Consider the following 72,089-nt stretch of genomic DNA (forward strand, 5'->3'; position numbering starts at 1 on the left):
TTCTTGTTTATGTTATCTTGGGTATACTCTAATTCTTCCATTTTAACACTCCTTCTTTGAATACTAAAGGCTGCAGATTGTAACATCAATCCATTAATTTCTGCATTTAAAAAATTCAGATCCTGAAAAAAAACTGTCTGTTCCTGAGAGCAAGAACTGAAGTGTAGGTGAATTCCAACAACTACACCCTGTGCAAACAGCATTTTCACAGCAAGTTATCTACACTGCTCTTGATAAATCTCTTTGCAAAAAATATAATCAAATAGCAACCAAGGTTTGGAGAGTCCAAATAAATGTTTCTTACTTACTGTTACAGACACACAGGCATAAGGACCAGAAGCATAATAGTAAAGTTAGCATATGAGGATATGTTTCACCACAAAAGAATTTATGTTTTTTCTTGTTAATTAATAAATAAAAACAATTAGTACCATGTCATATTAGCTTTGTAACATTTATACATTTTTATTTAATATATTTGCAAGCTATATTTGCACAGTGCAAAACATATAACTGGTGAGTATAGTTTGCAAATATATGCATTAATAATTGACTAGGAATAACTCAAAATTTTGCTGTACTGATGTTATTCTTTCCATGGTTTCTTCTGAGCTGGAGGATTCTCTTTTGTGTATGGTATATAGATATATTCTACTGACTCTTGCAGTTTGAGCAATCCTTTGTAGTTAGACTACCGTATTACAGACATCAGCATTGCATGATCTCATGTTGACTGGTGTGATTTTGGCAACACAACTTACATGGATTCCAAATTTGCCCCTTGCTTCTTTTTGTTGCAGATTCTATTTTCTGAATTGGAAATTGGCTTGGGGTTTGTTTTGGGTTGCTTGTTTTTTACTTTTTTTTTGTATTCTGTCATGCTCATGCTACCAAGAATTTAACTTTGTTCACTAAGTTTTCATGTGGGTTGACAAATTTACTTTGCTTGGCAAATTTAAATGACTTCAACAAAAATTAGTTCTTTGTGTTTGAGACCTAGAACAAGTCATAACCTGATCTTTTATAAAACCCCCAGCATTCTTGCATTGTTAGGTCAGCTGTATTCTTTCTCTATCTTGCTTTTATACAGTCTTTAAAAAGGTTCAATTTATGTATGCCATTCTAGTTTTTCAACTTACTGGGGAAGAAAAAAAAGGAAGAAGGAACCAAACCCAAAGTGCATGCAAAATGTTTTGCTGTGCTCATAAAAGGCATTTCCAGAGGAGTCAAAACTCATCGTATCACAGAATGGCTGGGGTTGAAAGAGAGCTCTGAAGGTTGTCTGATTACACTCCCTGCTAAAGCACAGTCACCTGAAGCAGGAATGCACCCAGGCAGGTTTTAGTAGCTCCAGAGAAGACCCCACAGCCTCTTTTCTCATTCTCTTTGCTGCTGCTTCTCATTGTGTTCTCTGAAAGACAAGTTGGTGTGATGAATGCACTCCCTGTAGGGGTGAAGAGCACTGTGGGATTCACATTCTCTGAACCTGAGAGAAGCAGAGAAAAGAATGATCAAAACAATTCTTATCTCATTTGCTGTGCCTGTATTGTGCCAAAGTAGAATGCAATATGGAGATTGTTTACCCAAAGTGATGGTATTTTGTTTCCTTGGCCTATTAGGGCCAAGCGTGTGTGTTGGGACTGTCGGCAGATAGTCACAAGATTCTGGGCAGTTGAGTGCATCTGAGTGCTTGGCAGATTCAGTTTAGATGTAATGTAATATAGTCTAATATAATATAGAATAATATCGTATAATAAAGTAATTAATTAACCTTCTGATATCAATAGAGTCAGATACATCCCTTTGTCTCCATTGTTGGGGTTGCCCTGCCTTTACTATAGAGCACCATGGTTCGAGCACCATGGTTCAAGCACCATCAACTGGCGTGCCTGGACTGGAACCAGCCCTGCTGGCCAGGCTGTGAGTTCTGTGCTGGGCTGCATCTTCTCAGGAACAAAGGAGTCCAGGCCATGTCTCATCAGCAGCCTGAGGTGGGGCTGGACAGAACTAAAACTGCTGCAGCCACGCAGCTGCGCCTACACCGGGGAAGGGGATGCCTTGAGTCAATCACTTTACACTCTAAAAACACGTGGCCCACCCAAGCCCACTGCCTTCTCCTGCAGCACTGCTGGTGGCACAGCAGCCATCTCAACCTTCCATCAGCAGGGCCACTGCTCAAGGTCCCAGCATCTGATACCTATAACAAGGTAAGTAATACATCACATTAGGCCTCAAATATATTGTAGGCTGAAGTCCTTTACATATATCCAGCTGTAGCTTAATTATTAGAAGTGTGGTAAGTAGCAATGTTTGACTACTGTCTAAATTGTTGTCTAAATCAATGTCTAATCACCATCTAAACTATCATTTCAATGAATATTTAAATAATTCTCTATCAATTTAGCATCATGGTTTAATTAACATTCAGCTATTTCTTTATCATCATTTTTCATTCAATCATCAATTAATTACCATTTGATTATCATATGATCATTAATAAAAACCTTTTAGCTATCCCCATAATTATGACTACTCCTGATACTTTATTTGCAACAACTGGACTCTTTTCTTTTTTAAACAGATGGATAATGCAGCCTTTCTTACTTTACTAGATGTCCCAGGGAAAAAAAATCTTTAGCCATAAAATTCATACCCTGCATTACATGTATATGTGTGTATGTGTGTGTGTGTGTGTGTGTGAATTTATAGTGCGTTTTTCTCACAGACAACAAGGTCTGGTTTTCACAATTATTTTGCTTCTTCTCCTGAGGCTTAGATATGAAAGTTGCCAATAAAATATAGATTTTGATGCATATAAAAGCTTCAGAATATTAAAGCACTGGATCTAGAGAGTTCCAAGACGGACAAGGCATCCACTGCAAAAAATATTCATGCAAAGTATTCAGACAATACATATATTGTAAATCAAACAAGGGAGGCAAGAAACAGAGCTGCCCAGTCCATTCTAGAAGAAAAAACATGCCTTTGTTTTCCCATGGCATTGTTAAACACAAAGAATGCTGAATAAGTGATGAACTTAGCTTTTGTGTGATTAAGTGCACAAGCTGTATTTCTGAATTTTAACAGTCATCTGGATGATTTTCAGTAACCTTTGTAATTAAACATTAATTCCTCCATGATGTTTTTCACATAATGTAGATTTGAATAGCCACATCCAGCAGCTACCTATTCTAGAACCAGTGAGAGGTCTCAAATGTTGTGCTGCTTCAAATCAACATAATTTGAGGTATCAGACATCAATAAAATGATGCTTATTAAATATGACACATGATAAATGAATTCAACATAGCCTAAAAAATACTAGTTCTCTGAATCTCTTTATTTCATGTCATTGGCATAATTGAAAGAGGTTAAGTCTTCCCTATAAAATCAGTATAAACACCCTTCTCAAAAGACTATTTCTCCAAACAATAAATAAAGAGAGAAATGGAAGAAGAGAAACCAAGCAACAGAGGAAAAATAACTTTGTCAGGGAATGCTCCCTACACAAATATGCTTTAGAGACTTTTCACCTATACAAATACACAAATACTGCATAACATTAATTCTATCAAGACTTTTACTTGCTGAGTTTTATTTTCCTCATCCAAAGTTATTCTGTGACAAAGGAAAAAGATGATAAAGCTCCCTGGTAGCTTGCAGGGAAAAACATCTCCTGAAGGCGAAGAATGGCTACATTTAAATAGCTGAAGGCATGCTGGTTCCAAGGCCTGTTTTTCATGTGCAGGATTAGGACAGAGTTTCTTTCATTGTCACCCTCTTACATAAATATTTCCTTCCCTGAGGCTGTATTCAGTTTAGAACTGGAATAATGAAAAGTCAATAGTAGCCTGACAGGGACAGGCACACATGGATAAATTTTGGAACTGTCATTATTTTCTATTTGGTGAAGTTTTGAGGAAACATTAGGAAAAGCCTTAAATTCCCATGCAGACATCATACCTACCCAGAATGGCAAGTGAAGCAGCCTTATTAAGTAGATTCCAAACCTTGCTCAAATTTTAATGTGCTCCATTTCTCCACTGGTAAAGCAGAAATGAAAGACTCCTTTTCTCTTTCTTCTACCCCTCTGTGAACTAATGATTCAGACTATAAAATACGTGAGATATTCACCCCTATAGACACCATTTATACACTAATGCCTTTGTAGAGCTGCATGAGGCGAGTTCCATGCCATGATTTTAGGGATGTCAGTGCTGTCAGCACCAGTTAACTGCTCTCCAGGCTGCAAGGCAGAATTACTCTAGGGCTTAAGTAAGCAGGCACAAACTGCAGACTGCATAGGGCTTAGGCAAAAGGCAAGGATTTCCATGCTCAGTCTATCCATACCCTCAGTATATCCATACCCTAATTTTAGGTATACAAGGAATTTTAAGGACAGTAAAAGAGATTAAGTATTCTCTGGAGAGCCACTCCAACTTGGATTTGAAAATTTAAAATACTGAGAGTCAAGGCAAGGCAGAATCTAGGTGACATGGATGTAATTTTTATTATGTGTATGTACAATATCCAAAACATTGTGGGGTCCAGACTTGCTTTGAGAACTTTACTGCATACCAGGGAATGAAAGTTCTAGTTTTGTTTCTATAGATTCACAAGTCACATTGCCTACTCAGAGTTTTAGACAGTATCTCAGAGTTTGCTCAGCAGAGTTCCTTCTCAATGAAGATGCACAAATCTATGAATAACCAAGTTGATAGAAAAGTGTTTTAATTTTGTCTCTTTTAAGATATAAACTACATTTAATCAGCTAGCTTAATGAAGATTCTTGTGGCTGCAAAATTAACAAAATAATATTATCTGTGCAGAACATTCACAGATAACCAGCATCAAACACTTAAGGTACAGAAATGTTGCTGTGGCTGTTTGTAAAAGGATTTTCTTTAAGGTCTTACTGCCTGATAATTATCTTTACATTTCATAAGATCACCAAGCCCATACTACACATGTATGTTACATTTTGGATGTCGTTTTCGCTTAGAAAATGGTTTTCACAATAATTAAATGGAAGATCATAATCAAAAGTCTCTTAGAGACATTTGAAATGTAAATAACTGCAAAAATGGAGTCTATATTCCCCATCTAAGGACAATTTTCAGCAGGAAAGCACTTCAATACAGAGCAATATATCCACTCATATTCTAGAGAAAACTAAAAAATGGACAGTATTATTGATTTATGCAGTACCTGTATTAAGAAACAAAAAGAAGGGATTTTTACGGGGGGAAGGAAGGGAAAAGCAAGAAAAAACAAGTTTCTCCTCTTTCCTAACATCATTCTAGCAAAATATCAGAAGCAGGATTACTTCCTTCTTCCCATTGATTTTTAACTTGTTTACTGTGGAATCTTGTCCTTCCTTCATTTGTGTGAAACAGCATCTTTGGTCTCTTCCCACTTCTTTTAGAGTGGCCTTCAAAGTAGTTTTCTTAGCTCCTGTCTTTGCCTTCTCAGAGTTCTGTCCTTACTCTTCTTCTGTTGTCCTTTCAGATTTTATTTCAGCCATGGTCTGTCTTCAAAACATTTCTAAAATGTGCTTCAGGTTTCTTTTTTCTATTTTGGTATGCAACCAGAAATCTCATTTATGGTCTTATGAATTACCACAATATCCTTTTCTTTTGGCTTTGCCATATGCCCTACAAAGTCATAACACTGTTCCAGTAATGAACTTTCTATCCCATAACTTTGATTGCAGCATGCATTTCTGTGCATTCCTACATCTGCAATTTCATATGCAAAGGATGATAAAAATTGTTGTTGCTCATAAAACTGAAGTGAATAAAACTATAACTTTGGGCATCAGCATCAGAGGTCAGATTAGGAAAAAAAAATATATTTGGCCTACAAATTGAAAGTTACAAGTCTGTGCTAGTCAGCTACTTATCCACTTAATTAATCTTTTATTGCCTTGAGATAGCTGGCATACACTGTCCAACAGCACTTCTCAGATGGAGCATGCTCTCCTGCTCCACTGTCATGCAATTTGATATTACCTCTGGATCCAAGGTTCATTTCATATAATTTTATCTGTCTGAGTGTTCATAGCTCCACAAGTACAATGAAATTCCACACATTATAAAATGTCAATGCTCCACTGATAGCACCATTTTATTCCCCTGTTTATCACAATACTAATATCTGAGCTCATTAAAACACCTACTACTTCTCTTACAAATTGTTCCTTGGTAATCCTTTCTTTCTTGACTGGAAGAAAATGTCCTTGCAGAAGAATTTTGTGACAGTTGTACCTTCCATACAGCTCTTGCTGAAATGGTCTACTTTTCTAGCATCTGTTTTCCCCCCTCATAACACAAAACAATATCCCACTAGCCCACTGTCGAGAAAGCAGTCTCCAAAAGACTTGTTTCTTTTCTTTCATGTCTGACACAGTTTGCTCGAGGAACATAAACAGACTCAAAGAAATCCACAATCACAACAGAAGAGTGATTTGAAAGTGGGATTTCTATATAGGCATCAAGCTTGTGAGTGGGCAGGCACAAGTAGCAGTTACAGAATTCTCTAACATGCACTCAGAAATGAAATAACAAAATTAAACCAAAACAAATTACAAGTCAATTAGTTCTTACACAATTATGTTTTGGAAAAGAATATTCACTAGGACTGATACAAAACCACTTGGTGTGGGAAATTTATTTTTAAGAAGAAAGCTCCAACACCCCAACTGCTTTAGCAAAGTCATCAAAGAGCTTTTGGCACAGCAATTATTAATGAATTTTCTTCTTTTTAGTCTATAGGGAAGAAAAAAAAAATCACAAAATATACACACCTGTACAACTGAGAGAATATTTCTCAGAAAACAGGCAGCTGACTTAAAAGATAAAATCAACTTGAACTCCAAATGTTCAATTTTGTCCTGACTGCACTAAAGTCGGGAAAAATTACACTTGTACAAGAAAAGGCAGGAGGACAGACCTAAGCAAAAGTTTCAAAAGATGGTACCCAAAGAATCAACTGAGAACTATAAATGCATTGAAAACCAGGAGAACTGGATATGTTTAAATGCCACCTACTCACCAACATTTGAAAAACTACAAGCAACCCACAAGCTTCTTTTATTTAGCCAACTAAGATTAGTTACCATCCAAAATAATCGGGTTTTTTATTTAGTTCTGATTTTTTTTTTTTGCCCAAGAATATTAAACAGAAAGGGATACAGAAAGGGAAATGGGTAGCAAATCTAACATACAGAATGAAAACAAGCAGTCTTCAGTTTTAGAAATTGCTTTAGGCAAAGTTTATGGGTGCTGAGACATTACTGTGAAATGGGATGTGCTAGATCTGGAATTATGAAAATATATCTTTTTCTTTGATCAGATGGACAGGATTCTCATGTTACTTGGCTGGTTTTTAATGTTTTGGCAGTGAATAATAATCAAAGATATACAGAAACACTGTGACACATTTTTGCTGTCAAATTTTCTGCATCTGCAAAGGCACCGAGTTTTGGCAGATCTCATGGTCTTTGCTTCTCTCTTCCTTGTTGTGCACTGCAAATTTTGGTAGCAATCTTCTTATTTTTCTTCTTTTTAATTAAAGATACGTGTTGCAAGAGGCTCTCTGCTGCACAGTAAATGAGGAACTCATCTTAAATGGGTTCCTCCACTAAAACAAACAGGTGTAAGAGAAGAAATCTGAAATCAGGATTAAAACTTTACAGAATTTAAAATTTGTATTAATGACAGTCAAAGAAATAGGCTGATATAAGAAACCTGAAGATGGGAATTAGGTTGAAGATCCAGTAGGATGCAAAGACAGAGTTAGAAGAGGTCATGAACAACAAATGTCAGGATTCTCCCATTTTTGTTTTTGTACTATTGACAAAAAGTTAAGGAAGCAAAAAGTAAAGTACTACATCTTACTTTAATATCATAGAATCATAGAATTTTTTGGGTTAGAATGGGCCTTTATAGATCACCTAATCCACACCCCCTGTCATGGGCAGGGACAACTTTACACCAGGTCACTAGAAATCCATTCACATAAGTAAACATACTGAATATCTATGTAGGTATCAGAATTGTCATAACAGTATTTTTTTTCTTTAAAAAAAACAGATTTCACATATTACTTCGAAAAATGTGAGAAAACAGAGGCTTCTGAAAAGTCAAGAACTCAGAAAACATTGCAGCTAATACCAGAATTGAGATTGATTAATGTCTTAATTTCTCCCCTTATGGCATATGCATTATAGCAACATTATATTGTTAAAAGTTATTTTTCCAACTTGGAGGGATGCTTTATATTACAATTCTAGTAATGTATTTTTAAGCATAGAAAATGCTATGACGGGACTACTATTCCTACGAACTTCAGAGAACATATAGGCAAGCAATGAAGCTGACAGTGGAAAATTAGAAAACCCAAGCAGGTTTCAATTTAAAGCATTAAGAAATTCAGACTGCTTTGTAATAAGACAATTCTGGAAGCCCCAAGAGAAAAGAAAGGAGAACACATCTGTTCCTACTGACGTCAAGGAGGCCAAGGGCCAGGCTCTGCCCCTGTGCACACACAGCTACCATTGCTGTCAGCTGAAGTAACTTGTAACTTAGGGTGCAGCTGAGTCCTGTGCATCCAAGTCAAAAGTTCACAGTATTGTTAAGTGCCATAAATTATTATCAATGGATTTTGCTCATGCCTAACAACGTTGTACAAACCGAATCTTTGACAGTCCCTGCCTTGAAAATTTGAGTCTAATAAATTAAGCAACTAGCATTAAGAGGAGGATACTGAGAGACACTGGCAGAGACTGTCTGCATCCAGAGTTTGGTTATTCTAAACTACGTACAACCAGATCATATTACTTTAAATTTACTATTGCTGAGAATTAGAAAATAATATACTGAATGCTTTTTAATTCATATTCTTTTATTAGCTGTTAAATGATCAACCAGAATTTACTTTTAAAAGTATTCCCTTACAAATGGTTTGGAAATTATTGGAGAAATATAGAACTACTTTAAAAATGTTTTCTTGATAATGATTCAGTTATAAAGAAGTCTATTTGAGTATTGCTGACATTGCAGTTCATCTTGTAATATTCTTCTTCATCACAGTACTTTTGAGTCACTATTTTTGGCATATATATTACACCCCAAGCAAATGAACAAAATGTGTTAACTTACTCAATTTACTCAACAGCTTATAAAGCCATAATGGAAAGAAAAAATAAACAAAGAAGACTAAGGAAGTGAAACAGTGGTCATGGAAAAACAGCTTAATCTATTTGCTTTTAAAAAATATCTGCAGGCCCCATGCTTCCAATATCAAGATTTTTAAATACTGTCTTTTCTCAGTAGAAAGCCTATAGCAATTTTTATTTTGTGCATAATTTTATTTGTGAGACCTGAAATTAATTCAAATAAACAGATGGATCAGCTGGATATTAACTTATTAAGGGGTGTAACTAAGGGTTCTTATGGTGCACTCCTACATTGTATTTCAACATGAGTAAGACTGTTTTGATATCACGTAGGAATATTACTGTACTGTACTATACTCTACTATATTCTCCATGGGAACCATAAAATAATGCTCAGTATCTTAAGCTGCACTGCTGTTGACATGAGACCATTTTTTTAGTTGTTTTTTGAATGTTTATGTAAAATTTTTGCCCACATCTGTTAAAAAAATTGGCAAAAATTCATAAGAACTGTTTATTCATTGTCTTGCTTTCATTTAAATGCAGTCTGAGGATATTCAGAAAAATCCTGTTATTAAAGTGTACATTAGTACTCAGTTTAATACTAAAAGGAAACAAAAAGCTTATGGCAAACTGACAAATAAGCTGGTTATAACAGTTATAATAACTGTTTATAACAGTTGCAGTATAATCTATTGCTCTTCAGGAAACAGCACATTGGCTTGCACTGCAGAAACTCCCAAAGAATCTGAATTTTGGAAGACATGAAAATAACTTACCATAAATAATTGCCACTTAAGCAGGTCCATAAGAAGTAGGCTATTTAGGCAGAAAAAAGTGGATGGGAGATTATAGGTCTTTTTTTATACTCAGTACAACCAATTTTCTCTAGTGTCAGGAGTATAAACTTTAAAGAAGCCTGTGTGCAGTGGTTCTTGTCTCTTCTTATATTCTTGTACTACTGTCTGTGGTATCACCAATTAAGCCATGTAACTGTAAATTCCTAGGTCTCTTTTTATTTCATAAATACTGGTACTACCTGACAATCTCCAAGAATGGGGCAGCACCTCTGACTTCACAAATTTAGATGGAGCTTTACTCCTCTGACTTGAACAACTCTTGATTTTAATCTCCCTGTGAAAATAGTCACATCCATTTGTATAGATTCATTTATTCCCCTTCATTGTTTATCAGGAAAGCCAGTATTCAGTTTAAGAGAGCCTTGATTTTTCAACCCCTCCTCACTAAAAAAATGAGCTCAACTTCTTCATTTCAGGATTTCTTTACATCTTTACAACACATCTTTTGCTGTTTATAATTTACGTTAACAATCTAATTTAATTTGAATGTTGGAAAACCTCATCCTTGCTGTTTCTAACCCCTAAGACACAACTTTCTCCTCCTACTACTTCTATAATCCTGTTTGAAGTCACTCTCTTTGCAAATAAGCAGTCTTCCTTATACAATATTCTCGCTTACTAAAGACACTTCCAGACTTTCCCCATATTCAAATATTCATGAGAGCTCTCTATTTCCTTTTATTTTCCATACAGCATACTTTTTAAAGCTGAAATGCTTAGATTTCAATCAATTTATATTGACATTCATTTTAAGCTGATTGAACCCATGATTGCTAAATCAAAGATTATATCCTCCGACTAAAACGGGCTTTTTGAATGTTGCTAAATGATTAATATCTATATGCTTTTTTCTACTAAAATAAAATTCTATATGTCTCACTCATTGCCTTGTTTTTGCAATCATGTATTAGCATTGAATAATACTAATTAAAACCCTTGGGCCAAGAGCATTTTGCTTCTCTTGACTCTGGAATTTACTGCTACCAGAGAAATAATAAAAATTAAATACTAATAATTCCTGCTTTTGCACAGATCTAGGATTTTCTAGTATGCTAATCATTTAGTGAATTGTGTTATGAGCTGCTGAACCATATAGTCCAATAGAAGAGAGGCTGCCATAGCAACGTTTTCCTAGGCCTAGTCAGTAGCAAGTCTGAACATATATTCCTAACAGGCACACACACACAGAAAGTATGTACACACAAATATATATATATATATATATATATATATATATATATATATATACACATATATATAAACAAGCACAAGGCCAACCACACAGATCAACATAGACAGAAACACTCACTCAAACACACATGGCATGAACGGTGAAATCCTGCCCTCCTCTCTGGCATGAGTCCCTGTAATCTGAGGTGGGACTCCTGCTGCTGGCACTTACACCCATGCAGAGGCACACATATAGCACAGGGAGACCTCTCACACAGTAAGGATTAGAAACACAGTCTAGGAGAGATTGCACTGATCAGGCGCAGGGCATAGCCAGACAAGCAGTCTGACCAATTTGTTTACACCAGACCAGCCCTATTTACCTCCTCATCCCACTACTTTCTCACATGTGCTCATTCCTTGATCCCTTCCTTTCCCTGTCTTTGGTTCTTGCCCTAAACATCTCATAAATCTTAATCCCAAAAGGTTCCATTATCCATGCCACAATGTGTCGCATAACCCTAGGCAGTAACACCCACACAGAAATTTTTGGTTGAGTGCTGGGTGTGTCCCCCACCTCCATGGGAACTGAGGCTTCCCTGGGAGGGGCTGGGAATGGGTTCCCTTTGCCTGACCTGGGTCCCCCACCTGCCTAAGTGCCCCTAAACTCCTTTGTGCGTGTGGAGATGAGCCTTCAATCGCCTCACCTAACACACTGTCAGCTGAGATTAAGTAACAGTGCTGAGATGCTGCCGGCGCTGCACATTCAGGTCTGCAATGCCAATCAACAGAAGAGGTTCAAGGCAGGGAGTAAACAGGAGCAGCCCAAAATAGAGCAACTGTAGAACTGCACAGGTGAAAAGCCATACCATAACTACCATAAAAATAAACACAATGAATTTCCAAAAGGGAACTGAGGTTCAGAGTTTTTATATTTTGTCTGAGAGACTAAGGACTTCACCTTAATGAGATTTCTCTTTGCTGTTTTCCTCTACCACTACAGACAATCTTCCTACCTATACCCAGGCCACTGAAACAGCTCTTCATGTTTCAGACCTTACCACAATGGAGATTGTCAACATTTCCAGCACGAGTCTACTCCAAAACCTGGCTGAGGCACCACATGACCACTGGGTCAACTGAGCAGGTGCAGCACCTGGGAAACTCCTATGTTTGTTTTTCCTGGGAGCTCATCCAGCACAGCTTCTCTCGACCAGACACAACCCTGCCTTGCTCGTAAGATATGAAGAGCTCTCAGACTCTCAGATTTGGCACACACCAGTGACATCCACACTAGACGGCCTGGTGTCTGTCATTTATGTACCAACATAGCTGTGCTTGTTGTGCACATGGGATGGATGGCTCATGGGATTGTAAACTGTGATAGGAATCCGGCCTTCTTCACAAGCCTGTCGGTCACTCAGTATGTGCACAGCACTCTGTAAGTAACAAAAATAGACATGCTGCCTACTGCTGGGTCTCAGAAATATCAGGATGCCCTTGGTAAGGGGGAAGTTTGCCCAGGTGACCTTGAGCACAGCACAGTGTCCCCTGCTCCCCCTTCCAGGCACAGAGCATGAGCCACTGCCAGAGGAGCTCTCCCGCATCCCAGGGAGCGCTGCATTTTTTAGGGCACGAGTCAGGAGCGCTTGGGCGTCCTGAGGCCGAGAGGTGAGAGTGGGAAACAGGGAGCCCACCCACGAGCCCGAGGGATTACAGCGATTTTCCTTCAAACGGCGAGACCCAGACACACAGAGAGCTCTACTGAGGGACGCTCTCCCTTGGCTCCGGCCTTGCAGCGGGGCCGGGAGCTGGCCCCCCGCGTTCCCCGCCGCGCAGCGCGGTACGGCCGGGCGGTGCCGAGCCTAGGGCCGGAGCAAGGCGCGCAGCCCCACCGGCCGGGCGGTGGCGGCACCGGGGCTGGAGCGGGGCGCGGAGCCCCACACGCCGGGCGGGAGGGCTGCCCGCTGCCGCGGAGGGGAGTCCCTGGAGGGCACGGCGGGCGCGGGGCGGAGCCGGCCCCCCCTCCGCCGTGCCTGGGGAGGGTCCCCCGGGCCGCCACCGCACCCGGGAGACGGTACCGCCCCTCGCAGGCTCCCGGGCAGTCGGGCACGGGTGTTCCCGCGGGAGCGGCGGCCCCTCCGGGGCGGGTGGAGCGCCAGGGCCCCGCGGGGCTCGGACCGCCGGGCGGCGGGGCCGTCTCCCCCTGCGCGGCGGGAGCGGAGTGCGGCGGCCCGCGGAGGGGGCGGGGAGGATGACTTCATGCCGCCGGAGCGCCGTGAATTTAGGAGCAGCAGCTGCCGCCGCCGGCGGCGGGATGTGGGGGTGAAGTGATAGCGGGAGCTGCCGCCGGCTGAGGGAGGAACAGCGCCGGGCACCCGCCGAGCCCGGGGGCTCCGGGCCGCCACCAGCAGCCGCCGCGGCAGAGAAGGAGGGAGGGAGGAAGATGCGCTGAGCCGGTCGCTGAAAGGTGAGCGGGAGCTGCCGGGTGCGGGGGCGAGCGCTGCGGCTCTGCCCGGCCGGGGGAGCGCGGCGCTGCCACTGCGAGCCCCCCGCTCCGGCTCTGCCGGCCGCCCTGGAGCGGTGCTGGGGCTCGAAGCTTCCTTCTCTTTCCCTCTCCTCTATTCTGCCGCGGTTCCCTCCAAAAGCGGCAAGGCTGCGCTCTCTGAAGCGCCACAGTGGTGCGTTTTATCTTCCATGGCCAGGATGTGCGGCGGCTCGGTGCCAGCCCCCGCTCGGGCTGCTCTCCGTGCCCGTGTCGGGGCACCCTGTCAGTGGCGTAGCCCAGGACCGGGGGCGGGAGCGGCAGGGCTGCGACAGGTGCGGGACTGCGCCCCGCGCTGCCCCGGCGTTCCTCAAGTGACGGGGAAGACATCTTAGGGCAGAAGGGCTTCAGGGGAGCAGAAGCAAAAAACGATGTCATTTCATGCACATTCCTGGATTTGGAAGTCGCTTCACAGGCAACTAAAGAGTGTAGAAGTTGGGGAACCGGCCCTTACACCAAAACGGATTCTGTCATCTTCTTCCAAGACTTGCGTGGTTTTTTTCTTTATTCATTTTTATTTAGCCTAAGGTTCCCGAAAAACAAAATAGCAGCAAAATTCAAATGCATTTGTTTGTTAATGGAAGAATTAGTGAATTGCTGTTCTATCGTATCACCTGTAGAAGCGGAAAAAAGAACGTATGCATATTGTAGCTTGGCTGTTAACATTGCACATTGTGGTGTTTACATAGGTCTTAACATCAAATGAATGCTATTTTGGAATTGAGAAGGTAAAAAAATTTGCCAGACCTATTTCTGTGCCTGATACACTGGTGGTTTTTGTTGGGTTGTTTTGGCTTGGGTTTTTTTTGTTTGGTTTTTGGGGTTGTTTTTTTTTTTGGTTTTTTTTTTTTTGTTTTTTTTTTTGTTGTTGTTGTTGATTGGTTTTGGTTTTTGGTTTTTTTTTTTTTTTTTTTTGTTTGTTTTTTTTTTGTTTGTTCTGCTTTAAAAAAGAAAACTTGCCCTAAAGCAGGTACAGCAATACAGGAGGTTGGCATGCAGAGACAGCTCATTAGAATAGGCACTATCTGCGTATGCAACAGTTAATGGCTCTGTGTGGTTTGGAAATGGAAGAAATTACTGTGTCTCTGGGAAGTAAAGAATTGGGAATTAATCTGTTCTTAATGAAAAAGGAAGCAGGATACTGGAAGATGAAGGTTATTTTATTCAATGTCTATTTACCTGTATGTTCATCTTCGAGGATCCTGTTACCCAAAGGTTCACAGAAGCTCAGACGATTGTAGTTGTGGTTGAAGCCTCTGGTCTTGGTACTAGAGTGACACAAGTAATCATTAGGGAGGTAACAGGGAGTTGCTTTATTTGTTGTCATTGTTTCTGGGAAGATATTTAAATGCAGTCTGTACTGTTGCTGGGTATGCAGAAGGCGAATGACAGCTACAGAGACAGAAAACGTGTATAAAAAACCAATTGAGCTTTCACAAGGCTGAAACAAAGAGCAAGTGATGAACTGCAGAGTCAGAAATCAGTGCAACAGACAAATCTTTTCTCCAAAGCATGGTCATTAACTATGATCCTGTATAGGCTTGTTACTTTAAGTAAGTCGTGGCACATGCAATGTGTGTATTTCAAACTATAAAAAAAAAACCAAAGTTTTTTCAAACCTGTGTCTTCCATCGACCATACAATTATTTTGTTCCTGTAAAAACTTTGAAGCATTGGTTAGGACATTTCTGTTGGTTTTTCCTTTCTAGAATTTAGCATGGCTAAGGGTTTCAGAGCTGCTGTTTTTCTCTAGTTGCATTTAGTTGGAAAAAGAAACCATGTAGCTGAGTTCAGATGCTTCACATATTAGCGTATCCAGTCGATATAAAGTCAGTTTCTTCACCGGAGTGAAGAAATCAAATAGTGGCCTCCCAGGCAGTTGTTACAAGCTCGATGTAGTATGACTGCTCACTAATGTTGGCACAATGTTATCACAGCAAATTTACCTCTTCATGCTTCCTGGCAAACCTAATTTCTCAAGACTCTTTATTCTCAAAAAATTAACTTTATTTTTAAACAATATGGTAGCAGAGATGAAGCAGTGGTTTATCAAGAACCCCGCTGCAAACTTGAATTGCTTTTGTTTTTACCTTGTGTACTCTAAAGGCAGGTGGTATAATGCGCGCGTGTCCATAGAAGAAAAAGTATATCTAATTATCAATGTGAGTCTAGTTCAGTGTTGTAACTGGTGTAAATCCACTGCCTACAGATTTCTTTCCCAGAACTCGTCTTGCTCCTTCTGTTACTGTAACTTTCCATACTTCTGCCCGCCAAAGGAGAGCATCTTTATTGCGGTTGATCTGGGGCAGCAGCACCGCTGACTGGAAGAACAGCCTAGTTGGCCAGCTGGTTGGTGCCAGACAGACTGGGTAGCAGCTGAGATTTAGTTGTCTTTTTCCTCAGAAGTTCTGCTATTTTGGAATACTTCATCTGGGTTTGTTCTTCAGATATGTAAGAGTTTAATTATCTTTGAGGTTTCTAGGCTGCTGTGAGCCTTTGAACCAGCAGGTTCATTTACCCAATTTTATTAGTGGGGACCAGATGGGTATGTTTGCAAAAGGCTTGTTTCCGTAGTAGAACAAACTGGAAAACCCAGTGACCTTGAATGCACTTGAAGTTGCAGAGGTTTGATTTCACTTCTGGTCATTTCCAAGGGCTGAGATGAAACACTTCAGCTGAATATATTTTCTATTATTATGAGAATTTTAAAAATGGTGTTATCAAGTGCTGTTTGAAGTAACTGAAATAACCATGTCTCAGAGCAAGCAGGTCATTTTTTACTTGTGTTGTTACTAGGCTTTCAGTTGGATTATTTTTTCCAATTTAAGAATTCTATTTCAAAAGGCTTGAGCAGGGTAAAAGGGGATAGATATTACACAATGAACTTAAAACTTTAGCATGTGCAAACAATCAGGAGTATTTCAACATACCATTTTTATTTTGAAGAAGAAATGCATTCACACTTTCAAAGTGCATGTCCTTCATGTGCAATAGCTCATGTTTCTGGGAGAGAAAAAATTGATTTCTGACAATAAATGCCAGGCACGAACTGAAACTTTGTCTCCTACTATGCAGATGGATTCCATGTTGGACTGTCAATAGAGGATCTTGATGTGAGTGCCTGCTAAACTGCAAAGGTAGCAATCATTAAAGAGAACTGAGAGTTTTATCCATTTATAGTATATTAGTGGTGGCAACAAACCAGGTATTGAAAATCTTATTTTGAATTTGACACATTGAAGTAAGTCAGCGCTTCACAACCTGCATAATGAGCCCCTGAGTTTAATATGAAATATGGAGATAGAAATGCAGAGTTCATGTATGCTTCTTGCAAAAGAAATATGGTTGAAGCTTTTCCCTTGAAGGGAACTGCATGTAAACAGCAGCAAAAGCATAGACCTATTTATATGTATTGCTTTCATGATATGTCATTAAAGAGAGACTAGCTTTGAGAGATTCTTCATATTGTCTACTCTTAGAAAATTACTTTATTAAGACAACATTATAAAAGAAAGGATCTGATTGTACAAGAACTGTATGTTTCTAGTATATATCCCAGTCTCAAAAGATAATCATATCAGAGGAGAAAGTAACGCAAAATGGACTCGTATAGGACAGTTGGTGCAAATCTCCCAGCCAAATGCCAGATCAAAAAAACTTCTTTTATTTTTCATTTTATTCTTATGGTAGAACCAATAAGATATGATAGTGGGTTTTGTCTTCCCTGAAATACTGAAGACACGCTGCATTTTTGAGCTGGTCATATTTCTGTGATTGTAAAGTGATTCCAGGGTATCTCTGCTCTTCTTCCCTGGTTGAACTAAGTATAAAACATGAACTATGAGGAAGAGCTGCAGTAGAAGAATTTCCATGTTCTCTCTAGCAGAATTTGATTTGTTTTCTAACCTTTATTAAAATAAATTAAAAGATTGACTGCATTGCTGTTCTTTGGCTTTACAGGACTCGTGAGGAATTTAACCTGCCTTTATGGCAACTGCCTGGTCTCTGCACAGTTCTGTATCCCTTTCTGCACTCATGTCCCCATGGTTCATCAGATGTTAGAGGCAAATCAACATACAGTCTTAGTTTCTCCTACTCTGACTGCTTCTTTTTGTCATGTTTTTGTTCTAGCAACAATTCCAAAAGATTCAAAGGTATATTGAAGTTATTTTGGCAGCTGTTAGCTAGTCCATGAAATGTGCTGCAGCTTTAATGAGATCATATAGATCTTAATATATCCATATAATTATATATATTATATAATATATATATTTGCTAACTATTCACTCATTTGCCTTCTACCTCCTACAGTATTTCCACTTACACATATGGTGAGCACATAACTTTGGTGAAACGATCTCACCACCTGTTGTTTTAAAATAGCACAGATGCTTATTAATGGTCCTTCCATGATGCTGTTTATAGTACATGTGAAACCTCACTTAAAATACTGTGGATCATGTTGGTAAAGGATATTATTACTTCAGCAGCAGCCTTAAATTGATTCCTGTTCAGCATCTTGACTTAACTTGTCGGTCATTAGTAGGTAGGAGTGAGACAAACTCCACAGAAGAGTCAAAATTGTGATGCTCATCAAGTGAGCTATCATTGAATCCTTCACAAGGTGTTCTGTGGAAATGCCTACTGCCTATTAGACAGCTAGTCAACCCCAAGAGCTACAAAAATCATGAGCACACAGATTATATACACTTGTAAGTCTTGTGCTCAGCTGAAGTCAGTTCCTTGAGGCCAAGCTCAACAGCACTTCAAAGCAAGGGAAAGGAAATAATTGCAAAACTTTAACCTTGACCAAGACTGTTGCCTAATATATATATATCTTTTTGCCATAGAAAAGTAATTTCTAAACTCACTAAATTAAGTTTAGGTACATAAATGTTCCATCAATTCCTGTGTTCTTTGTTCAATCTCGTGAGTCACTTGGGTTCTCAGTTTTAATTTCAAACAATTTCTAGAGTTCTGCTTAATATTTCTGATCTGCAGCTCTCTACATTTGTCTTGGATTTTTTTTCCAGCACATTCAAAGTGGAAGGTAAAAGTGTATTTCTCCTTCGAAAGCGTCTATCTACCAAGAAAAATTCTTGATGTTAAGGGTCAGTTTGCTGAGATGTAAATGTGAAAGTGCTGTCAGGCCAAACAGACTGCGCTACTTTCAACACTCCCAAGGTGCCCACTTGAGGCACAGAAAGTTCTTGATATCTGTATGATGCTAGTGAATTCCAAGACAACACTATTATACACTGAAAAAAATATATAACAAAAAAAAGGATCAAAAGAATGTTTTGTTCAAGTTTAGCAAAAACTCCTCATAACTAGTAGTATGAGTAGCTCTGGATTTTTTGTGATTTTTTTAATTAAATATGAAATATTTTTTTCCTGTGGTACATGACAGATGGCATTGCTTGTTTGAGTTTAGTGTTGCTAATAAATTAAAGAAATAGTTGCTCATGCTAGAACAGTGACTGTCAGATGCCAGTTCCAATTCTATAGGATGGGCAAAAACCTCTTCTTGTTCCAGAAAAAAACTCTGTGGTGTATTACAATGTAGCTTGTAAGAATGTAAGTCTGTTGTTAAAATAAGATGACTGGCAAGATTCCAGTAAAGAATTCTTAGAGAAGTAATGACTAAATTAGGTGGAGTAATCATCTTTTGATACAGTCTCCCTGTGTTTGTTGCTCACCATTGATTAGGAGTTCCCTGGGCACAAAGCAATGTTTGCGCTATTACGTTTAATTGCAGGAGACATCGTGTCCTTGCTGCATGTGTTTGGTTGATCTGATTTCTGTTCTCAGGCTCCACAGTATCCTTTGGCATGATTCAGAGCATGTGGAGTCAGGAAGAAAGTCTCTTTGTTTTCTCTCAAAATTTGTTGCCTAGTGGTTTAATTGGGCGCCTTTTTAATTGACATGATGTGAGTAATGTTAAACAATTGCTTCCTTTTCAGTTTCTTACGAGTCAAGATTTTCTGTCACATTCTTTTTCCTCAAAAACAGAGTTTTCTTACTGTGTGCACTCCTGTACATATGGACTCTATTTCATATTTGATTTATTCTTTGACACTGTTTTTATACCTTCTGTAAATTTATTTCTGACATGCAGGATTTAGAAACTCTATTTAATAGTGCAATAATTTCATATTTATGTCCCTTTTCTTTCCCATGTTTTTCACTATGCATATTTTTTTCCAGTTACTCATTATGTTTCAATTGGGCTGATTTCTTGTGTCCCTATGAGGTTCCTTTTCATTGTAGGATCGATACAACAATATGTTTGTATGACATTAAGGTACTGGTGCCATTAGCAGGAGACATAAAAGTTGATAGCTGGATATCAAAAATGCATTTTAAATGTAGGAAGGAACAAACTGTAGTTTGTAGCCTTACAGAGAAATTCAGTCATAAACCTTTCCTTTGTTTTGTGTTATTCTTGTTTTAAAATAGTTGGATGATGGCAGCTTTACTGGATTGGGCTAATATTTTTGAGCTCAGGCATGGGAAACAGAAAATAAGTGAATAGGATTTGTTAATGCATATAAGAATTGGAGCATGTGAAAATAATTCAGACTCTAAAAGGCAGGCATAATGTGAAACACTTTATATAAAAAACTCCAAAAACAAACCACACAAAACCAAAAATAGACTGCTGCATTTTAAGTAACTGTTATTTGTAAGGTCTCGTGGAGTCAAAGCGTGATAAGAGATGTGAATGGAGTCTGCATAAATATAGAAGCTGTATGACTTGAGAAAGAGACATAACTTATCAAAATGATTACAGCATGCCTGTAAAGCCTGAGGGAACTTCAGCTTTTTATCAGTGAAATAAGACCATTTTATCATATACTTGTTTATATACAAGTTAATAATGTTTACAAACACCAAAGCCTTTTCCAAGCAAAGTATTTGGCCTGAATAGGGAATTCTCTTAAGCTATTCTGAATAGCTTTAGGCTTTATGGAACACCTGCCCCCCCCCTTTTCTATGTGTTTATTTGCCTGCAGGGACTACAGGTGCTAATTTATTGAATGGCAGCTATAATATTATATGATAGTAAGAATTGTATTGATGCTAGTGTCATTCACTCTCAGTGACAATAGGCAAAAATAATGCCACCACTGCTATGTGTCCTTTAAAGTCGAATTTTTCTGTCTATACCTAATGTGGTGCTTCTTGACTGGGCCTGACTGGGGCAATGGCAATATTCTCTTCAGTTTTACAAAAGCAAAATCCCTGCTACATGGTGAAAAACAGGTGCAAAGCCTTCAGTCATCCCCAACTCGTGCACAAAGCATCTCCAGAACAGATAAAGTTTGAATGGGTATTTATAGAAGATGAACATGATAGCCTGCCCCCAGACGAACACAGATACTGTATAAGAAATTGAAGCATGTAATATCACTTCCTTGCTGATACTTTAGCGTTCATTACATGTTCATGTAACAGTAGGCTTTTAATATTAGCTAATAATGGGGAATGACTTCATTAGCATTTAAGGAAGGAATTGAAAGTGTTTTGCATAGTATAATTCATTAGCTAATTGTCACTCTAGAAGATACTTTTCAGCTGTACACTCTGCACACTTAGGGAATTGCTGTACAGACCAAAGAGCAAGAAGAAACACACTTTTGTGATCCTCTTTTTCTCAGATACTGGAGAAATGTATTATTTATGTGGCCCTTTTAATCATGGAAGATCTCAAAATGCTTTTCAGCACTTCCATTTTCATTGACAATATTTGGAAATAAGGGATGAAAGCTGTTATTTAAACATTGTTTTCCCCATTGTAGGCTGGGAATAAGGCTGCAGATCAGGGAGTTACTTATGCAAGTCTCCAGAAAAAGGTACTGATTTCTGATGACTGCTGCAGCACGCTGACCCGTGCTGTTTCCTTCCAGGCAGAAAATTCTCTTTCCTTTCACTTGTGTGCCTCACAGAAGCAATTTTTGAAAACCATTCATCCGTTACAGACTGCTGCTCTGCTTGTTAAGCAGTGTTTCTAGTGGGATAACACACTATGCAAATATATTTTGTGTAAGTTTTCTAGGTCTTCCAAGTCAACTCTTTGCATTTCTGTTCCCTCTACCTTTCTTGGTTTGGCTAAGGCAGGGGCTGGTACTCATTTTGCAAGTGTATTTTTCTACTGTTTTTTTTTTTTGTATAAAATTTTTGAGTTTAAAGTTCTGTCCCTCTTGATAGCACCATATTTCTCAACTACTCTCTTGAACATTTATTTGGAGACTAACAGTTTGCACACCTTAAATAAATGCATGAGATTTCTAAAGTCAACTACAAGGCTGAATAGAAAGAAAACTTCACTAGTATTCTGAGGTCAATGTCTAAATAAATGCCTATATGCCTGTGGTGGTTTGTTGCTTTAATTCCCTACTGCAGTGGGAGAATAAAGAAGTGCCGAAAACATCCTAAGTTTCCTCTGCTTTCCCGACTGTGTAACCCGAGTGTTGTGTATTTTTTCAGCCTAAGGCAGCACCTGAGCACTTCATTTTGGTGTCCAAGCATGTTTCTGGCAAGTGAGCTCTTTTATGCAGCTCCTCTTGAGAGGAGCAGTTGCCTGTGTCTCTGTGATTGCTATTGATTCATTACACTCTCAGGGCTGCTCTTCAGTGTCATCTTTCATAATTCTATTCTTGTATGAATTTTGGTAGCATGTATGGAGTTTCTGAGTTTGGGTGGGGTTTTTTTTTTTTTTTTTGTATGGCATGGCTATCAGCAGGTTCAGAGTGGCACTCTTTGTTCTGAGATAAACAATGTCTCTGAATTCTGCTGAGGACTAGGACAGTTTCATGACTGTTAAACTGTTGTCAATGTTTTTTTGTGCATTTTTGACTTAGGCCAGCTTGTTCTTCCAAACAAGGCAAAACTTGTTCTTGGAATTGTTGTGGGTTAGATGCCATTTCCCAGTAGGTGATTTGAATGTTGTTTAGAAAATAAATTCTCCTTTTAGAAGCCTCTTAGTTTACCTGTCTCTCCTTTGATGTGGCTGCTGTTAAAGCGGGCCAGATTTGTAGCTAATTTGTCTAGTTTTTCTCTGTTCAAATTGCTGAAAACAGTGGAAGCTTTCTATGCGTCCTGCATCCTGTGATGCCTGTCTTTCAGCTAATGTTGTTTCTGTGACATTCTTCTTGAACACGTAATCATATCTGCCATTTGTTCTGTTGAAGAAATTTCACCTTCCCATCCTCCTTTCTGAAATATTCCTGCTCTGCTCATGGAGCAGTAATTTCAGTAAAATGTTCTACTTTATCTCTATTTTTGAGCATATTTGAAAGCCTTGTTCAGGAAAGCGGAAATATTTTGGAGTATCATGGTTTTCATAGTAACAGGTGTAGATACTTTCAGTAGTTTTACTTTCTACATGTGGGGTTTTTTTGTGAATGATGTGAAAATCCAAGATAAGTCATAATTTAGCACCTTAAATTTCTGAATTATCCCTATATAGTGCTAATTTATAATGTAATTAACATTCTGATAACCATAGCCAAAATACTAGACTTTTATTTTGTCACCAACACTCCTCTGTTGTAAGAGATACTTTTGTAAGTAAGGACATAGATGTGGACAGGTTGGAAAATTGTTAATAGGAGTTAAATGTCAGCAGAAGAATGGGAGGGTGGATCTAGTGCATGCACTTCTGGATAAGTCAAAACCATAAGATCTAAAAACGTAATTGTGTGCACATGGTAATATTGATGTGTCAGTTGTTTGTCCAGTGGCTGACTTTTTCTCTCTTCTTCCAGATGAAGTGTCATCTCTTTGGAACAATTGTGAGCCCAATGTGAGTGAAGGAGTAGTTCCTTTTATGAAGATTAGTAATAGCAAAATTTGAGTAACCCAAAGTAAAGGTAGCCATGATCTCTGCTCTGAACTTTTCCTCTCCTTTTTTTCTTTTCTGCTTGTATGTGTATTTGGGTATTAGTTAGGTGCTATTATCTTGCAGTTTGGGCATAAACACCTCTTGTAAGCTAAGGAACAAAGGCTTGTGTTGGGTTTTCTTACAGGTTTCTACTATTCTCTCCAACTAGCCAGCTCACTGAAAGCCAAAATCTTATATTTGGCTTGAAGGCTGTTTATATCGAACCCAGCTGATGTATCACTAAAGGGAAAAGTATTCAGAGCAGCGTGAAAAGATTCAGTAGGATTAAATAGCAAAGCATAAGGGTTTATTCCATGCAGGAGCAGCCTTTGAAAGCTAAAAGCAAGCTAAAGAAAGAGGCATTAATTTTGGGAAGTTAATGTAAAATGGGAATCAGAGAAGATGATTTTTCAAATCCTTTCAGTTGCTGAAAGCATTGTATCAGGGTCTTAGGTTTACAAGTGATCAAGTATAGAGATAGAAAAGAAGCCTATTAGGGATAAAGTAAATTTGTTGAAGTGGCTGTTACATACCTGCTCACAATCAGCTGAGTGAAAAAGAGTGTCTTCTGTCCTACCCTTGAGGATGGTTTTAGACACGTTTGACCAGAATTGTTGGTTATTTAAGGTGGCATGAATGACATCTGAGGGTGAGCCAGCCTTGAAGTCAGTATCCATGTGGTTCTATAAATAAAGAAGGTTGCATGCAAGGCCTTGGTGAATGTTGGCTTGTCTGAAAGGGCTAACTCTCACCAGTTTAATTCAAGTTTTATTCCTTCAAATGCTTGATTGTTCAACACCTAGCCAAAGCAGAACACCTGCTACTTTCTTTTTGTATTTCTCCTTCCCTATTTACTGATTGCTTCCAGAGCTTCGTGTCAAACTTGATGAAAACATAATTCTTGCTTTTGTAGTTATTTGCTTGATTTCACTCGGGAACTCTGCACACAACTATATCTGACAATAACCAGTTACTCCTGAAGGATCTTTTATTGTCCTCTGAAAATCTTTTTGTCTCTGAACACCAGAGGAATAAACAAAGACTGGAATAAGCTCTAAAGTGCCAACTGAGTGCCTCACCATGTGCACCTGGGTAATGCCCAGCACACTTACTTGGACTGTGCACATGTGTATGTCCTTTCCATGGAAACTGGAATCAGGGTGCAGAGAATGGGAATGCCTAGGTCTCATCCTGACATTTAATCATGACAAATCTGCAAAGTAATTGTGAAACATGCAACTTTGTTGTTTGGTCTTACTGACTGTCACGTTTTACTGCTTTTTCTACAGGCAGACTTTTTTTTTTTCTTTGCAATTTCTTATAATTTTCAAAATGAAAAAAACCAATCTGCTACTTGCACTGAGTAATACTTCAAACCTTTCATTTGCTGGAGCAGATCCAGTAGGATCTGTCAGAAAGTGTGGTTTAGCCCTAGTTTTCTGGTGAAAATACCTGTTTTGGCAAGTAGTTTCTCTTTGCACAATTGCTTGAAAGAGGATGTACTTGATGCTTTCCCATCTATCTGAAGCTGACTAAAAAGTGTATATTTACAGTTACAAGACTTCTCTCAACATGCAAACTTTCTGCCAGGTGTTTTTAGGGAGCTAAAATTGTCTTTTTGAAAAGACACTTTTTTCACCTAATAACTGAAATAATTTTGACTCCTTCCTCAAGCTTCCTGGGAGAAGATGTAGGCAAGAGAGTTTTTATATTCAAAGGAGATTTTTCTACAAGCCTTTTACAACATCCATTTATTTCTATGGAACTTTTGTGGTATTCTTCTCATCTTCAGATGGCATCTGTGACGAATTTTCTAGTCTTTTTCTCCTACTATGTGTATATAAGCTACTAAAAAGAGTGGAATTTATTTGTCCCACATTGTTGGATAAATTTGCTTAAAAAGCCCAACAGTGTCACTCAATTTTCAATTGAACTGTTCACCATTCCTTCTTCCATGCTTATGTACTCTTCACTTAAATTTTTTTTTGGAATAGCAAGGAAATTACAGAAGTCAAAAGAAAGCTAATCTAAGATCTTCTTCTACAAAAAAAAGGTGAATATAATGACTTATTTACCAAGGTGTGTTGATCTGATAAATCCAGGCCAAAACAGTAGAAAAAGCAAAGCTGTAAGTGTAAAGTATATTGAGAGACAGGATTATAATTAATGTAAATCACTTATGGTTAATGAAATAAAAGATCCTGTCAAAGAGACCCTGCCATGCTGGCTTTGCATATTTTGGAGATTACAAGAAATACACTATTAAGCTTATGTTACTCAATGAAAACAGAAATTGATGTTATTTCCCCTAGGCCAGGCAAACACAGGGGTAGTTTCCGCACTGTTCAGCATTCAAATGTGTTCAGTTCATACCTACGAATTACCCACTGCAGCTTTTTTTGTACCTATCCTATATGCTATATGTGTGATAACTTCCCAAAAAGTACTTCATAGTGCTGTTTAGGTCAGCACTGGCCCAGAGTGTAAGCAGCTCCTTCTGTGTCCATTGTGAAAAGGTTCCTAAAAGATGAAGTGAGAGTCTTGCCTCATCAGAAAATACCAATGACTATCTAATTGAAGGCAAATGCCTGATTTTCCCTTCTTTGCTCTGTCTCTACAATGGTTTGCAATATTTGTGAGTGTTCCCTTACCTTCTGTCTCTTCCCTGACTACCACCCCCTCCCTCACCTGCCCTGCCAAGAATAAAGCAAGAGGGAAGTTTTTCCTACAGCAGAGAGTAGAAACAGAATTCAGAAGTGCTCAAAAGAGCTGTGAATATCTGGAGAGCTGCATGATGTCACATACAGCTTCTGTTTTGTACCAGTTGGAAAGAATTGTTTTCCTACTGATAACTTACCTTGACACAAATCTTTCTTTTGAAATAAAACTCTTGAAACCAAAGAAATGCATACCAAGTTTACTTGTTCAAAAGTGTTGTTACTCACAATACATAAGTATAGCAAATTTCTCAACAGTGTCTTAAAAATACCTCTCCCTAAGGCTCACTAAGAATGTTTGTTAGGAGAATTCAAAGGCAGCGCAAAGCAGATTAAGAGTTCTCCCAGACCATCTAAAAGACCTGCATGACCAGTGCAATTTTGTCTGTTTACATGTAATGCACCTGTGATCCTGTTCATTGCAAACATATATTAAATCCACTAAAATGGTCCCTTTCTTGCTGTAAAACTGTCAAACTGTTGAAACACTGAAACTGGACATCTCCGTTTCTGTCCATATGACTCATTACTTTGTTTGCCTCAATAAATGTTTTGCACCTCATTAATTTCTTGTCATTATTTTGTGTGTCTTGGTTCTTTCTACTTTGTTTGTACTTGACAATAAGAACTTTGTTTTATTTGTCTTTTTGCATTTTAAACTTTGGTACAGGCTGTTCTCCATTACAGCTCCTTGTTCCATCTACAAAAGGATAAGATTCTTCCAGACTTCAACATGTTGCCTAAAAATCAAGGGAGTGGTTTAATGTCCCACTATCTTTGCTACTCCTCTTGTAGGAGGTATAATGAAATCCTGACTGCTGTGAAAACAGAAGACTGCCAGCTCTGCCTTATGCATGTTTTCTAGTAACATGAAGAGAACCTCTTGTGTCTGTTGCAGTCAGAGCATGCTAAGTGGGTCTTTCAAATCAGTTATTGAAATTGGCATATGAAACATAAGATGAAGAATTGCAAAGAAAAAGCTCACCAATTATGATGAAAAAGATCTTTCAAAGAGTCTCTGAGAAGCAGCTTAAAAAAAAAAAAAAGAAACAATTAAAAAATACCCAAACACCAAACAAAAGGTCCCCAAGCCCTCCCAATTTAGAAAATATGTATTTTGCAGTGCTGTGTCCAGAAGACCATATGAGAGTTGCTTTTGCAGAATCCTTTGTTTTCAGCCTCTAGCAGTTCGAGATCACTCTGTGTTTGTATCCCTCCCCCTTCTTCTTGTTTTCTCTCTAAGAGCAAATATGGAGGTCATCTCTGGGCTCAATCCATGTCTGAGTGATTGTTTGGTACTATTAGATACTGCTTTTTCTCCTAGCTTCCTTCAGAAATTCCTAGTTTGAAAACAATGGCTTTGGAAGTTCATAATTGCAATGTACTGATGAGGAAACCTCTCTACAAAACTGCATAATTAAGTCGTTTTTTCCAGATGCTCTAACAGATACAATTTCTTACTTTTTTTTTTTATTTTACTACTTCAAAAATTCTTTTGAAAAGAAAATCTTATTTTAGTGCCTGCCCAATGTGTTCCAAAGGATCACTTGTGGGTCAGTTTATAAAGGAGATCATTGTTTTGCCTCTTGTACTATGCTACTGAGCTTGTAGGTACAGTATATATAGTATATAGGTAAGACTTTATTAGACAGAATAGTATATGTATTAAAAGAAAAATGCATCACAGCCTTTAAGCTATCATCAGGCTGAAGGCCAGAGAATGTGTGTTCTTGCAAGTTTGGGAGTTCAGTATGCAAATCCTCATCTTCTCTTGAGAAATTACATATTTTTGACTGTATTGGTAGAATCTGATGAGAATTCAGCCAGTGAAAATTCACCCGTAAAGTTAATTAAGGCTGGTATCCTGAGAACACTTTGCATTAATTTTGTATCAGATTATACTTCTACTTTCTGCAGCCTTAATTAATCAAAATTTAATGGTTACTCAATCTATTGCACAGTTTGGGGCTTAAAAATATTAAGGGGTATGTTCCTAATTGAATACTGTTATGTGGGAGGGGAGGGATAGGTAGATATTGGTCCCCTTTTCTAAAGGGGAAATAGATTCTGAGCAGAAGACAAAGATGAAAAGTGCAGCTGGTCCTTCAGGACAAGGAATAGCCGCAGAAGAGAGGCAGCAAAGTAATTAACAGGTCTGTCTCCACATGAGAAGGTGGCCTTTACTGTGCCTAATTACACAGACAGTAATTTAAAACAGGCTGTCTTGTCTCACAGTTGGATCTTTCAGAGCCTGGCTCATGCAGGCACCCGCCTGGAGTCTCAGGCCTGTAAGCAGAAACCCAGGTAGTCTTTGCATGAGACCACAAGCTGAGAGGACAGGTTTCTTGTGTAGTTAGAACTCTCATCCTTTGTAGATTAATGTTGTAGTTTAATCCTTTGTAGATTAATGGCCTGTAATGTTACCGTTTTGCATTGTACCAGGATTCAAAGGCGTATCAACTTCAGTGTAAACCTGGGCTCCAGTAAGCAGAAAGCTAAAATCTGATTTTACAAACGTTGTGCAGTTGTGTGATTACACAGAAAATATTTAGTCACTTGTACTGTATGTCAGGAACAAGCAAGTCTGGAGCAGGCTGTACTAATGCGAGAGAGTTGTCTTGCCAAGACACTGTTGTGTGTCTTAGTTGAGGGCTGTATTTCACCCATGACATGGTGATAACTTTTAAACTCACTAATCATGGATTGACTAATGTTCCTGTACCCTTCACTTCTCCAGTGCTTTTAATAAGACTGGACTCTTAAGCCAAGAAAATATCTGAGAACTACATACAGCCTTTAGGAAACTGAATTCAAGACTCTAATCTTTCCTATTTTATTTAAAAACAGTAAGTATCTAGAACTGCTGACCAGACTCTTTATTTTTGCATACCTTGGTATTTGTGTCACCTAAGATCTGGTAATGAGGACTTTCTGATCTTGAACTTGCTAAGAGGCACCAGTGTGCCATCACAGTCATTTGGACACTGCTACAGCAGGGTTATATTGACGTGCCTACTCAAGGGTAGTACAGGCTACAGAAAACAGGAGGCTGGAGCACATGATGTGCAAGCAGGGACTGTGGGAACTGGGTTTGTGCAGCATGAAAAGGACACTACAAGATGTAACAGCACTACCCAAGGAGGCATTGTGGAGATGTTATAGACTTTTCTTGGAGCTCTGCAACAAAAGGGTAAGTAACAATGGCCACAACTAGCAATAAGAAATTCCAGATGCATGGAAGGAAAATCTTTCACTTACAAAGTGGCTTAGCCCAGGTACAGCTTGGCATAATGCCTGGGGACCCTTCAGCCTTGGAGATACTTGAAATTCTTCTGGTCCCTGAGCAGCCAGACTGTTAGCTTACCTAACCTCAAGTCGTTGTTGGACCTGATGGCCTCCAGATACCCCTTCCAAAGTTTTTCTGTGATTCAGAGTGGTGGTTTACTAGGTGTGCCCATACAGACCTATCAGTCCTGACTCAGGGTTCAAGTTTAACTCAAAAACGTGTGTGGAGGTAGGGAAGAAGTGAATGAATGTCGCTGCTCATCTTCCACATAATAGCTTCATTCTGTGGAAGGACAAGACTTGTAATCCAGACTGTTCTCAGTCTCAAGGAGCCCATGGACAGAGCCCTCAGTATAAGAGGTGTGTTTAAATTGGTTTATCAGTTACAAGCACAATTGTTTTCCTTCTGGTCCTGTGCCTTTTTGCACATGAGGATGCCTAACTCTGTAGTCTTATGATTTGTGTGCTGAAGACCAGGAGACCTCCACTTGTGGATCATGCTCCTCAGATTAAGTGCATTGATTTTAATGATCTCTGCAGTAGAATACATGAGCACTTCTGGAAGTCCTCTTAGCTTTCATTGTTATGCTTAAGCTTTTCCATCACACAGTGCTTATTTCACAGGAGTAAACTGATCAAGGATCATGCAAGAGACAGAGCTTCAGTTACACCTGAGAGTGTCCAAATGCAGCAGAGCAATGCTCAAGTACTGAGATGGAATGGGTCTCAAACTCCCACATGTAGAAGAGAGTGGTGGCAAGCTGCTTTTCTCCTGAACCTGCAAGACATGACCACAGCCTTTTTGTGAAGAGATTATTCCTGTTTTCCATATGAAGTTCTTACTAAGACAATGAGATATGAACATAATAAGCAATTCCATATTTAGGTATTAATGACTTTGTCATTGTTTAATGTACCTTACTCTGGTGCAGAAAAACACAGATATGTGACAACAGGCCTTGCAAACTAAATTTATCCTTCTATAAAATCCACCCACGTAGAAGATATTCAAGAAAAGCTCCATCACATGCTGCAATCTGTGAAACATAAAAGAACCTTGGGAAGTAAATTAATTTAAATTAATAACAGTATATTGTTCATATTGTACTGGGAGGGAATGACACAAGAAACCACAGAAATCCATTAAAGAGCATGGAATTTCAAGACTGAGGTTTTTCTTGTGTTTTAGTTTTTGGGTTTTTTTAATTTTTAATTGTGAATATTGTCGACATTATTCTAGGAGACCCTGTAGCTTCTTCTCCTGAAATGCTACAGGAGAAGAATACACTTCAAACAACTGCCAAAATCTTTCTGTACAGATCTGTTAAAGAAAGCTAGTAGAAATATTCATTCTGAATAGAGAAAACACTTTTTTCCCAATTCTTAGAAAAAAAAGTATATTTTGTAGTAATGTTGCTAGTCGCAGAATATGAAGTAAAGCACTTTGTCTAGATCACAGGGGTTTTTTTATTTATTCATGCTGCTATTATAGTTTGTACTTTGTTTTTTCCTATTTGTAATTCTTGCTTTTTTATAACAAAACTATAATTGGATTTTATCTTCTAAATTCTGTCTTGATCTATTTGGTGTTAACCATGATCAGCACAATGTTTTCCAGTCTTCTTCAAAGCAAATAAAAATACCCTTGTGACATAGCATGTTTCTGGCTCAGTGTGTTTTAAGAAAAAAATATATTCAGCCTTATAATGGCATAATGAGAGTAATTTTCTTAATGAAGCATGTGAGCTGACTTGAAGTACTTATTCTTCTAGATGTACCTCATCACAATTTGTTTCTAAGAACCTTCTTACCTAGTATCAGGCATGGTTCTATCTCTGGACCTCCTCTGCTCTATTGCTGTTGTTATAGAGTGCCCAAGATTAGTAGGAAGAATGCCGAGAAAAGAACATAATATGAAACTGAGCAAAGAAAAATTACCTGAGTCTCATATGGTTTTGCTTTAAAAGACCTGCTTGCTACTGTTGTAACATCTAAAAGACATGATGCTGTGCTGCTTCATTAAAACTTCATGCAGTAACATTACAGCTCAGTGGAATCTTTGATTACCTGCTTAATAATCAGACTAAACCAATTTGCCTTTGCTGGCAGTGTAATCATAATCTCTATTTAATCAAATTACAGGTGGTGGTTTGTTTTGTTTAGCTTCCCTGGGTTATTATTTCTTCAATTTGTCATTTAACCAGAAAGTTAACTGGTTAAAATTGTTCCAACTAAACTTCAGTGGGTAAGAAGCATTTCTTTGGTCTTAGATGTGACGAGTGAAAGAGATGTGCTTCTGTTTCATGGAATTATAGAGAGTTGTTTTGATTTTTAACAATAAACACCCCTCCCTTCTTCTCCTTATATTCCAAGAGCTAATATGGTGAATGCCTTTTCCTGTTCTACTGTTTTTACTGGGGATGGCATAGCACTTAATTTATTGTCTTCATATAATATCGTCTTTTGCATGTAAGACTCAGAGAATCTGTGCATGTTTACAGTCCAGTTGTATCCTTTTTAAGAAAAGGAAAAAAAATCCTTCAGTGTTTCTTTTTCATGGGGAAATTTTGATTAAGTTTGATATTACTTTCGGTTGACCCCATTAACTTTTGAAGTCTCTTAAATGGCATTCTGAAGTAGGCCAAACAAGGGAAGAACTTACGAAAAATAGCTTTAATGAACCTAAGAATCATCATGTTATATAGTGTGATAGATATGGAGATTCAGGCAACAACCTAATTTGACTTTACAGATAAGTTTGCTTCATTTGTCATACGAGTCAAATGGCTAAAAGATATGCAGTGATTCCCAAAACTCATCCTGTCACATGTAGATCATTTCTGTCTGGTTACAAATATTTTAATTCTGTAATGACATCATGAAAAATACCTCTGTGGAAAGGAGGGGACACATGTCAAGACATGTGGATTCAGCAGTGCTTCACACAAGAATGTAGCACCCAGAGTTTTTGAGTCTTCATCCAAAAGTTATCCCTGGGGAAATAGTTTTCTATTGCAGTTAGCCTTCCAGATTCTTGATTTTTTTTCCTTTCAGTGCTTTGCATGTCTAAATTTTTATATACCATAATTCACAACATAAATGGTTTTTGTAATTTAGTTGGTTTTAATATTTGAGTGCTGACATTTGAATAACCCTTACAGAGGGTTGAGCAAGTGGCAAAATACAAAAGGGAGAAAATATTGCTTGGCTCTGAAACTCGTATTTAAAGATATTTCCCTCAAAGGGTTAACAAGGAAATTACTAAGCGGGGGTGGAAGCATTTTGTGCAGAAAGATTTAAAAGACTTTGAGGCTGAGCATGGTATAGTTAAGATGTGTCTTACCAGAATGTTATTTCATTCAGACTGCTGAAAAGCTTTTCTGAACTGAAGATACATGGCCTTTCCATTTTTATCTTGGCTCTGAATTCATTGGAGTCTGATGAAAACAAATATGGAATGTTATCTGCTGTGCAAATATCAGTGCTATTTGTTTGAAAATACTGGCAGTGTTTCTCCTGGATCATGTGGAGGCTGTAGGTATAAGGTATGTAGTAGCAATGGAAAATTTTGTTAAAGGGGAGGGTAGAAAAGATGACTCTTGGTGGTTGAGATGGCAAATTTCAAATGTATTGCACTAAAAGTTAAAATTTGCGTACCTAAAGGATATCTGTGGAGTACACATTCAGTGAAGCTTTTAATCCAGGTGTAAATAGGCAGGTTAGAAAATGTGGACATTAATTGTCAGGAAGAGAAAAAAAAAAGATTTTTGCTTTCTCTCTACTGCTCATCCCCCCAGCCCTGTATTTCTTCCCTTAATGTTTTTTACAGTCTGGATGAACTTCTGACTGAGCTGAAATCTAAGTGGGATTTTTTTCATCAATGTTTGGTCTTGAAATTTGCATTTTATCTTCAAATTTCATGGGTGGTGTCCTACATTTCAATGTTACATTAAGTCAAATTTTCAGAAGTGATAAAAGGGCTTGCATTTGGTAGATTATTTCACTACTTAACCCTGAATACTTTATATAGGTTAGTTCATACAAATTTCTGAATCATAAGGTTCTTTGTAGTATCCCATGTTGGTCACCTGAAACTGAGAATATGAGTCTCTATATACTCTAATTATTCATGCAAACTTGGCATATGGGCAAGTACTGTCTTTACCTATTGTTCTTTTAGAATGTTTACTTTATGAGCAAACTGATCAATGCTTAGAGTAGACCCAAAAACAAACATGTTGCCTCTTGCAGTGTGTTTGCATTCTTGGCACTTCTGGCTCTTCTGAGAGGCATTACTTCAATTGAATAATATGGTGTGATCTTGGAAAAAAACTTGTAATTTAGTTTCTGTAGTGAATGCTTTCTTGGAAGTAGCTGTTGAGTTTGAAAAGCTGGTATATACTCCTCTCTTACCTTTCTTGGTACAGAAACTTTAAAATGTCAAAGTTATTCTTGTATTAGTATTATTTAAAAGAACAGAAAAAATTCATTGTCCTCTCTCGAGTAAAACAGGGCTACAGTCTTGGGGAAAAAACACATCGATTCTGGTGCTATAAAAGTCCCAGCTACAGTGATCATGAGCACTGAATTTTTCTTGGTCTGTGATGGTAGAAGCTGGTGAGTAGAGAATAGTGCCTTAGTGTCTATCTCTCGTGGTGTTAACGTGCTCATCCACATAGCCTGTGCTTGGAAAGAGGCTGCCTCCCATCAGCTGTGAGATACCAGGGTGAGATCCTCACATGGTTGTGATTTCTAAGTCCTATGTGAAGGAAAGTGACAGGAGGGCAGTCTCAGCAGTTAGTGGGGTTTAAGGAAGACCCTGGAAAGCACAGTAAGTGCTTATGGTCATTTATAGCCATTGAGTATCTTCTGACAGACAGGAATTTTGTTGTTGGGTAGGTGTTGGCAGTGAGGTGTCTTAGGGTAGCCTCTGTGGGGAAAGGGCTGTCCCTTGCTGGACACAGATCAAGTCTGCTCCATGGATTTACTGCAGGATGCAGCTGAGCCCCTCAGCCAGGACAGTGGTGTCTCTGGGAAAACATATTTAAGCAAGGAAATTAAAAAAACCTAAACACACAGGTAGAGGAGAAATAAAGGTAGCGAGACACAGCACAGGGAATACAAAGGTTGCAGGAAAAGGAAGAAGTGGATGTGTTGCTCCAGGCCCCTGGAGAAGAGACCACAGTGGAGTAGGTGTAGAAGTAGGTATTTGCCTGCCAGTGTGTGCCCCAGCAGAGCTCCCTGGTGTTTCCTGAAAGAACTCCAGCCCACACTGGAGCCTGTGGGAACAGCCCATGGGAAGGACCATGTTGGAGCAGAGGAAAAGCCCTGGAGGAGGGGAAGAGTGTGGGGAGGAAGGAGCAGCAGGACCATCAACTGTTAGGGAGTGATGTAACTGCACATTCCATTCCTGTCCCCTTGGGCTGCTGCTGGGTGCTGGGGAAGGCTAGAGCAGTCAGAAACTACAGAAGTAAAGCTGAGCCTTGGCACAGGGGGGTGAGGGCAGCTAGGGGACTGATGTGGAAGAAAGGTGTTGGTTTAACTTGTCTTTGTTTCTCACTATCCAAACTGTTTTAATTGGCAGTAAGTTAATTTTCCCCAGGTCAAGTCTGTTTTGCTAGTGCTTATAATTACTACAACATCTCCCTGTTTCTATCTCAACCCACTGGTTCTTTACTCTTTCATCTTACCATCATCTCCCTTGTCCCCCCGTTGAGGTGTAATGAGAGCAGGGTGAACATCAGCCAAGGTCAACCCACAAGTGGTTCTTTAAAACTAATTATTTCACAAATAAATAGACAAAGGTTTGGGATGTAAGGCTGTTCTCTTACAGTTTATGGGAAATCGACTAAGCTTACAGACTCTACTACTATATATGTCTAGATGAAAGCAGTTATGCAGATGGAGTGAATATTTAATGATGCCCATCTCAGCAGGTATACATACATATATTTATATGGGTAGATAAAGTCATATTCAAAGCTCTGTCACCCTGAACACTCAAACTGTTGCGTAGGAACATTACTGGTTTCTACCAGTTTTCTCTGATGTTATGGTCCTTCATGTTTTTCTAGGTATAAAGGGGGATAGTTGAACTTGGGATGGGATAGAGGCTTAGAGATAGCTGTCAGCATCCCAAGATTTTTGCCAGGAGGAATGACAACTATAAAATAAATAAAAATCAAGTAAGTCTCATCTCTGTCAGGAGATACTTCAAGTTGATTTTCTCTCTGCTCAGTCTGAGAGTCCATTTGGGTTTGTTTTTATGCACTTTTTTTACTGTGCTCTGCCCATATGTCTTTTCATTTTCTCCCAATTACTTAATTATTTTATTCTCTTTATTACTAAAGTTTATCTTTTACTCAAACAAGACACTTCCTTAGTGACTATGAGATGTGGGTTTCATTGCCTCAGATTTTGAGCAACATTTTTTATATTTTTACCTTCTTCCTCTCAATTTATACCTGCAGCTTGCCTTTTATGGGGAATGTGGTATCCAGGAATTCACATCTGTGGGTGCTTCTTGCTCTTGAAGGGTTTTTCCCTGTGGCAGGATTTAAGAATTGGAAGTCTTAAGAAGTATTCTGCCCACATACACATTCTTACTGTAAGCAGACAGCTGGTACTTCCTTTCATTATCCACCAGCAGGTAGTAAAAAGGAGGAAATCTGCAATTTGCATGGCCCTGAAGCTCAAGTAAGCTGTTCAAATACAGATGGATTTGTGTAGTCTGACAACATGAATTCCTCTCAGGAATTTTGTAAGGGTTTCTGTAAGTTCTCCTGTTTCTGCTTATACCTGTGTGTTCATGCTCATAACCAGAAAACATGGCTTACACTTTATTATATTTTATTGAGTTTATGCATATGGCAGGAACTGTATGTTCAGATTCTTCTTAGGCTTTTCTAACATTTCTTAGTGGACATCAACTTCAATGAAAGGCAAAGTTTCAAGGCAGAATTAAGAACTTGAACTGCAGGAAATATGTGTTTGGTTGGATAACTTTTCTTGGCATGAATATAAAATGTCTACTGTATGTGGTTTTAAATAGGTCATCTTTTAAAGTTATTGAGCAATTTGTTAGGGTTGGCTGGAATCAATGAGCTGTGTGAGAGTCCAGAAAATTCTACTTTGTTTATGTGCTTCCATGACTGGCTTGTAAATTGCCCAGATTGGCATTTTCTTTTTGTAGATGAAGAACTGGGGCATTAGATGGATATAAGTTAAGTATTTGAGCTTTAATTTCACTTGAAACTGGGGCAAAGAGAAATATTTGACCATCAGGTTTAAAGCTATAACAGTGATTCTAAGCAGCTTTGGTTTGCAGAACTTGTATGTTCCTCAATTGTGGCTGGGTATTGTGTTTGTCAGGGTACCCGGGTTTGCATCTAGAAGTGCATCTTAAATCTGAGTGTCATGGACAGATTATGTAATACAGCACAATTGATAATTAAATATTAGTCTGTGCAAGCCAATTATTTTTTTTTTAGTTTCCAGCTAGTTCCAGCACATGGAAACTTATCAGAAAAGTACTGTATAGTGCATAGTTTTCAATACAAAGTATACAAAACGATCCTAGGTGACAAAGGATTATTTAGCAAGGGACTTAGTTTCACTTTTTTCCTCTTTGTTTAATTAAATTCTTTTTTTAACCTGGACGTTGCAAAAGAGGTTGCTACGGTTCCTATGTTCAAGCATATTGTGACAAATATGAGGGATTTTTTTTTTTGGCTAGGTTAGAAATTATTTGACCTTTCCTTGAAATGCTCATAAATACTGGAAAGTAAAAAATTCAAGCTGCCCACAATAACAACAGATTTCACCATTATAGAGTCTTTATTAATGCTTTCTTCTCCACCTGATTCTGGGTAATTTTTGAGGTTTCAAATTGGTTATTTGCCACAAAGGAGATTCTTCCAAGCATTGCTGTTCTTCAGGTCTTGATATCTTTGCTTTTAAACAGTATTGTTACAGATTTGAGTCTGAGCTGTACTACTTACGTGGTTTTAAAGAACAGAGACTTGAAGTCTGGGAGAGTCCCACTCACTGAACCTTGCTGACTCATATTCTTGGATAGCTTGGCTATTATGCATGTATGTGGTTATGCATATGAATATGGAAAATTACCCCTTTACGCCACCTCCTGCATTTGGTTTTGAGAAACCGTCCACTCTGTTTAAGAAAAAGTCATCTTTAAGACTTAGGATCTTGCAAACAGTATGAAATTGCTGCTCTCTTCCCCCTCTTCCTTTAAAAGGCTGCAGGTGGACTTGCCTCTGCAGGGACCTTAATTTAAACCTTGCTCTTATTTTCTCTGGCTCTGACAAACATCTTTATCACAATTCTGGACAGACACGCTGCTCTCTGTAGATGCAACTGCTGCTGAACATGCTAAGGTGAACAAGAGAGAAAAAAGAATAAGAGGTAAAATATTTCCTTTCATTAAAATATTCTGTGCTGTCAGACCTCCTTGCTTTGATCCCTCAGCTTGGTGTATTGTAAGACGTTTGGCCCTCTGGAATTAATCAATGCTGTTTTTAAGAGACTTGTATTTATATTGCACTATGTTTTTTTACAGAGATTAATTAACCTTAGATTCCCAATTATGCCAGCTATAAGAAAACAGAACATATTTTTCCGCTCTTGAAGCAGGAGCACTAGAAGGTTGTAACAAGAAAAATGTTTTTGAAGGCTGGAAAGATTGAAGGTTTCACGGGACAGTTTCTCAAGGGCTGCTTGAAGATACCTCAAAAAAGCAAATGCAGATCCAATTTTTGGCATCCATAATGTGATTTTAAAAATTTGGAACCTTGTCCTAAAGAATTCTGACATCAACTTATTTGATAATAAATTGCAATAAAGAGTATTTGCTTATGTGCTCATCCTGTTGAGATGATTAACTTTATAATAGACTCTGTATAAAGAGGGTTCATTTTTCCTGAGTGGTGGGTGACATACTCTAAATAGAGAACTTTTTTTTCCCTTGAATGAAATCAAGTAAAACAAAGAACAATTAAGAATTTTTTCCCTCTGATAAATAGATGGCTCTCATACACAGGAATAACATCTGGCAAAAATATAGGGATGTTTTTGATATTTATCTCTCTTTGAAAATGCAGCAGGTATGTCCAGAATTTTGCAAGCAATAATATTCTTTGTTTTAATCGTAAGTATCTACCAATACTTCCCAGCTGACCACTATCTAACATTGTTGTAATATCAGTGGTCCATTATAAAGAATCTGTAAAGTATTCCTGCTGGAAACAAGTCTAAAAAAAGCACATTTGAGACAATTATTTCAGGAAGCCCTAAGTAGGCTATGCTGTTGCATAGCAACAGAGCCAGGCAGTCCTTAGTCTCTAAAGTAGTCAGTGTACACATGGGAACAGAATGCAAAAAATGATGGAAACCTTGAAAAATGTAAGGCTGAGAATAGAAGAAACCAAAGTGAAATGATATACAATATAAAATGTGAATCTATTTTGTGAGGTATAATATATTGAACTGCTTTTAAGTTAAAAAAACTGAAATGCTCTTAGCCAAATTGTTAGCTTTTTTTTTTTTTTTTTTGCAGATTCTAGATAGTAATTAAAAGGCAGAATGTCTGATGGCTGAGAAAACTAATTCAAATGTAAAGTAGGTTTTAAATGCCTTCCACAGGACAAAAAACAGGATGGGAAAGGCAATTGGTTATTAACAAATCAAAAAGCTGACCAGATAAACCAGGAATGTGAATGTCTTTGTGCCACAATACATTAATCAGTATTTTATAAATTGCCTTTTCCATCTTTTTTTTTTCTCTTCCAGGCATTGAGAATATACTTTAGATGTCTCGTGTTCACAGGTCTTCAGGCTAGCCCAGTGGTATTTATCTTTGCAAATACTGAAAAATGTGATGTCATTGGGTGTATTTTTGGAAACTCCAAGCTTACACGTGAAATGTGAGATCTTCACAGAAGCAAATTATCCTATAGCAGTTTTATTTTTTTTTGAGAGGTAATTGATTTTATTAAAAGCAAATAGGAACCAATATTTAATATTTAATATTTAGAAATACATGGTTACAGTTGATCTTGCTATCAAAAAAGGCAAATCCTTTCCTTTCAGTACAGTGTTTGCCGCTGCCCAAAAAGAAACAGTAATAAGCTCGAGCTTTTCTGTTCTGGATGCTGCAACACATACTTTCTTGATGAGTCATGACTGCATGATTTTAAAAGGTAATCACATGCAAACAGTTGAGCTATTTCACCAGAAATCACTGAAAAGATATGTAATACAATAAATGTTGCCTCTGTTTAGTAGCCTACGTTACCCTAAAGATTTGAGGAAAAGTGCCTTGGAGGGGGGCAGCTGTTTGTTTTAATAATAAGGAAGAGTTTAAGGACAACTTAACTGTAGAGCATTTAGCTTGAATATTCGATGGCCAGACTACACATTGTACTGAAAGATTGAAGAATCCTAGCAAATAGGTGTGGAAGGAACCTTATGAAAATGCTGGAGCATCCTCCTGTTATAAATGCTAAGTTATAAATGCTGTCATGATACTGTTATCTAGACATTTTCTTCTTGCTGTTCTAACTGCATGCTTTCCCTTTCAAAGGCTTTGTTACCTGCAGACAGCTGTTGTAGATGCTGTAAACATATCAGTCAAATTGACAGAGTGCTGAGCATCACAAAATGCAAACTTCAGCTAACTTGGGGATGGGAGCGACCCATTGCAATGGGGGAGCCAAGCCCTGCATTCAAATCAGTGGCTCTGTGTCAAGTCCTTGAGTCAAGTTATCCCACTGGGAGCTGTTTGGTAGAGCAGCTGGAAGAGTCCATCACAGTCTTCCTTTTTGGTTGTAAACTGGTTTCTGTAACTGAACTCTTGAATTATCTAAGGCGATTGCTGCTTCCTCCCCATCTCCATATGCTTTTTTCTTCATTTCTGGTCTTGTTCTGCAGACAGACTACCCTTTCTGGATGCTACCTCCCCACCTGAAATCTGATTCTTTCACATCCATATTGCGTTCTTACAATGCCATCCTATTCCCCTAGCCCAGCACATGAATAGATAAGTCCTGGCAGTGCTCATTAATATCTTCTTGCTAGCCATTACCTTTACTGGTATTTTAAAACAATGAAGAGCAAGCTCTTACACTTTGCATAACACAGCTGTATTTTGCATAGCAAAGTATTTTACCAGATTGGGCATATGTTAATGTAGAAGAAATGGGCTACATTTCTTGGCTTGTGACAAAGGATCATGAATTTTCATGTTAGTTTCATGGTTTGCTGTTAGGAATTGCAACAACTGTAATGAATTACTAAGGAATGTTTAGCCATTCCAATCTATAGTTCATCTGAGTATTTGAGCCCTTATAAAGAAGTGGAAGCTGCCTTGTGCTGTGGAACTATTTGTTGGAAAACATAGCTGGTTCCCATTTAAATGGAAAAGTGCGCCACAATGTACTGCATACAGTCTTTATGCCACTTCTTGTTTGTTTGTTGGATTTTTTGGTTGTGTGGTTTTTTTTGGTTTTCTTTGTGCTTTTTTTTTTTTAATGAGAATGAAGGCTTTTCCTTTTGTTTGTTTGGATTTTGTTTTGGGGTTTTTTGAGGGTTTTTTTGGGGGAGGGTCATGTTGGCATTATTGTTTTGACCTCAAAAGTCATAATACTAGTTAAGTAATGTCTAACAAAATATATAAATGCAAAGTAAAACAAAAAAAAGATAGTGAGGGAAATAGATCTTACATGGATAAGCATTTTATGGATGCTGAATTAAAAAAATCAATGGACCGGAATCCTTTTAGGGCATCTAGAGTTAGGATTCATGGAATCATATGATACCAGGTTCGAAGGGGACTTCAAGGATCTTCTAGTCCAACCTCTCTTGGCAAAAGCATCTGTAGACAAGATGGCCCAGCCCCCTGTTCAGCTGAATCTTATAGGTGTTGAATACTAGGGAATCCACCACTGCCCTGGAGAGATTATTCCAAGGATGAGTGTTCTGATTGTGAATAATGTTCCTCTTGGGTCCAACTGGAATATCTCCAGTAGTAACTTGTATTCATCACCCCTCACCTTTTCCATGACTCGTAAAAAGGGACTCTCCATTTTGTTTCTAGTCACCCCTTAGATATTGAAAGATGGTGATAAGGTGTCCCCTAAAACCTTCTTTCCTCAAGGCTGAACAAATGCAGTTCTCATGGTCTAAAGATCTCATTCTTAGCCCCTTCCACAGCATTAAACTTCTGTCAAAAATTGGAAATCTGTTCCATAGAAAACCCTTTTTCTTAGTGGCTTCCGCATCACTGCCTATATACCATTGATTGGAAGGCTCATGCCTGTCTGTGGGTAATTCACAGAATTATCTTGCTATTAGAGCTTCAGTTAAAAGTTTGATAGACCTGTATTTTTGGTTTTTTCAGTGGAGAGTTGTCTCTAAGTGGCTCACAGCAGTTTGGCCCAAAATATTTGCAGGTTACTGATCATGACTGTTCAGTGTTTTGGGGTTTTTTTCTCTATGAAGCCATATACAGCCTGTTGTATGTAGCAGTCACTAAAGGAGACAAAAATAGTCACTGCAGTGTTTATATCAAGTTCTCTGAGGAACAGAGTCTCACCTAATGAGACCTGTGTTGATCAATACCTTTAAATCACTGGCTGTGAATGCTGGCAATACTGACAGAAGTGTCTGAGAGAATAAATTTGATTACAGCACAAATCCTGAATTAAAGGCAAGGCTAGGAGCTTCATGAGCAAAGCCCACACAAATTTCCCTCCCCCCTAATCCCCATCCCCTCTACTAAACATCCTGATCCTTAGCAGACACCAACTTCACATTTCTACAGCAATTTTTGCTTTTCTGCACGATGTGTTTCCAAGGTGCCAGTCAGTTATGAATTCTCAGTAGACTGGTCTTTTCCAGTAACCCAGCAGTTGAGGAAGAGCCCGTTTTTATTGTTGACGGGGGAATTTTTGTGTCATAGTCTTCATGACAAAAATTATTATTTCATCTCACTGTTCTTCAAGAGGTGCTTCTGAATTGCCATATAAAGACCCCAATAGACAGGCTTTCTCCAAAGGCTGAAACCAGTCCTTTTGAACAAACACTGTATTTGTTCAGTGTAGTGTTCTTCTGCCTGTGTTCCTTGGTTCAGAGCACCACAGCATTCTAAGGTGCTGCATACCTGGCCTCATCCTCCCAGAACCTTAAAACATGGGCCTCCTTTCAGCTCAGATGGATGTGTGAATGCTCAGCAGGGCTGCCAGGTGTGTGTCACGTGAGGAGCTGAAATGCTCTCCCCTGGCTTGAGCCCTTGATCTCTGTGATTATAAGGTGCTTGCAATGCATTTAGTTGTTCATAGAGAGTACCAGAGTGTCCTGAAAAGTAGTGCTTTAACTTGCTCCTTCCCTTCACAAGCCAAGAGGTTCATTCACAAGCTGCAAGTATGAAGTCACACAGCAGTGGATGTGACTTTTCTCACAAGCACATTGCCTACCATTCGTGTTCTTTAGGTTAGGCAGTGAACAGTGATGGTAGATTCTAGGTCACCCTCTTCTGCCCCCTAACATAGTGTGCCTAGGTAGATATTTAAATGTTGTGATTAGTTTCTTCCATCGGGTGTTAATTTCAAAATATCGAAACATTTATTGTTATTTTTAATTACTCCCAGAACCATCAATGATATCTGCACTGTATCTTTCCAGAGAACCAAGGGCTCTGTAGTATTGCTTCATTGGTTATGTTTGGTTTTGGTTTTTTTTTAATTTGCTGCTGCTATTTCGCTGCGCAGTTTCATGGAACACTGGAAGCTAAAACTAGATCTGTGATCTCAGAGAAATGGTGGATGATAGACCAAATTCTTAGGGTCTTGGCCATAATGAAATTTGCTTGGGCAAGGACATGGTAAGAACTGTAACTATTTGGCTTTTAGTTCTGTAGATCTCTTTAGGAAAACTGCAATTTAGATAACATGAAAGGAGAACCTGTTAACTGTCGTTGTGAATGATCTGCCGGTATAGGTTGTGAGCTGAAGGATATCTCACTTCATAGTGCTTTTTTATGCAGGTTTAAACAAGTTTAATTTTTTTCTGAATAAAATCTCCGGTGTTGATTTTCTTTGTTCTGTTTTATTGTTTAACCAGTTGAATTGCCTGTTAATTTCTATTAAGATCTTAGTAGTACTAGGATGGCTATATATTGAATGTGCACCCTAAAAGCAGGCTAGTTGTCAAATGCAAGTGACCTGTTCTGCATTACTGTTTCAAGGAGCTGGTCACTCCAGAAACATCAGACAGAAAAAAACTACGTGAGTGATTTTCAAAGTGCAGATTGAAATACTGCCCAGCTTTATATCTTGCATTATTATTAATATTTTCTTTCATTTGCTTTCAAGAGTTAATTCTATTTCTCTGTTCATCTGTCTGTGCAAAAACACATTGTTGTATAACACAATAGATAGGATCTCTGTGGAAGAAAAATGCTTTTGTTAAATTGTTCCTCTGATTTTGCTTTCAGCTTAGAAGACCATGCATAAGGTAGAAATCTAGCTACAGATTGCTGTAGAATAGGTCTGTATCCTCACTGGAAAGAGCCCTGTAGCCCTGTCTCTTAGGCTAGATTTGGAACCAAAATTTATTTTAAAAGCATAATTATACATCTTCTCTAAATCAGACATGCTATTAAATGACAAATTCTCTTTTTTTTTCTTTTTTTTTTTTGTTCCCTTGTGAAAGCTGAATATAGATAATTACATTTAAATAATGTGCTGATCGTGATACAACATTTAGCAGCCAAAGCCTGGGAGAGATTTATTTGAAAATCTTTTATTTGATGCTGCCATTAAGCATAGATTGAGAAAGAGCGGGAGCATACATTGAAGGATTTTGCCTCTTAGCCTTACACTGCAGGTTTGCCAAGAAAATGGCATCTCTCTGGTGCTTGCCAGCAGCACGTGCCAAATTCATAGACAAGCTGTATGTATGTCAAGTGCCTGCTCTTGTTCTGTCTTCCTTTTGAAATAATAATGAAACCAATTAGCACATGTACTTCACATACACTTGGGCTTCTTTTAGGTATCTAATCCTTTAAACAGACTTAAGTGCAACAACCCTGGGTACCTCTGGCCCATAGGCAGTAGAGACACTGATTTTTAACTCATGCTGGTATACCACATAATTTCTGTACTTTTCCTCCCAAACTCTTGAGAGCAGTGGCACTGTGTAATACTGGGTTTCACTGAATGATTATGGAGCACTGTCAAATTTGGATTACATTTGTGAACTAATCAGTAACTTTTTAGGATTTTATTTTTTCAGTTACAGAGATTTGAGTGTTATCTTCAGAGACTTGTGGGATAACATTTGCTATATATAGCATGGAAAAGGAAAATTTAACATAAACTGGATTGTGGAGTTAAAAAAGTATTCTGGTAAATTTTTGAAAACACAAATACTGATCCCTTCTGTACTTCTTAAATTATAATGTTTTCATCATAAAATCATTAAGGTTTGGCCCTAAGTGACACATCTACACATATTTTGAACTTTTCCAGGGATGGTGATTGACCACTTCTCCAGACAGCCTGTTCCAATGCCTGACAACCCTTTCAGTGAAAAAACTATTTCTAATATCCAATCTAAACTGCCCCTGGTGCAAGTTGAGACCATTTCATCTCATCCTGTCTCTTGTTACTTAGGAGAAGAGACCGACCCCTGCCTGGCTAAATCCTCCTTTCAGGCAGTTTAGAGTGATAAAATCCCCCCTGAGCTCCTTTTCCTCAGGCTAAACACCCCCAGCTCCCTCAGCCACTCCTCACAGGACTTGTGCTCCAGACTCTGCCCCAGCTCTTGCCCTTCTCTGGACACTCTCCAGCGCCTCAGTGTCCTTGCTGTGAGGGGCCCAGAGCCGAGCACAGGATTCGGGTGCAGCCTCTGTACCAGTGCTGAGTACAGGGTGACAATCACTGCCCTGGTCCTGCTGGCCACACTGTTTCTGACAGAGGCCAGGATGCCATGGGCCCTCTTGGCCACCTGGGCACTCTCTGGATCATGTTCAACAGATATTGACCAGCTTCTCCTGGCCCTTTTCCACTGAGCAGCTTTCCAGCCACTTTTCCTCCAGCCTGCAGCATTGCATGGAGTTGTTCTGGAGAAAATTAAGGACCCAGCACTTGGCCTTGTTGAACCTATCCTTGGCACCCTTCTTTTTTCCTTCTGCATTCCTTGGATACTTACTCTACCCCTTATGTTCAGTACAGAATATGCATTAACAATACAGGCATGTCTTGATAGACTGGCTGAAATCCAAGGTAACAACTCTATCATTCTCATCCTCTGTAATTTCTTAAGTAAATAATTTTCAGTGCAAATTTTTGTGAGGAAGGGGTTGGGAAGGGAAAGAGAAAAAAAGTCTAAGATACCCACATTTCTAGATGTTTATGAAATTGAGAATCTGAGGAAATAGATGCTGTATGAAAATCCCCTGGGCTGTGATGCAAACTCTAACCCATTATCAGGCATGGTGACTCTACATGGGAGGAAAGGTAAAGCACAGCTGGGGGGGATTTCTGAAGGGATCATATCTTATCAGTTACCAAGGAATCCAATCTTGCAACAGCAAGTTTCCTTAATCCTTATTCTCCCAGACCTTCTTTCGTCAGTTTGCTGGCTCAGTTGGCAGAAACAGTGAGGTTTGCAGCCCTCTTGTTTCGGTTTAATTTCACAAAGCAGAGTACTGGTTTCGCAACTTTTTGAAAAATTTGAATTCATAGAACTAGTGGGGCTGTGACCACAATCTTTAATGCAGAAGTACCTGTTTATGCAATTATTTAGGAAATTCAAATTATATTTCACAGTTATTAGCAAATTCCACTGCTGCCACAGAGCAGAGACTGAAGGGGGAAAAAAGATTTTTTGAAGTGAATGTTAATTCCTTAATAACTGGTTCAGTGAATAAGTACAAACTGCTGGGCACTGAGCCATTCGTTGGAAGAGGAGCTCTTGGGTGATGTCAGTGTAGTTCCATATTTATGCAGTAATGTCTCAAGATAATGCCAATACAAAACAGAATGGTATTTGTTATTTAGGAGGAGACACAGACAGGAAAATTTGGAAGTGTCATAAATGTATGTTTGATAACATTATTTTTTGATCAGAATGTTGTTAGTAATACCATATTGAGCATACAGAAAATGAACATTTAAAAAGTTCTCTACAAGCACATTTTTCCATGCCTTTATAGCTTGTTTTGTAGCTAAATAAATATAGCTTGTTTTGAAACTAAATAAGCTTGGGATTTCCCCTGGTGTTCTCCATTTTTATGGAATGTTTCAAGAGAAATATTATCTCACAGAAGCATATTCTGTGGAGTGCAGTTTGTACATCCAGAGAATTTCTCATGGAGTACAACTTGGGTTATTTTGCAAGTCTTGGAGCCCTGCAGCTTGTTCCACCTCAGTCATGATCTTCTCTAGTTATTCTGGGCCTGATGCACTCATATGCACCTTTGGTTTTTTCAAAGAAGAAAAGAAAACAACTCTGTGGTGGTTTTTTCTATGCTAAAACTAATGTCTTCACGGGGATGATAGCTACAACGACTTTGGACTGGTCCTACACTAATATGAAATCCAAGCTTGTAATACTATTGATTGTGTTCATGGTTTGCACTTCCTTTTCTACAAGTCACTTGCAATAAAAAGCATGCACAAATATAAGGGATTTCTGCTTAAAATCTTTTAGTCTCTGATTTTGGTGAATGCTATTCAGTGAATGGGTCAGATAAGTCTGAAAACATGTGCTATTTTCTTATAAAAACTGTCCTCATTGTTTCCCTTCACCTTTGCAAGTTACATGCTGCACTACTACATGGTTGGTACATTTGGCATTGCAGTGTTTGCGCCTTGGGCAAAGAACAAATGGTAGACTTCTCACTTGCTTCAATATTCTTGCAGTGTTTCAATAAGAGGGCAGTTCAGAGGAAGAAATGCATGTGGTCTCATTCTCATGCAAGCTTTTGTTATTAAACAAAGGCGCTGCACTATTTTATGTGTGTCAGGCAGGCTTTCAGTCAATGCTGACCTCTTTTCCCTCCCTAGGTGGTGGTGTTAGGTTTTGTGGGTTGGTTTTTTTTTTTGGTTGTTGATTTGTTGGAGTTTTTATTTCTTTGTTGGTTTGGTTCTTTTAAGCAGTTTCCTGTATCATAGTGGTTGATCTTAAGAGTAAAATTAGCCTGTCAGCCATTCAGTGTTTGGCATGGGACACCAAAGCTTGATAGCAGCGAACTTCTTTTCAAGTCAGTCAGTCTTGCAATGATACTTGATGTTGTTATATTTAGACTAAATAAAATATGGTGTAGAACCCTTTTCTTGGCTTCTCACACACATCATATATACACCCTCATACAGCTGACTGAATCTGGGGAGGTGAGGAATGGAATGAAAATGAGGAGTGAACAGGGTTTGTAAAGTTATTCAGAGGTGAGGATGGAGAAGGATTGGCTGTTGTCCTTTTTGTATCTATTTTTAAAATAAAAAGTGTTTATAAAAAATGAGGGGGTTTTTTGTTTATTTGAAGAGAGAAAGGTGAACCTTTTGCTGCTGTTAATGTTTGTGATGACTTCAAGAGCTGCTTCACTGTCCAGCACCTGCAGTAGGAACTGATTAAAAAGATTTATCCATTCTATGCCAGTGTGAAGGTTTGGCTACTTTAGTAATAACAGCTAAAGCCTCTTGGTGTAGGCAGCTGTGAGTTGCTGCCTGCATGGCCATGTCCTCTGTCTGCAGTGTGCAGAACCAGAGAAATTCTGCTTAAAATGAAGGAGGCATACAACTGTGGGGGAGCTGCTTTGGTTTAGTAGTTCTGCAGTGTTTCTTCTCTTTAAAGCACTCCTCTAGCAGAAAGCTTCCCTGATTCCCCTATGACATGGGAACATAAAACATGAGGAAAGCATGGTTGCCTAGCATTTTGCAGGAAACCTTAGGCACGTACACATGAAACTACAGTAAAAGAAATGTGATCAGTGAGAGAAAGTGCTCCTCCCCATACTCTTTTAACATTTTATAAATTAAGAAAATAAAATTCTACTAGCTTAGATCTGTAGCATATATTGCAGCAGAGAGGAAATTCTTTCTGTTACTGAGATTGAAATAGCATATGGTATTTCCTTTGTCTTTGTCAGATCTTGCATTAATGCACATCATCACATTATTCCATAATGACACAAGAAATAATTGTTTTCTAATGAAAGGAAGTTCTGAGATTATACCTAGCTTACAGAGCACTGCTTTCAAACCTCTGCATTCTAGTTTAGCTATTCTGCTTCCTCTGGTAGCACATCTCCCCTCATTTCAGGAGCATTATGGTAATACATTTGCATTAGGGAAACTACCACACCAAAATAAATTAGTTGAGCCTGAAGAGGTCTGTATACAATGCCAAAACTAATACTAACAGGAAAGAAAATATACAAAACATAACAGTGTTTTGTGTATGAGCACAGGGTTCTGCACACAAAAGCATTATCAATTTGTACTTTCTTGCTCGTTACACTCTGCTTTTTGTAGAAAAGAACTTTGTTCCACCCCCTGCCTACCTCCTACATCTCAGCTAATATTAAAAGCAGAGACAACTCTGTAAAGGAATTATGTTGCTGAGGTCATTGCTTTTATAAAGTACTCACTATCACTTTATGAAGCATGGAAAATGAAGTTGGATAAAATACTGTTGAATACAGATGGCATAAAATACACATGGTGTTTTTGCTTTCTACTCTGTTTCTTCTCTAATTTCTCCAAATTTTGAGACTGGCTAACCAGTAAAAGAAGATGTGTCAATCTACCCTGTAATGGGAACTTCTAGTTCTATTCCTAATCCATGAAGTCATCTGATTTTCTGGTGGTCTAAGTGGTGGTTTTTGTTTTTCTTTTTTTCCTCCCATCCAGGTACTGCTATGTGGATATTTGTTAGCAATGACTGATGTGGAATCTACATATGCAGACTTTATTGCTTCAGGAAGAACAGGTAGAAGAAATGCATTACATGACATCCTTGTGTCCTCTCCGGGTGGGAACTCTAGTGAACTAGCCTTAAAGTTATCAGAGCTTGATATAAACAAAACAGGTGAGTGTGTTCTGGGATTTTATTATATTTATGTAAAACTAAAATGAGAACTAGTACACGAAGCATGGTTTATGTGCCCACATTATTCCCTTGTTCCTCAGCAGAAGAAATTTATTTTTTTTCTAATCAACATGGGTTGCCTGCAATAAGAATCACTGACTTCATAAATGGAAAGGGTGGTGATTTGCAAGTACAACACATCCCTGAATAAAGAAAAGTTGTTCTGCAGTGAGTGTCTAGTGGCAGGGTCCTAATCAGGATAAATTTTGTGAAAATCAGAATATAAGGAAGAAAAAAAGGAAGTCTTTATTAAAACCAAAGTCTGCATAATATCCTTTTGTGTATCTCTCTGATTTGAGGCCTGTAGGAGAAGCCATATGTCTGCTGAAAGGTTGTTGTGAAATCAACTTTTTTCAGCTGCCAAAGGACAGAGCAATAGGAATGCATTAATCTTTGTTTTACCTGGATCTTTGTTTCTGAGTAAATTGTCTGTTTCTCTTTTCTGCTGATACTTGTCCTTCTTTTAAGGTACCAAGCAGTAATGCAATCCTAAATCTTTAATATTACTAACATTTTTAAAAGCTTCTGCCTATTCAGTTGAGAGGAGGGAGGGAGAGTGGACCTTACATGAAATAAAAATAGTAATATGACTGGGTATTTATTGTTATGTTAGATGAGTAGCAGCTAATGAATAGATCTTACAGATATTAGAAAGCCCTTTTCAGATGTTAGGGAAGGCATGGTTTTACTTATTTTAATAATAGCAGAAGATAATAAATACAGCAAAGAAGAAACTGTTGATAAGCAGTTGCCCTGTTTGTGCACATACTTTTCTCAGAGATAAAGTGTTCTGAGAGGGAGTCTCTTCACAGGACAGCATGGTGTTGAGGTGGTTGTAGTGCTGTTTTGAAGGAGGGCTTCTTCTTTTGGCTTATGGACTAATGTACATTCTAAGTCATTCCTTTTGCCAGTTTGGGACCTAGAGATTCTATTTTTTTTAAAAATGCTTTGTAAGTATGTATGTAGGTGTGTCATTTTATTTTAGTAGGGGCAGGTGTAAAATGGTGGAAAAATAAAAAGTAGGTGCCATTTAAAAGGCATAATGCCAACATTCAGTCTCAGATTTACACTTATCAAAATCATCTTTGTCTTTTCCATTTAAAGAATAAAACAGTCCCTATTTTTAAGTTAAAGAGTGGAGTTCTTATAAGCCAGAAATATGTTTTCAGGAGTCTCTTTAGTTTTTCTTGATGACCCTTTTTGTAGCCCAGGTAACTTCACCAATGCAGAAAAACATACAGAGCTGTTCATAAAATTACTTTAGATAGTAGAAACACAGAAACATCTGCATACTTCTTCAGAAGGTTATTCAATTTCCATTAGCTAAAATGAAAACATATTTAAATTCTGTAGTATTAGACACCTGGGGGCCAAGTAAAAGCCTAAAGAAAAAAATTACTGGAAAAGGCGTTGTCTTACCTAGCATTCATGTGAGTATTAGTGTATTATCGCGTCATGTCATTCCAAATCAAGAGAGGCTAAAACATACTTTGCATGTAAAATCCCAGTTCAGAATATATTAATGCTTGTAGGATGCATATGTGCATCACATCTGACAGGATTAAGAAGAAAACACATTTAGGGGCTATATCTTATTTCTTTCAAGGTGCATGTCAAACAATTTATGCTAAGTACAACTTAATTATATAAATATAGATATCAATTTCTATTCCTTCCTCTTATTTCTCTTACAGCTGCATGCATTTTCTTGCAAAACTGCAAGTGTGTTTGCTTTCAACTGCATGGAGTAATGGCAGAGTAGGATAATGCAGATGTTAAAGAAAAAAAAAGGTGGTTATAAAACATATGTAAATTAAACTACCCAGGCATATTTAGTACATTCACTTTGGAAAGCCTGCAGATAAGTTTCCTGTAAAAAAAACAGAACAGCTTTTAACAGCACTAGACTTGTAGTATTATTAACAGCAAAAGCACTAGACTTGTAGTATTATTAACAGCAAAAGACAATGTATTTTTCTGTTACTCAGTAGCTGATACCTGGAGTGTTGGTTAATCCCCTCATCAATGAGCCAACAACAGATAATCAAGAGTTTACTGCATAATTATGTGTAATAAGTATAATTACTGTATGACACTCTCCCTTCGAAACAACTGTCCCAGTTTTCTTTGTCCATAGCAAGCTAACAACCTGTTATTATCTATGGAATGGATATATTTAGCAAACACCAAAATACAGCTTCCAAGGTCTGTGTCAACATGTTTTATATAAATTAAGTAAAAGCAACACTATGTAGATAGAAAACTGGAAGAGAAATCATAAGATAGAAGCAAAAGGAAGATTTTTAGCAGGGAAATCAGCAGGTAGCTCTCCAGCTGAACTCTCTCAAAGTAACCAATACAATCCAAGAAACTTGATCTTGCAGGTTGTAGCAAAATGAAGTCGTGAGGTAAAAGTACAATGAGGAATGAGGACAAGTCTCTGCAGATCTAATCTCTAAACCAAACTACTGCTTTTCTAGGTGCTATAGAACACAGATGCTTTTTTAGGTGCTGTAGAACACAGAAAAGGACATTTCCTTGTAAAAGTTGTAGTGGTCCAAGCATCTACAAATAATGAGGGTAATAGGGTGTTAAAGACCTACATAACCCAAATGAAGAACTGGGTGTAGAAATTAATGTGTGAAAGTAATTGATTTTAGTCCGTGGTAGAAATGTTTTGGGTGTAAGCAGTGATAGACTGTAGAGTCAGTAATGTTAGAGGAAGAAAATTGAGTTAAAAGCTGTAAATTAGCAGGACTGGTAACTAGCCAGCTGACCTACACACACAGCTGTATTGTGGCTCAGAGTATTGTATTATTTATTTTTGTTTCTTTTTTTAATACTGCCTGATGGCTTCAAAATGCTCTGTAAAAATTGCAATCTTGCTCTTGAGAGTTTCTAGCCATCAGGTTTTAAAGGAAGAACAGCCATGTGCTTAGTAGTTTTGAGATTCTCAGAACTTAAAAGCAAATTTATCTCTGTAAATATATTTTAAAGCCTTTGGTAGGAGAGCTCTGCCAGTAGAAAGAAAAAGCTGGTACCAAGATAGTGTATTATAGATTAAATGGGTTCAGATTAATGAATTTTTTCAGCAAGTTGAGAAGAATCTTTCAAGAAGTGGTATATTAGAGCCTTAGTGCTCTTTCCCTGGATCTCTGTGCTCTGTGTTTAACACTAAGGTAGTGAAATGTTTTGGCTTTTTGTCCTAGAGTGATTTTTCTTTTAAATACCTTGCAAGAGTGTGTTTTGCTCTTCAGTTTTGGGACTTTTTTCCTGTTCTTTTTGTTAATAAGATTTCCACTAGGAAAGTTTAGCTTGCCCACATAGTAGTAGTCAGAATAAATGGAGGGCAGAGCAGGCAGAAAAGAAATGACCCCCTGAAATGACACTCACTGCATCTTCTGCAGTATCAGAGCAAATGTAGGAGGTTTTTAGAAAGTGTTTAGACAACTGGGGCAAAAGGGATTTCTGTCTAATAATAAATAATCACATGTAGATCCATTCTGATGGAATCCTTTCTAATTTGAGAGGTGGAAGTGAAGAAGAGTTTTCCGGGAAAGTGCCTTGTAAAACGATTGTGTATTTACTACTCAACCCATAATGTACAGAACAAACCTCACTGTTTAATAGGTAATTGACTTTCCATGCAACTTTTCATCAGGTTGAATGTGATAGTTCACAGTATCTTTTGTGGCATTTTCCTGCCTACTCAGTGCATGCACAAAACACAGCTGTCACGTCTAAGCTGTTTGCAGTGTTCTTTGCAAGGCAAAGAACTTTTTTCCCCTACCAGTGTGCCCTTTCTTCTACACAGAAAAGAGAAGGCGTTTATGATGCTTATTTCTATAAACAGAAATAAATCTGCAGATGCACCATGTGATCTGAAATGTGGAAATAACAAATATCTGCATTGAGAACCCTGCCTTCATTCTAAAGATCTATAGATTAAAATTAGGAGGCACTGCTACATCTATCTAAACCTCCTTACAGCCCAGCCATGGAATTTTCTTCCCTTATCAAGCCATTTCAGTACAAATTACTCAGAATCCTTGCAACATACAAGAGACATGTACACCTTAGCATTATTCCTTTTTGTGTATCTATAGCTGATCAGTCCAGTGTTCAGGGACTTGTGTCTCACTTGCACTCACCTTCCTGTTGCCTGAACCTGTGAGGTCTTGAATTGTTACGTAAAATACAATACTTTGCATATAGATAGTAAAAGCATTTAACAATGCTTTTCTTGGCCTTCTTTAGACAGACTGTGAGTTGCCTGCTCACTGTGCCTCTGTAGGATGTGATCTGTTCCTCAGGTTCTTCTGTGGTTTGTAGTGAGACAGCTGGACTGAACACCATGGACATGATGCTGAAAACAGATGCACAGAACTAAAGCAGCTTTAACAAACTGTTGTTTTTATTGAAGTTGCATCTCTTTGTAGCAAATTCTGTTCAGATTGGTGCAATGAAGTTTTTTCTCTTACACTGTTACAGCATCATAGTGAACAAATTTTCAAAAATACTCTACTGTTTTTGTTAAAGTCATTAATTTTTAGCTACCTTTGGTATTTATTTGGTGATACTTGTGATTGCAGATAGAAATTTGCATCTCAAGAGACACTTTCTAAAACAAAGTATAGCTATCTTAGTAGTAAAGAGTTTCATATTTCAGTTTCAATTTCTTTTTACTTTGTTTTTCAAGCTGATGGATGAACAATCAGGGTTCTCTTTATTTTAGTGTGGATTACTCATCCTTTTTTCTTGTCTTATAGAAGGAGAAGGAGATGCACAACGAAATCCAAGTGAGCAAACCGGGGAGGCCCAAGGGGAGGCAGCAAAGCAAGAAAGCTGACATCCGACTTTGACCGAGTGGAGCAGCTGCTGGATGTTTTCAGGCTACAAGAGTGTGCTGGAACAAATTTGTTTCCATGAGCAAGCTGGTAGAAAAGAAAGTGCATGTGTCTTCACTGCTGGAACCCGCTCAACACAATGCTAAAAATCTGGGTACAAGCTGTGACAGAAGACAGAATTTTCTCTACCTCTGTCATTAGCAATGGTTGAACATGTATTGATTTTTTGGGATAGTGTCATCAGATGGATCCCTTCATAATGACTACTCGATGGGAACACTTTTAGAAAGTAGAACAGGTAAATCTTGTAGCAAATGGCCTTTGAAGCATCAGAGGATCTAATTGTGTATCTTAAGCAAAGGCTTGTGTGATCCTCAGAGTTTAAAATTCTCTGGCCAAAGTGTTTGCCCATTATATAAGAACTGTAAAGAAAGCGCTGTTTTTAGAACTTTGCATCTGTTTTACAGCTCTGTTATTTACAATGGTTTTTGTATTGTACGACTTAGATGCTCCACACTGCCCCTTCTCAACTGCTTATGAAGAATATTTCTGTTACTGTGAATTTTTCTACCACACGTTTTGAAAGGGCTGGTTTTTTGCATAAGGTGGTGATGTGCACATGATAGATCTAAACATCAACTGCTAAATTGATTATGCCTAAACCTGAAAGACTCAGCAACACTCAAATTTGTTACTAGATGAGCCTTCAAAACGATTTGTTAATGTGAATACTTGAGCGTGCGTTGTGTCCTTGGTACAGTTTTGCCACTCGCCTGTAGTTAGTTGCATATCAGAGACTCAAATTGAATCTTTTATGTTATTCTTCCCCATTTTTCTAATTTTGGTCCCAATTTCTTAATCTTTCTCTGAGATATTTTTTTAAAATGTTATTCCAAGTATTTTATTGTTACGGTAGTTTTAAGAATACATTTGTAACCTTATATGGGTTAAAATTCAAACTAATTCCATGGTGCTAGAGGTTTTCCTGATTCACATTGTAAAGACAGGCCTTGTTTACACATGGGAAAATAACTGGCATAGGTTATTGCCAATTATGTATTCTGAAGTGACTTTTAGAATGCAGTATAGTCCAATGAGTGGCTCCCGGGCTGGATCCAGCAAGGGGTTGGATTTTTACTATTCCTTGCCTTTGCCTCAGTTGATCAGGCTGTTGAGTTTGTGCAGCCAGTAGCCTGCTACTGATGCGCCTGAACAGCCAAGTGCTAGAATCTGCTACAGTAGCCTTGTGGCTTGGAGCTGGAAAGGGAGGTGAGAGACTTGGCATCTAGCACCCAAAGACTAGATTTTTTCCCATTTCATCTATTCCAAAATGGCAGTCCAAACTGGGCCTTCATCAAAATACCAGGATAGCTTGTCCATCCAGGACATCACTTAAAATATCTACAGATTAATAACCTGTTCTGCAGTAGCTATTGCTGATTGATTTGTTTTTCCCCCTTGTCCTGCCCCAATAGACAAGGCCATTCATGAGGCTGAATGCTGCAAACTGGGGCAGCCGCACCTCTGTGTGACTAAGGTGAGTGAAGAGAGTGACTGATAGTAAACCATGGCAATCACACAAGCACCAATCACAAGGTCAGAAGATTTGTTTTCTTTTATTAATAGGAGGTGATGTCACTTTATATATAGTATATATATATTATATATATTTTTGTGTTGTTGGTTTCAAATGTTATGCACTTTTTAATGTTTGTAAACTTTTACTAATGAATAGTGTGATTGCTTCCTGAATATATTAATCATCAGTTAACAAAACATCTTTGTGGCCACAGATGTTTGTTTCTACCATATGTATCATAGTACTTGTCACCTGAAAATTTTTTGTGAGATATGTGGAGGAAAAAAACCCACTTCTGATCAGTATTATAAGATCATTTATTAGTGTTAATAAAAACAAGCCAGCCGTATGCTTGTGGCTCATGCGTGTAATATTAACTCTCACCTTCTGGTGTTTGGAAGCTGAATGCCTTGCTGTCTTACTAGCTGTCAAATGCCCTATCTTCTTGGTAAGAGAAGTAGTCCATTTGCTTTGGAAATACTGTTATCCTTAAACAATTCTTATTCATTTGTTTCACTTGGTGTTCTTTCAAACTTAACACATTATTATTATTATTATTGACCTTTTTTTTAATTATTTCTCCCCCTTTCACTCTTGCATCAAGTCTTCAAGCTGAACTGGTTGCCCTTTGTCATGGACTACTTACTGTCAATCTAGCACAATTGCCAGAAGGAAATAGGATTCTAGAGGTTTTTTTATAGTGTTACTTTATTGATGATCCATGAAACATCATCAGTAAAATGTTGCAGAAAAAGGCAATAGTGAATTAAGTATTTACAGTATATTAAAGTGATGGTTTTCCTTATTTTCCTTCACTGCTTTTCTTTATTTCAGTATACTTTCCTTCTTAATTCTTTTGTGTTGTTAAATAAAATTAATTTCAGCCTTTCCTCTCTATTTTGTACCTGTTTCTTCTGTTTCTCCTCTTTTTTTCTTGTTTTTAGACAAATTATGGTGTCTTTTGCTGGTTTTTGAAACCCATCTCTTCGTGATGGAAAATAGCATTGTTAATTTTAGTGGAGTAAAAGGCTATTTATGTTCCTCTTCCCCCAAAAGTGTATGAGTGCTTGATTTATCACTTGAACTGTGCTTGCTGTCTTAATTTTGGATATTTCTGTAGCTTCTGCAAGCAGGCCTCACTTAATGTAAACATGTGGTTAGTTCTGTGCCAAGTCCCAGCACAGTATCTTCAGTATTATTGTTACTAAAGCAATTACAGAAGAGCTGCTTTAAATATATTCACACCTAGCTGTGTAATTGCATCATATAACAGGGACACTGATGGCAGAACCAGACTTTGACTGGGTTATTTTTCCTTTTGTTAGTTATCTTTTTCAGTTTACCTGACACTCTGGCTTCTCTTCCAGTATCTTCTTTCTATTTTATTGTGTTCATGATAGTTAAATGTCTGTTTAATCCATGCTTATCTTAGAAAGATCTTCCCAAAAAGCTATATAGACACAACAAAGTTAGGTCTGGAATATCAGCATAATAGAATACTCTTTATCCTGAAAATGTTTGACTTTGGTAGGATGGTGGTGGGTTTGTTGTTTCATTTTTGGGGGTTTTTTGCAGTCTCTTTAGACAGATGTTTTCAGTGCTTTGGTCACTCTGAAGGTCCATCTCTTAAAAAGTCTCTGCATTCACATTCTTGTTTCCATAATGAAGTCTATGGCCATATTCATTGCACTTGAAGGGTTCAGGTTCCCTGTCCACTTCAAACAAACAGAAATTTTAGCACTATAATTGGACAGAGATACTGGCATTTCTGTCTTCAGCTTATTTTCATTAATGTTGGCCATGTGCTTCAAAAAGCATGTGTTAAAAGACAGCAGCAAGCACTCAGGTTTGTTACTTCATCAAACAATCGTTTTAGAGCCAAAAGTTCACCATGACCTTTGATAACACAATTACTGAATGCGAAAAAATGTCAGTGTACTTGGCCCTCATCTGTGTAATTTCTCTTGCATTTTTTTCCAAAATTTTGAAATGGGAAAAGGTTTATCCTCATAGGAGTGCAAATGGATAATTAATTATCTGGTGCCTAGAAGGAGCAACTACCAGAGAGGTTAAGATGGAAATTCTAGAGTATGAATGCCTTTCTCAGCTAAATTGGAGAATTTCAGTTGATCTTAATGTTTTAATTTTATGTTTCAGAAACATCACTGAATTTTGTTCAGAGAAAAGACTGAGAGGTGCTGTTGAGACTGAGCACAGTGTAGTAACCTCAGATTTGACAGAGTTGGCCTTACCTCAGCAGTGTTCCTATGTTGAATCCTGTATTTTTGCTGACTTGTTACTTTGTTTTGCTCTGCATCTCTTTCTGGCTGGTTTTTTTTTTGTTTGTTTTGGTTTTTTTTTGGTTTTTTGTTTGTTTTGTTTTTGTTTTTTGTTTGTTTGTTTGTTTGGTTGGGTTTTTTGTTTGTTTTTTTGGTTTTTTGGGTTTTTGTGGTTCCCTGGTGGAACAACTGTTTCACTTAATCTTTTTGGTCAATGCAGAGAGTGGGATTTGATTCAAAGTTCTTTTCAGGAGAGAAGCAACAGAGCCAGGAAGGAAGTGTGAATTCAAGAAGACAGGCCAGCAATATAAGGAGGATATCTTTTCTTAATAGCAAGGCAGGTGGGCCCAGTGCACAAAATAGCTTCCTCCATCATACAGTGAACAGTTAGGATGTGTTAATAATAGCTAAAAAGAAGACAGATTCTTCCAACTTTAGGTGATATTTTGATTTCAGAACCAACTTCAGTTCTCAACAGTAATCTAGAACAGAAGCATCCATAAATCTGGGGCACATACCCTTGAGACCAATCCTAGTATCACCAGGTTCTAATGAAATCAAAGATGTCTCTTGTTCTCTAACATAGAACACAGAATGCTCTTAAAAAGCAGAAACATTTAACAGATATAAGATTATAGAAATAAAGGTAGGGGCAGGAACATTTTCACTGTTCTCTGCATGTTCGGGCTGAACTTATTTTTTCCTGCAAGAGAGTAGGGACAGAAATTATCAATGTGGATGAGTGTTAGCTCACAATCTAATAGTGAGTTAACAAAATATGAACAAGTTTTAAAGCAAGAGAGTAAAGCTAAACAAAAATATAGTGCACCCATGCTTACAAAAATCATCCCCATCTTCTGAAAGCAGCAGGACTTCATGTTCTATCCTTTTACATTGATTTTTACATTATGGCTTAGGAGCTGCTGATGTTTTAGAATGGAGAACAGGACAGACTTGTCAATGCATGATGTGTGTGTATATAAATGATCTCTTGGTATTTTCAGGCAAAATATGCTTCAGTACCCTGAAACAAAATGTTTATAAAGAGACCAGTGCTAGTGATGACTTGCTTATGAGTTCTTAAGGTAAGTTTTTAGCAAATTAGCCATCAGTATACACTTTAAATCCTATTTGCTGTTAGGAAATTCTCTCATGTTGATCCTTGAGTGTAATGTGATAGCAAATAGTTTTACAAAAGTTCAACTGAGGCAGATGATCTTGAGTGCTCCCAAAATTTCGGAGACACAAGCATTCATAAAAAATCCACACCACCTTCATTCAATAGCAAAGACAGATGATAAGTGTTTTGTATTTGCTAAATAATAAACCTGTTTTATTCGTGGTTAATCAGTTAAGGCTTAGATCTAGTTTTGTGAAAAAAAAACCTATTGAACCTGAAAAATTCATCAGGTTTTTGCATACAGGAGGATAAGAGATGAAGTTTTCTAGAAAGGTAGCTTAGCAGCAATTTATAGGAAACAGTGATATATCACCTACAAGAGGAATGGGAGATCCTTGTGGAGAGATCAGATCGTGAGCAGCTCTGCATGTAAGTTGATCTATTCTACATCTAGTTTGTTGCATTAGCATGTAAATTATGTCTCATAGTGTTCATCAAACATGGGTATTGCAAACAGATACACAAGACAGTTTTTTTAAGTATGAGCCCAGAAACAGCCTTCCAAGGCAGCAAAGAAAACAGGATATTTTTAACCACACAGCATGCTAATAGGTCAGTTTCATTACTCACATATTTTTATTTGCAGGCTCTTCTTTTCAATAAAAAAAGAACACATGATTGTGCAAAGAAACTTAGCATTAGAATGTGCACATCAGCTAAAACATGCATTTTTCTTAGTAGAATACAGTTATTATTAGGGTCCTCAAATGGCAAATACCTAGCCAATGTGTATTAGACATGTTTTTGATATGGGAAGCTTATCATTAAGCCTCAGTGAAATTTCACTGTGTTTCCCACTAGTTCAGTAACTCACTTGCCTGTAAAATGTCTTCTGTTACCCACGTTCTTTGCAGTTCAGTGAGCAGCTGGCTACTGATGCAGGAACACATGTACTGTAATGATAGGTATCTCCTGCTTTCATATTTCTCTCTAGCAATAGAACAGAACGTAGATGAGTCCTTGGGGTCAGGATCTACTTTAAAATGTCCTGGGACTGCCATCACTTGTGGGAATTCAATAACTGGTCCTGGAGGAGGCTATGCTAGGTCTTTGGTGGAAAATTATAGTTACAGATGAATATAAAACACCAACATTATGCATACATTTGGGGAGGGAGGGGGGCTTGAAGCTTGGGGTGTTACACAGGTAGCCTGCAAACCATATTCTCACAGAAATGTAGCTACTAAATTAGATCTGGCAAACTTAAAAAGCTTTTAACATTTTAAGAAGTTTTGCCATAACCCATACAACACGCCATTGTATTTGGAAATTGTTTTCATGCTATTTCTTCTCAACAACGATTGTGTGCACTTCATCAAAAAATAGGTTGGAAGATGCAATAAAAAGTAGAAAAACTCAGTCTGACTGCACAGCCATGAAAAAAGTGTCATTCCTGCACACAGCCCTCCCTCAGACACAGGTAATGCTTGTGACTGTTGCAACACACTGAATTTTAAGTTGGTTGGAACAGGATTTTCAAGATACCCTCTGGAGTACAACTGAACCATACCTTCTATCACCAGGCATATTAATTTTTTCTCCCAAACTGATGTTCGGATGAAACTAGATTTACTATTCACTCTGATGTATAGGTCTGAATATCCATGTAGTAATAGAAATGGCTCAACCTTAGGCTGAAATGTAATAGAATTGCTTGTAGTTATTTGTAATTTCCTATGGATCTGTATATATTTTATGCCTGTATTTGCACTGAAACTACACTATATACTTTCCAATTAAACACCACAGACCAAATGTGAATATGCAACATAAAAATACTGTGAGATATTTAGCTTTTTGAAGTATACACTCCAGTCTTCCTGGAAATTATACACAAGTACAAATAGGGCACAACTTAAGAGTTTCAGTAAAAATCTTTGTTTTCACAGCCTCATTTTTGATCCTGCAATGCAGTCAAAATGTAGACTGTGTAACATCTGATTATAGTCATCATTTCCCTAGCAACAGACTGATATCCTCACTCAATACATTATACAGTATATTTCAGAGAACAGGGCATGCCAGAAGGGAAGAAGATGGATGACTCAACAGGTCTTTTTCATCCATAATTCTCTCATCCGTGGAAAGAATGAAGAACTCACTGGACATAAACACAACATCCTCATTTGTTTGGAAGTGCAAACAACAACAGAGTATAATAATATTATTAATAATGATTCTGTAGAAACTGCTATTATGGCATTATTATGGAGCTCTCCCCACAAAAAAATAAAAGGCAAGCACCCTGGAAAGTAACCAAAAAATGGCACACGGACACCTCCTGGTGGCACCGGCGTGTATTTTTAACAGAATAGGAGGATTCAAAATTAAACCAACCCATAGAAACAAAGATCCAGTCAGCCACGATGGATCTAGGGTGATTAAGGAGTTGAGAAAAATCTTTGAAAATCATGAGAGCAGAGCATTGTAATTATATCTTTTACATGATTGAATTATGGCCTTGCCTTTTGTACTTAATCTCTTAAAATACATTGTTTTTCAGAACTTCCCCAGGCACTGCACCCATACCCATAAATAAGATTTCCATAACTACTGGAAATAAACCAGGGGTTTTAGAGTAGGCCTTGCAACTGGTTTCAGTAGATGAACTGAAGTCAGAAATGCATTATTGGCTGGTCTTCATGCAAACTCTGATAGCTCTGAGGAAAACCAAAAGAATCCCAGCCTGTGTTCACCAGTCTGGCAGCGCAGACAAAATACTGTACATTCCTGGTGACATTTACTTTCAGGAAATTAACAATCTGAGTATATCAAATAGGCTATAAACTTAAATAGTCATCATAGCAAAACCAAAGAATAGTCATCTAAAATCTGTGGAAAGTTTGTGCTTACTGGAATTTCCCCCCCACAAAAAAAAAACTCAGAACATAACACAAAAAAAAAAGGATCCAAACAAGCAAACAAAAAAGCCTCAGAAATTTCATTAAGTCAAATTCATAAGAAGGGAAATTCTGAAGTATTACAGAGTGTTTATGATAGGCCTCTCTTTCATGGTGCTATTCCCATGATCCAGGCCAAACAACTAGGTTTTAAAAAGACAAATAATGAAGGAATTTGGTGGCTACTACCATAAGTAACCCAAGATGTTTCACAGAGAAGGGGAAAACAGAAGAGAGCTCTGGTGAGTAAACCTGTTTTCTACCTTCTTTCCTAATGTCTGAAAGGTGACTTAGTGCTGCAGCAGGTTCTGTTTTATATCAACAATTTTTTTCTCTTTTCACTATATGGAATATGTTCCTTCTCCACCAAGTCTTGTGACCAATCACTTAGGATTATGAAACAGTTCTGCATAAGACAAAGCCACAGAGAAATTTCATTCCCTTGAAGTAGCCTATGTGTGCTTTCACAAATACAGAATCCACAGAATATTGACAGGGATGGCAAGTTGTTTTTCAGTGGTACTTCCAAACAGAATCATAGAATGGTTTGAGCTAGAAGGAACCTTAAAAATCATCCAAACCCCCTGCCATGGGCATGGACATCTTCCACTAGACCAGGTTTCTCAGAGCCCCATCCTTGAATATTCCCAGGGAGGGAGCATCCACAACTGCTTTGGGCAACCAGTTCCAGCACCTTGCCACCCTCATAGTAATGACTTTCTTCAATATGTAGCAAAAGTGTTGTCCTTGTATCACTCTAAAACCGCAAATTGCTCTTTCAGTATTGCAAACACAGTTCTACTGCCTTCTCCCAAGGATCTAGTTCTAGCTTTCTCCCGAGGAAATGAAGGCAACCTGAATGTACATAGCCACCTACCTGTGAATCATATCAGTTGTGAATTCTGTTGCTTTTGTTTGGGAACACATTCTTCCCTAAAACTTCCTGTTTTTTCAGAGCTGGAAATGATAGATCTGTCTGATGAAAGCTATTTACTTTCCATATATGTATATGGTGTGTGTTGGGGATGGTGCTATGTAGGGCCAGGAGCTGAATTTTATGATCCTTCAGAGTGCCTTCCAACTCAGCTTTTTCAGGGATTCTGTGACTCTTCGTCAAAGAAAAACAAGTTCACATATGAAATATTGTAGAAAAATCCATATCTTTTACTAAATAGCATTTTTCTACCAAATTTTGGCCATAAAATATCTGACATTAATGTAAATGTCAGCACCTTGTACTGTGCTGTCCTGGAGACACTGTTCTCAAAAGACAAAGTTCTTTATTTATTCTGCCGTGGTAGTTTAGCAAACCCTAGCCCTAATTCCGGTAGTTCTGCAAAACTTGCACACAGATCTATCAACATAATATTTTTATTGCTGTTTGACCTGCAATATTTTTATTGCAGGAGACCTGCTTCCATGTCAGCAACATGCAAGGCCAGTCAACATCTTCTCAAGACCTCACAGCTTCTTTATGATCCCTCCTTACTGTTGTCCATTAGATATTTAGGGGCTGCTCTCTGAAGCATTATTCTGTTTCTCTAAAATACTTCAATGACTTCTGTTCATGTGTTGTGAGGTCAGAAAATATTTAGAGATTACTACTTTCATCTGCTGTATTAAAACTGATTTTTTTCCTCTAGTGTTTTTATTTGTTTAGGACATATAAAACTATTCAGTAAATATTCCAGCTTCCTGAATATTTTCACAGTAATAGTGAATATAAAGAATTGAGCGGTTTATTTCAAGCTAGGAAAAAAAGCAAGCAACTTCTTTGAGTTTTATGGCACAGTACATACACTAGTAATTACTAGACAGTGCTCAGCACTTTCTCCAAAAATAACACTTTTTAAAAAATGTGGATCTGATTTATACAGGTTATAGAGAAATCTCATAAAAACCATCTTCACTAAAGATAACAAATTTGGAGAAGTATAAAACTCATATGGAGATACACTCTGACCAGAAAGCAGATTCAGCTGATAAATTTTTGGTGTTCAAGTTTTAATCACAAGGAGAATTAATGGCATATTTGTTGCCCTGAAGTTTCACCAAATAAATTGCCCCAGTTTGAACCCAGAAATTCCTATCCCTCATCCAACCAATTGTACTGGTTTGGGCTAAGAGAGAGTCAAGAGAGAAAGAGAAGCTTCTCCAGGGGATGATTAAGGAGCACAATCTAGTTTAGGTTTAGGTTTAGTTTAGGTTTTTTGAATTGCACCCTATAAAAAGTGTTTGGTGGGACTTTCTGTTTAGTTACGTAGACAATTCCCTTCAGTGGAAAAATATTTCAGCCCAAATATTTCTTTATACCTACACAATGAAGAATCAGGACTCACAAACTTGTCTTTTCACCTTGACTTTCTATTAATTTTCCCTTTCTCATGAAATGAGATAGCAAAGGCTCATATCACAAGTGGAACAGGTATTTCAAATGTATGTACCAGTTTCACTATAGTTATGTTTTATGAACCACATTAACTGGGTGAAGGGAGTTTTGCAGATTTAGACACCAGATGATTCACAGCAAGATTGCAGTTCCTAAGCACAATGATTAACTGCTCAACATATGACAATCTACCAACCTGAAAAAACCAATTTGACCTGGCAATCAAAGTAGTACTTCAAAAGACACTAATTAGACCAGCTGTGCAAGGTTCTAAAGAAAGGACATCAATAACCCCAGCAACAGGCATCTGGAGTTTGTTCACTTTAGCAACTGCATTGCACATAAAATTCATGACTGAGCTGGCAATTAAGTGTCTCCAGTGGTAACAGCTGCAAGTCTCTGCTTTTCACAGAGTCTCAGAATGGGTCAGGTTGGAAGGGACCACAGTAGATCACCTGATCCAGCTTCCCTGCTCAAGCAGAGTCATCCTAGAGCACCTTCAGTGCTATTTGATGTGAAATCTTCAAAACATCTTCCTTTATGAAAAAGCTGTGGATTGAGTTGTACCAGTTATTTTAGTGTAAAGGGACAGGATGATACTTTATTTCATATCATCTTATTTCTTTGCACTTATCTATAGAAGAAGGTAGAAGAGAGAAGATATATGTCAACTTGGAAGGTATTTCCATCTATACTGTGTTCTTTCCTGTTTGAACATTTTAGTGCTGCAAAGTGAATGTAGCAGAACTAGCACAATGAATTAAATGAATATATTTAATAGAATTCAATACAATTAAATATAATCTAAAACTTTTTTACCTATATATGTTTCTGTGGGGGGATGGAATGTAAGAGAATAGAGATAGTGCAGAAGGTAATCTCACCCCTGAGGAGTTGCAGCTGTACTAATTATCAAAGAACAGGACTGCCCTTAATAGGCTGCAGCTGTGTCCAGTGAGGATGAGTGCTATGAAAGAGTGGGTTAGCTGATTGAGAGAGGGAGCTGGTGTTTGTAGGTTGTGCTGTGAAGTGAAGAGTCAGTGCTGTGAGGAGCTGCCCATGACAAATCAACAAGAAGGTATGGAACTTTTGCAATAAGATGCCAACATGTTTCATCAATATTAATAAATTGACTTCCTTTTTTTACTATTTCTGTACCATATATTTACATTTCTCTCTCCACTTTCTGAAGACATTGCTTATTTAAGCCTGGCATCTACTTTCAATGCTTTAAAAATTAGCCCATTTGGCTCCTTTGAGTCAAGTATTAAAGTCAAATATAAAATAAAAAAACATTTTTACATAGGAAATTACAGTTTCAGAGAAGCATGTGCACTCTGTAGCTAACAACTTTGAGGTGATTCTGCTCTTTTGCCTACAGCACAGGGAACACTTAGGACGGGTTTCAGAAACATAATGATGAGGCTTTGTTTCATAATGTGGGGGCATACTGACTAAGAAAATCAATCTGTTCCACCACTCAGCCAGGAGTAATAGGTATTTTTGCCCACTTAATATGTGAGTGAGTTCAGAATAGTGAAAGGTGCCCCATCTTAATACTTGTTTCTTGAATCATGCTGTGCATCAATAAAATATCTGTATTTATCTTTAGACCTATATATCTTTATTTATATCTATCTCTTCATCTGATCATATGGATTAGATATAGCCATATAGAGCTATACTAGCCACCTGTATACAGATATAAGCATATAGATATATAGGACTATTATATGTATATATTACATATCTCTCTAGTCTATAATCGGAGTACAATTCCCCAAGCAGAGAAATTGATCAACTCACCAACCATAATCACATGGCAATTCAGTTATTATTTTTTTCAGTTTCATCAACAGGAAAAGCAGAACATTTTTTTCTTGAGTATTCTAATACCTAACAAGTCCAGGTAGGATGAGATTATTTTTTTCTTTGTTCAAATGTCTTTGTTAGTTTTTATATTCCAGTAACGATAATACACTAAGCTTCTTGAAGACACGTTACTGGACAAGGATGCAATTTTATCTTAAAAGATTTCAGGGTGTAGTTTGACAGCTTGGGCTTTAAAATTTGTGATTTCTATGAACCAGTCTGCCAGGCTGCATCACAAGGAAGTACAAATGTGCTGCAAATGAAGTGAAGGTGCCACATATAACCTTGAAGCTTCACACATAGGAAAGGTTAGCCCTCTCTTTCAATTACCATCTTGTAGCCATAAGCCAATATGCTCACTTGTCCTTGCCAGAGAGCTGAAATAAATGTCGGAGGGAAGTGTTCTGCACAAGGATCATTTTTGACTAAGCTAATTTGGTGGCTCTGAATATGACAGCCACTGAGTACAATACTCAGAACTGCTCCCTTAACCCTTTGTTCTTCCAGAAAGTTCCTACTCTTTTGGACAGCTATTCATCACATTTACCAATGATCTTTTAAATTCAAAACTCAAAACCTTAAGTAAGAGTTCTAAACATAGCTCAAGGTCCAGATGCTGTGTCCCTTTATGGCTGAAGGTGAGATCTCTTCCTCTTTCCTGTTGAAAGTCACAGGATCTTTGGGGCATTTTGCTCTTTAAAGAAAGTACCTCAAGCATACATGAAAAAAAAAAGGCCAGATGATCATGACAATGTACTGTGTCTCAATATAACAGTCATTCATTCTTCCTAGCACACCACTTTATTGAAGGATGTGGCAATAGTGCCTGTTTCTACAACAGTTTGAAAAATAAATCTTTGATCCACAGCATCAAAGCTTTAGCATAATTCCCGTGCTTTGTCTGAGGCTTTGAATCTCCACCATCTACCTTCTAGACAAGAAAGTATTCTGGTGCTGAGATTCTCAAGACTTCCTTTAAAAGTTTCCCCACTGTGTAAGAAGAAATTTAAATCCTTACTTATCTTCTCCCAGGTGAATGCCATAACCACTAGATTACCTCACAATGGGTCCAAAACTACACCGATTATCTTCCTTAAGGAAAAAGACTAGGATTGATAATCTCATTTTCAAAGGGAGCTACTCAAAGGAATTTGTATACTTAATAAGAGCAGTCAAGCCGAAGAAGAGAAAGGCATCCCAAGCTCAAAAGAAGACATTTCCATCCTTGACAAGCAGGTCTTGGACATCACCTTGTGCTATTATTTACAGGCACACGACTTCTGCAGATCCCATTTCTATGCCCATAACCTCAGGGTAAGCCTAGGCATCCTGAAAGGACAAGGAATTGCAAGTGTTGCATCCTCCTTATGAGCACAGTCCAAGATTTATTAACTCTTCTCACAGGAGAGATCACAAGCCACAACTGATCTGAAGTTTAGATATAGCCAGCATTTTCTATCCAACAACAAGAATAATAAAACATCCTTAAACTATTAAACCTTATAACTATTCAACTAAGCATCGGCATCCAAGAGCAGGTTTCCTTCTGGCATAAATATTCCAGGCTAATTTTGGACGAGGTTGGTGATAAACAGCTGCTTTTGAAGCTGTCAGTTACTCTCTGCTTCTCCATCTTAGGGTTTTTAACTTAATAACACAACCTGCCTTTTTCATGTATGATGTTGATAGTTCATAAAAAATCCTAAAACATCCTTTACTGACTGGAAGAATGAAATCTGGGAACAGAAGAAAAACAAATCTACAAAATCCTTGGATTTAGTCCTTTTCTGACCTGGCGGTTCCTTTTATAGTATTCCAAACAAATATTCTGACAACACTTTTAAAAATAAAGACCTATTCCTCACTAAGAAAATACATTTAAGGCTAATAGGAAAAATATCACTTATACAGCTGTGTTTACAGAAAGATTTATCTGATGTGCATATAAATAGGTATATATGTAACAGAAATATATAGCATAAATCTATGACTGGAGAAATTGATGAAGTGAAAAACTGAAATTAGGTGGTCAGCTGAAAAAAGAAATTTACAAGTGGGCAATTTCCCTTGACTCCATCTCTCTAAAATCCATTGTTCCTGAGTAGATGTGAGACTGCTGAGGCAAATTCAGCTCCTGTCATGTAAATTTAGGGTAATGGTGTTGAAGTGAATATTACATTTATTTATTGGCTTTTAGGGCAGGAGTCAACTGTACCCTGTAATTTCTGCATCAAATCCATGCTGTAAAACAGCTTCATATTTTATCAGGATCTAAATCTATGCATAGATGCATTTATTCTTAGGGCATTTGCTGAAAATTGCTACTACAGGTCCATCAGTGGAGGGGAGGGGGAGGTGTACTGGGGTTCCTTTTAATGCAAAATGTCTGTATCTTAGAAAATTATTCTTTATAGAATCCAGTGAAGATATTTCAAAGCTCACTTATTTCTTTGAACATATGACTACAAATACTGTTACTGTTTACAGCTGTATGGCAGTATCTGAGAATAGCATATTGTTCTGAAAGTTCAGAAGAGCAAACAATGCATTTGAAACACAAACAAAATCCCCATTCTTCAAACAAAATCTTGATTATTTTCATTCCCCTCATATTTATTTGACAGCCAGCTTTGAGGCTTTAAGGAGTCATGAGAGGAGATTACTATTATTATTGTTGCTATTGTTTTTATTATATAATACTGAGTTCATTTTTCTTTCATCACAGCTTGATTATGCAAAACTGTCTCACAAAATAGTCACCTAAATGGAACTGTGGTGAAATCCATATAATCCATATAAAAAATAAGATCACTTATTGCATATATTTAATACATGGAACTAACTTATTTAGTATAATGGTACACATTAGCAACAGACATCTTCTACATGACTTCAAGTTTTATCCTTAGGACAATCCCACCCTGACTAACATACCCATGAACCTGAGCAATGACACCATTCTACATCATCGTCACCTTTTTTCACCAGGAAGAGTAAAGAGGAAGGTCTCATAGGCGAAATCCATTTTACCAGAAGCATGGTGCTTTTTGGAACATATTAATGGTATTTTCTGAGATCATGTGATAGCATCGGTACACTTGACTTCCTCATTGTTCAAACCAGGCGCTTTATAGGACAGCAGATGTGATTGCCTTCTAGTGGAAACCATTAGGTTGAGTGTGAATGGTGACCTGGTACACACAGAAGTTTTACTTCCCTGTAGGACCAAGGGCACAAAACCTGAGTCCTACAATTCAGCTGTTCAGCTCTGTATTCTAGGAGGGTTCATCCCAAGCTTGCTAGACCCTACAGACCAGATCTTTTCTAAGATACGGTATCTGGTAACTGTTCCACACTTTTTGTTCACTTAAAATATGCAAAGAGGAAGGTAAACTTGTCAATATCGTATACTTCCAAGTTACACTTCATTACAGTAAATACATGTGAGAGCTACTGGAGGAATACTTCATTATTTGAATGCTTTAGAAGAGATGACAGAGGACATTTGGAAATTAAAACATTGATAAAGCAGAGAACAAGCAGATAGACTGTGCACAGAGATTCTGGAAACCTGATAAACATCACACTTCTGGGTCAGGTTTCTGGTTTACAGCACCATTTTAAAGAAAAGAGCAGAAGAGTTAGATTTCTTTGCAATGACAGATCTCATTTGCTGCTTCTGTGACGACCCTTCCTCTGACTTTCCCAGGCTCATTCTTCTTTTTGAAGTGTGTCATTAGCAACTCTGGTTCTAGAAGTCTTGGGCTTTGTCTTCAGTCCTGCTGGTCATAGAAAATGTTACCTTTCTCTTCCAGCTGGGACTGGACCTCTCCAACGACTAGTCAGACATCCCAGACTGGAGCATCTTCCAAGAATTACACAGAAAAGTCAGAATTTTGTTTTCCTGAATAACTGTAGGTGAATCTTCTGGTTTTGACACTTCACCTTGGCCCCTTTCATCTTTTAATTCTTCCGAGCCTGAGTTATGGAGTGAGATCGTGAGATCCTTTTCTTTAAGTTTCAAGAAGCCGTTTGTAGTCACATAGCAGATGGATGCAGCATAGCATTCACAAGCTATGAAGTCACATAGCAGATGGATGCCTATTAAGATTATGTCAGTCTCTTCTTCCTCTTTTTTAAAAAAAATAATTCTTGTGAAGTTTCTCAAGCATTTTTCTTGACTGCATTGCACTAAGGAAAAAACACTTACAAAGCTTGTCCTGTAAGCCAGTGCTCTGTACCAAAACAAAGAAAACTTATGTTTCTGGGGACCTGAGCAGGAAGGTAGCACAGCCAGTCAGGCAGAGCATCCTCGCTGGGCAGAGGCTCAGATGCCAAAGGATTACACAGTCACTTTGGCAGCACAGGCTTTACTGTAAACACTTTTTTGGAAGAGGCTACTGCAGAGAGAGCTCTGTTCCCCTCACAGTTCTTGACCAAGTTAACAAACATGAAAGAACTTGCTAATGAAAATGTTACAATAGATTATTGCAGTTATGAGAGTTGTAATTGGTGACATTTGCTTTTTGTAACCTGTTAGTAAGATTTGGATAGAGAATGATAACCCTTACTAACAAAGTCTTACTGGCTAATTAAGGAATATAGAAGAGGAGACTATGGAGCAGTCCCTTCATGCCTTACTAAAAAGCTCTGGGATTGAATGCCTTTGCTTAAGAAGGAAAAGGAGTACTTTTTAAGGGCCTGCCTGGATTTCAGGAGGGTTTTGTAATGGCATTTGACCACATCATTGTTTCTCTCTCTACTCCTATTTACAAGTTCCCTAACTGCACTGAACCTTTACAACTTTAGGAATTCACCTCAAATAAAGAACAGGACCCTTTCTGCACGACTCCATCAAGCAAAATCCTCTTTGAAATGAAGGAAAAGTTTGCATAGTAACTATAAGAATCTCAGAATAATGTAAGAAACTTTAAGAATGTGAGGTCAGATCTCAGGCTGATGGCTTTGGAAGCACATACTGAACCCATGAAAAGATAAAACAGAGCTTTAGCATCTGCCGATAACAAGGGGTCACATTTTTTCTACACCAATTATGTTGGTGTAGCCTTCTTTAGACAATAAGTCAAGCACCCAGGTCAAGCCTTTTAAGAACAACTTTTCTAGTTATTATTAAGGGGAAAAAAGTTCACATCTTGCAAAATGAAAGGCAGAGCCTGAAAAAAAATTTGTTTTTCTACCCCACAGCAGGTAGATTCATAGGCATAGACAGAAT

General features: G+C 38.0%; 1 protein-coding gene across 1 annotated transcript; it reads left to right on the forward strand.

Annotated features, from left to right (window-relative positions):
* Nucleotides 1-13,384: 13,384 nt before the first annotated feature.
* On the forward strand, nt 13,385-57,131 carry PKIA (cAMP-dependent protein kinase inhibitor alpha). Its single transcript, XM_030943164.1, has 3 exons — nt 13,385-13,678; nt 49,573-49,750; nt 54,580-57,131. Exons 2-3 carry the CDS (start codon nt 49,600-49,602, stop codon nt 54,657-54,659), a joined length of 231 nt encoding a protein of 76 aa, XP_030799024.1. The 5' UTR covers nt 13,385-13,678; nt 49,573-49,599; the 3' UTR covers nt 54,660-57,131.
* Nucleotides 57,132-72,089: the final 14,958 nt, after the last annotated feature.

The sequence above is a fragment of the Camarhynchus parvulus genome, chromosome 2 (genome assembly GCF_901933205.1).
Source record: "Camarhynchus parvulus chromosome 2, STF_HiC, whole genome shotgun sequence".
NCBI classification, from domain to species: Eukaryota; Metazoa; Chordata; class Aves; order Passeriformes; family Thraupidae; genus Camarhynchus; species Camarhynchus parvulus.

What these genes read in the sequence shown, in the direction of transcription:
- PKIA (XM_030943164.1), top strand. Translation starts at nt 49,600, where the DNA reads ATGACTGATGTGGAATCTACATATGCAGACTTTATTGCTTCAGGAAGA. An exon ending in GCTTGATATAAACAAAACAG is followed by an intron (nt 49,751 to 54,579) that starts GTGAGTGTGTTC and finishes CTTGTCTTATAG; the next exon opens with AAGGAGAAGGAGATGCACAA.